General features: G+C 42.8%; 1 protein-coding gene and 1 long non-coding RNA gene across 6 annotated transcripts; both read right to left on the minus strand.

Annotated features, from left to right (window-relative positions):
- Positions 1-22,470: 22,470 nt before the first annotated feature.
- On the minus strand, positions 22,471-23,076 carry LOC131224660 (kunitz type trypsin inhibitor 104-like). The gene has a single exon (XM_058219939.1). The coding sequence runs from the start codon at positions 23,074-23,076 to the stop codon at positions 22,471-22,473; it is 606 nt and encodes a 201-aa protein (XP_058075922.1).
- Positions 23,077-43,043: 19,967 nt separating this feature from the next.
- On the minus strand, positions 43,044-54,260 carry LOC131236815 (uncharacterized). 5 transcript variants are annotated; one of them, XR_009166887.1, is made up of 6 exons: positions 54,014-54,260; positions 53,833-53,885; positions 51,450-51,550; positions 47,350-47,450; positions 47,110-47,256; positions 44,597-46,243 (listed from the first exon to the last, which is right to left on the minus strand). It is a non-coding gene; the product is annotated as an uncharacterized LOC131236815 (long non-coding RNA). The 5 variants fall into 5 exon arrangements; XR_009166886.1 differs by lacking the exons at positions 51,450-51,550; positions 53,833-53,885 and adding an exon at positions 43,044-43,915 and having other exon boundaries at positions 46,108-46,243; XR_009166885.1 differs by lacking the exons at positions 51,450-51,550; positions 53,833-53,885 and adding an exon at positions 44,097-44,377 and having other exon boundaries at positions 46,108-46,243.
- Between the last annotated feature and the right edge of the window lie 17,829 nt (positions 54,261-72,089).

A 72,089-nucleotide genomic window follows, 5' to 3' on the forward strand; every position in this document is an offset into this window, starting at 1 on the left:
TTCATATTATGTATGACTTCATTACTCTTGTGTATATGATTTCCTAAGATGGAGGAAGTGCTTAACTTCCTCACACACACTCACATCTCACATGCACTTGTTTCATGATACTGTTAGCCTTACTTGACATGAGAATTTAAATTGTATGTGAGAAGTATGAGGACATGCTATTGTTTATGCTAGATGATACATTGGTAGTCGGTATACTATGAATCACTAGTTGTACCCTTGGGTTGGTCAAGAACAGGAGGAGAGCGAAGGTGGTTCCGTTGGAAGGACCGCCTTAAGGCTAAACCCATGGGTTTGGGTGAGTATTCGTGGGTGACAGTAGTTAGACTACATGAGTTGCTTGCACCCGATGCCGTTTCGTCACATACTTGCCTGGACTCATGCAGTCTAATCTACGGGTTGACCAACCTTATTTGTTAACCCTGTTTGCTCACTTATGTATGGAACCTGATCCACCCTACAACCATTGTAGCCTATCAATAACCCACTTGAAACCGGTTCACGGCCTCGTGAGCCAGGCATGGTGGAATGGGACACCGTATCCGAGCTGTCGGCCTATGCTGGGGTACCACGCCTCCCCATATTGACCGGAGCCATCCCTTTCTCTCGGCATTCCTCATGTGCTTGAAGTCAGGGATGAGGAACCCGACGGGATCACAGACCGCGGGGTCTCGACCCCACGTGTTGGGGGGTCTTGGCCTCGGAACCAGTTTAGGGCATTGATACATGGGGTGTACCAGATTCATCAACCTGTTGGATGAATGGACTTAACTAATAACTCGGCTAACACGATCGTATCGCATTAGTTAGGGTGGCGACTTGGTAGTCGAGGTTGCTCTGAGGGAGTGTTGTCATACGCGATCGTTAGATGGAGTCGCTCGAGGGAGCATTGTGGAGAGGGCACGCATCATATCATTTATCATGCATGTGCATTTATCATGCTCGAGGGAGCTAGGTGTTTATGATTGACTGATTTTCATTAAGTTCATATTATAATTGATGCCTGTTATAACTTGAGACTAATAACACCCACTGAGTTGATCACTCACTCCCACTCTGAGATGGTATTTTAAAACACCAACCCGACCTGTTCATAGATGCAGGTGACTCAGGGCTGGAGGAGCCTGGTGAGGCGAGCTTCGAAGAGGAGGATGAGCTGTCCTACTTTTAGTTGATGGACGGTTCTCCGCCAGCTTGAGACGCGGGATTTGATCGCTGAGCAAGGGGCTCAGTTCTATTCTTTTTGGACTTACTATTCTTTTTGTGATTTTGTTGGGTGGCGCCACGTGCGACCCTTTTATTCTTTTGGACATGTATATGATATATGTTTGATCTCTGTCATTTCAGTAGACTTGTGTGATTATGTTTCATGTTCCAGGAAATTTCAGGCTGCACAACTAAACTGGATTAAATGCACATTAATGAAAATCGGTTATAAGTGACTCTTGGGAACTCGGGAGTTGAGCGTATGCGCAATTCCTGATTTTCAGGGCGTTACATATGTCAAGGCACAATTAGTTTACAAAAGGATGGAAATATTGTTTTCTCTAATCTCAACCTCGCACTCCCAAGATGCCTCATCAACACTATGGTGACCCCTACTGAACCTTAGACCCTGGATCAAAACGATCGAAATTGGGATACCTTGCAGCCTCACCATCTCATCAATGACTAATCTAATAAGATAGTATGCCTGGTTATGTGAATCATCGACGACTCCTCCTGACGACTGAGGGTCCTTCTGATCTGCATAAAATCTGCCCTAGGTCTGTTGGGGAGGTGTATGTTCCCCCCCTCCCCCCAAAGAGGTGGTGGCTGCTGAAAAATGGGGGCACCCACGCTTATGATTCCCCGTCTCACCACATCTGAAGCAAATACCCGTGAATGGCATCTGTGGTGGTGCTGAAGGTGCTGCTGACGCTCGAAAGGATGGACGGTTCCTGTGCCTCTGTGGCCGTCGACGCTGCTGCTGTTGGAAACTACTAGAGGGGGTCTTCTTCTTCTGATCTCCTCTGTGATCATGAACCCTCTGTGAATCATTCTATTCTGCCTCGTAAATCTGGGCCCTTTGAACTACCTGCTCAAAGGTCAGGAGCATGTGTCCGACGACACAGCTCCTGAGGCCAAAATGTAAGCTATTCTCAAAACGACGGGCCTTTCACCCCCCATCATAAACCAAATACGGCGCAAACCTCGATAGCGCCATGAAACGAGCCGCATACTTGCCACAAACATGTCTCCCTACACCAAGGTCTCGAACTCTAACGCTCGCCGCCGACGAAAGTGGTTGGGGAAGTACTGTTAGTCGAATCGGTCAATGAAATCCTCCCATATCCAGACGAAGTCAGCTCCTACAACACAGGTAATGGAGGTCCACCACCGCTCGACTTCACCCTAGAGAAGAAATACAGCTAACTGAACTCACTGCTAGGTCGTACATCCAATCGTATCAAAAATCTTTTTCACTTCGGAGCGCCATCCTTCGGCTACTGTCGGGTCTAACTCACCCTAGAAATGCGGGGGGATCGAGCTGTCGGAACTCTCAAAGAAGGGCACTCACGCACTCCTGCTCTGCCTAGGCTAGCAAAACAGTGGGTCGCCTACCCTGCCTCTGAAAGATGGTGGTCATGGTTGTAACCTCTGCTGAAGCTGATCTGCACTCACGCACTATCGGGGTTGCGCTAGACTCAGATGGAGGTTCAGGAGTCTCAGGTGGGGGAACGAGAATCTCAGGCGGGTGAGCGAAAGTTGCTTGGGTCACTCGCTTGGATGTCATGTCCTACAAGAAAGAACAAGAGCCTATTATCCTCAAACACTCTCGAATATACACACAATGGGGAGCTATATCAAAAAATCTCTAAGTTATTCGAACTCGGAGACCTAATCATTATAAGTTCTCAACAATCATAAAGTGTAAGGTAGCTATCAGCAGATATGTGATGTTATCCTCAGGTATTCCCAAGTTATACTCTGATACCAACTTTTGTCACGCTCCAAACTCGAAAACCAGGCTCACAAAATTCCTGATCACCGAAATCAGTGCTGACGGCCTCCGTAGTACTCCATTCTCGGCTCTCAGCGCCCATGCACTAGATTCTGATCCTGGGATCCTACAAGGAGGATTTTTTACATGAATTTTTCTCATAAGAAGCATAACCACAAGTATACCCAAATCATAAGAACAACATCAACACCACATATCCAGTAATAAAAACATTCGAGTACAATACTGAAAGGGAATTACATGCACATAATAAAATCTGCACAAAGCTTGGCCTCATGCTCCTTCTCAGCTACGACTACGTCTAGACGTCATGTCACGCCCCAAATCCGAAGATCGGACTCACATTGTAAGACCTATATCCTAGCCTATACTGTTCTCGAATTCCAGTAACCTGCGACGTATAATCGATATTTGCGCATGACCCTAAGTCGTATCCCGTAGATTTAAGTCGGCTTAATCCAAGACTTGTATCATTGCGACTGCACCATCGTCGCGGTTCTAACGCTGCATCTTGCGCACCGATGCGATACCCTGGTTGGAAGATATGGGGGTCGGCGTTTATTTCGAAGAAACGCCGCGCTTTTACGATCTCAAGAGAATCTCTACAACCTGTCCCATCAATCAAATACTCCATCAATCAATCACATCACATCATGTCAAGTACAAAAGCAACCCATGCTTCCTTTCTCCACAAGTCAAGTAAACCCCAAAGTCAACCAATCACTCACCTCACATCCATCACTCTCTCTCCTTACATCCCATCTCTCCCTCTCTTTCCCTTCACATTTTCCAAGCAAAAATCCAAGCAAGAGAGTGGACGTCCATGGTTTTCCAAGAGAGGAAGTGCATGTGTGTGGCCCACCTTCCCATTCCAAAACCCATCATCCTAGCCATTCAAACCTCATCTTCCACCATCAAAGTGAGGCACAAGGAGGTCGGCTTTTCAACGGACCGAGAAGATCAAACGGTGGGTGCTCCCATAGGCTAGATTTCATTGTTTTGATGATGGGCCAAGTGAGGCCTACCGATTGATGGTATGGATCTTACTTTGGACCCTTGATGTGGCTAATGGACCACTTTGATTCTCATGATCATTCCATGATGGGGCCATTCTCCATGGACCCCATCATGATGTTTATTTTTCCTTGCATTATAAGAGGTCATCTAAATCGTCCATTTTGGGTGGAGAAGGATCTCCACCGTTAATCTTCGATTTGATGGGCCCACGAGTAATGGGACCCACTTGATGTATGATTGCTTGCAAGGGAGGGCTCATAGTGGCGGAGCCCTCCATCACACGTGTCCCGTCTCTCTCTCTCTCTCTTTTTCTTTTTATATGATGATATGTCCATGTGGCCCACCCGAATGGACCCCACCATAAAGCATGTATTTGATCCAAGTGATTTGTAGGTGGGGCCCACTTGTATATATGTTGTTCCACACCACCCAGCTATGTGGTGGCCCACCTGAGCAAGGCCCACCTTTTTGCATGTGTTATGCTCAAACCGTCCAGCGTCCCTGGACGCTGGACGTGAAAGGAAATATATATATATATATATATATATATATATATATATATATATATGTATATGTATGTATGTATGTATATTAGCTTAATTCTCAAGCTTTGGAGAGGGACGTCCATGTAGGCCCCACCTCAATGTAAAAATTCAATCCGCGCCGTCCATCCTTTTCCCCATACCATTTTAGGCGTTAAGTCAAAAAATGAGGTTAATTTGACTCTCAGGCGGGCCATAGCATAGCAAACAGTGTGTCTACCATTGAAATTCACCCTGTTGTTTTGATGCGCCAAAAATATACTCAATATTGGACTCGTTTGGTTTGTCTCGAGCCGTGAAAACCAATGGCTGGGGTGGATTTTGTAGATGCGGGCCCTACACAGGAAAAACCCCAAAAAAACACATTTTCTTCAAAAAAATTTTTTATATATAAGCAGCAGGTGCTGCTGACGTCCAGAGGACGTGCAGCAGCCTCCTGCTGCATTTGATGCTGGAGGCAGGGGTCCCAACTGTGGGCCCCACCGTGATGCTTATGAACATCAACACCGTGCATTTTAATGAGGCCCCTTAGGGCAGTGGGTCCCCCAAAAATTAGCCCTATGAGGAGCTCAGATGGCCCACACAGCGTGCAATAGTGTGATTGAACGTCTTCCATTGAAACCTCTTTTGGGTGTCCCAGAAGTTTTGGATTGATATGAAATTTATTTTTCCCCTTCATATGGGTCTGTGTGACCTTACCAACGGATTGGATGACAAATAAACGTTATGGTGGGCCCCACGTGGGACCCACAATGATATATGTGTTTTATTCCCACCGTCCAGGCGGACGGTGGAGCCCACAGTAATGTATGTGTCTTGCTCACACCGTCCACTGCTGTGGACGGTGGAACCCACCGTGATGTACGTGTCCTATTCATGCCGTCCAGCCATTTATCTGGTGGGCCCACATCAAGGAAACAATGTTGATTAAACGTCTACCATCGTGACCCTTTTGTGGTCTAGAAAATTTGGGCCAACATGAAATTTGTTTTTCCTTTCATCCCGGCCTGTATGACCGTATGAACAGATTGGATGACATATAAACATTATGGTGGGCCCAACATGGTACCACATGGTGTATGTGTTCTAGCCACACCGTCCATACCAGGATGGTGGGACCCATGGTGTATGTGTTCTAGCCACACCGTCCACACCTGGACGGTGGGACCCACCATGATGCATGTGTTGCATCCAATCTGTCCATCCATTTTAAAAGCTCATCTTATGACATGAGCTAAAGAATGAGTCAGGTCCATAGTTCATGTGGACCCCCACCATGATGCATGGGTTGCATCCAAACCATCCACCATTTGGCAAGCTTGTATTACAGGCTTGAGACTAAAAATTAGACAGATCTATGGTTCAAGTGGACCCCACCTTAGTATATGTATGGGGCCCATATTGATTTATTTGTGGCCGCCCATTGAGGCCCACCTTGGTATATGTATGAGGCCCTTTTTGATTTATTTGTGGCCGTCCGTTGAGGCCCACCTTGGTGTATATATAAGGCCCAAGTGATTAGGCTCATCTTGTCATATTTATAGCCATTGTTGAGGCCCACCTTGATGTACTTTGTGGCCCATCCGTTAGGCCCACTTTGATGTATTTCGTGGCCTAATCAAGAGGCCCACTTTGATATACATGTGACTCATCAGGATGTATCTTTGACCCATGAACGGGGCCCACCTGTTATGTGTTTTGAGGCCCAGGTGCAGGGCCCACCTGTTATGTATTTGAGGTCCGTGTATTGAGGCCCATTGTGATGTATTTGGGGCCCATGGGTCGAGGCCCATTGTGGTGTATTAGGGCCCATGGGTTGAGGCCCATTATGATGTAGAAGGGCCCGTGGGTTGAGGCCCATTGTGCTGTATTTGGAGCCCATTGGGTTAAGGCCCATTGTGATGTATTAGGGCCCATATGATGCGGCCCATTTGATGTATTTGAGGCCCATGGGTTGAGGCCCAATGGGATGTATACAAGGTCTATTGTATTGTGTGATTCCACCGTGGTTTGTGTAATGATATTTATGGCGGGTCATGCCTTGGGAGCAAATGTTGGTTTGACGTCCGCATTATAACTTCCCCTAAGGCCCATTGATAGTCCCATACTTGTTATGTGTTGGCCATCTAGGCCCATTTGCATTGTAAGGATAGTTCATTACTTTATAACATGCTTAGTATAATTCCATGACTCATGCCATACGCATCATCTGTGTGTTGGATATGAGTAGTGACTGATCATTGCATACGCCATTGGGCAAACTATTTACGAGACTCCTTATGAGACGAAGTGCCCACATTATCGCACCGTACGCGTAGGATTGTTGCATGACTGGATAGTATGACTCATGCATCTCGCATATATATAACTTGATCATTGTACGCCCTAGCGACATTAGGGTCGTGGCCTCCACAGACACATCGTGGATGGCCAAATGGGACACCGAAAATATTTGGTTCTAGCACTATGGGCACTTAGGATGTCCTTGGGTGAAAATCCCAGAACCTCCGAGGCCAGGAGTAGCCCCAACGTCTAGACCGAGTGGAACATGAGCGCCCGAGTGCCGAATACCAGTAGGCCGCGTCTCCCACTGTGTCGTGGTCGGTTGGGAGGGGGTGTGGCCTTATCCGCCCAAGTGAGGGGGCTATAAGCTAGGCTGAGTATGACCAGCTCGTAAATGGGTCCGCTATCGACGAGCCGGGTAGGTATTGGCAGACTACTGGTCAGGCGGATAGTGAGGTTTATTCCGCTCACTGGGCTGTGCAGCTAGGGAGGAGGCAATCGATGTCGAGTGTAATAGACCCCGGTGATTTCCCTAAAGAGTAACCATACTGATATGAGGACTTATTGAGCAGGAATTGCATATCCATTCATTCATTCATTCACTATCCACTCGGGCTGCTGGTGCGTAACTATTTGTTACGTGTACCATCGCATGGCCAGGATTTCGGTTGGGCGCGCGACTAACCTGAGATCAGGAGTTTACCACATTGTGTCTGACTATCCAAATTTAGGTATGGGACTGGTTTGGATAGAAGTCCCTTGTGATGGACCCCATAGCCTGTGATACTTCGTACTATCATCCCGACTTCACATTCCAGCATGGTCATTTCATTCGCACCGCATATCACATTGCATCCGCAGTACTTAGCATTTTGGGTTACTATGTTTTTGCACTTATAGCCTAGATGAGGTTGATGGTATTCATGGCTCGTCAGGATTTGCATATTGCATTGTATCCTCAGCATCTGTTATTGTCTTTTTATGTTTCGTATCGCATGGCCTTGGTATGGCCGATAGCATTCATGCCTTGCATCACACAGCTTTGGTACAGCTGATAGCATTCATGGACTTACCCCATATTTTCGCATTACTCTGATATTGTATGATTCATGATCTTGTCAGTATTTTCACTTATTCCGATGATGTATGATTTATGGGCTTTATGGTATACTTGGCACTTACCTTGGGCACACACTTTCACCACCCTCTAAGCTTTTGTAAGCTTATGCACGATAGATGCGTGCAAGTGGCGTTGGGTTGCAGCAGCGTTGAGCTTGGGGCGTGCAACAGTCTTCTGGAGTTTTGATTTTCGACATATGTATTTCCATTTCAGTATTGTATTCAAATATTTATATTAGTAGATACGTGATGATGATGTTGCCTTTGTGATTTGGGTAAACTTGTGGTTATGCCCCATACAAAAAAATCATACTGAAAAATCCTCCTTGTAGGATCTCAGGATCGGAATCTGGCGTATGGATGCTGAGAGCCGAGAATGGGGTACTACAAAGGTTGTCGGCACCGGACTCGGCAATCGAAAATTTTGTGAGCTCGGTATCCCATTCTTGGCTCTTAGTGCCCATATGCCATATTCCGATCCTGGGATCCTACAAGGGGGATTTTTCAACGTACATTTATCTCGTAAGAAGCATAACCACAAGTTTACCCAAATCACAAAGGCAACATCATCATCGCATATCCATTAATATAAACTTTGAATACAATACTGAAAGGGAAATACATATGTCGAAAATCAAGGCTCAAGAAGATAACTGCACGCTCCAAGCCCAATACCACTGCAACCTAACATCACATGCACGTATCTATCATGCATAAGCTTACAGAAAGCTTAGACGGTAGTGTAAGTGTGTGCACAAGATAAGTGTCAAGTATTCAATGCAATGCCATAATCATATATTGTCAGAAATATTGGCAAGATCATGAATCATACGATAACAAGTAAACGGAAATACTGACAAGTTCATGAGTCATACAATATCAGAGTACGCAATAAAGATCAGCTATACAAATGAGGAGTCATAGAGAGCCAAATATCAAATGCTGAGGGTACAATGCAATATGTAAATCCTACTAAGTTCATCTAAGCCATATAAATGCAGAAACATAGCAACTTAAAATGTCATATGCCTGTAGATGTAATGCAGTATGCGATGCGTATGAAATGACCAAGTTGAAGTGTGAAGTCGGGATGATAGTATGCAGTATCACAGGCTATGGGGTCCATCATAAGGGACTTCTATCCAAACTAGTTTTATACCTGAATTTGGATAGTCAGACTCAATGTGGTGGACTCCTGATCTCAGGTTGGTCACGCGCCCCAACCGAAATCGTGGCCATTATGAAAGTACACATAACAAATAGTTATGCACCACCAGCCCGAGTGGATAGTGAATGAATGAGTATGCAACTCCTACTAAATAAGTCCACATATCAGTACGATTCCTCTCTGGGAAATCACCGAGGTCTAGTACACTCTACGCTACTTGCTGCCTCTATCCGAGCGCACGACTGGGTAAGTGGAAGAGACGTCACTATCCGCCTACTAATATCAGGCCCGGCTCATCGATAGCGGACCCATTCCTCAAGTTGGTCAAACTCAATCTAGATAATGCCCCCTCACTCAGGCGGGTAAGGTCACACCCCTTCCTAATTGACCACGACACAGTGAGAGATGCGGCCTACTGGTATATGGCCCTCATGCACTCATATATATCCACTCGGTCTTGATGTTGGGGCATCCTCTGGTACCTAGAGGGTTTAGAAATTTTTATCCAGGACCATCTATGGCGGCCCGATGCTAGTAACAGATTTTCGGTGTCCCATCTAGCCATCCACGATATGCCTGTAGAGGCTACGGCCCTGATGTCGTTAGGGTATACGATAATCATAATCACACAATGCGAGATGCATGAGTCACACAGTCCAATCATGCATTAATTCTGCACATACCGTACGCTCATGTGAGATAACTCTACCTATCAGGGAGTCCCATAAACCTCTGTACTATGACATATGCAATGGTCAATCACATCCCATAACAAACATTTAGATGATGCGTATGGGCATGTATCGTGATGCTATGCTGTCACATACTCATAATCGGTATCAATAACTGGCACTGATAATCAACTTCGACAGTCAGCCTCGATAATTGGCATCCATAATCGGCTTCGCAATGTGGACATTTAACCAACATTACCCCCAAGGAATGGCCCACATAGAGCCTAACATATAATAGACTTATGGCCTCACACAAGGGCCAAATATACAATACCATGAGCCTCACTCAAGAGCTTAATACACATCACGATGGGCCTTTCACATGGGCCTAACATACATCACAATGGGCTCCATCGCCTAGCCCTCAAATGCATCACAATGGGCCTCATCACATAGGCCTCATATACATCACATTGGGCCTTAAACACAGGTTGAATACACATCACAACTGGCCTCAAATACGGGCCTCATGTGCATCAAATTGGGCCTCAACAATCGGCCTCGATATCCAGTCTCGACAATCGGCCTCGACAATCAAAATCGGCCTCGACAATCGGAATCGGCCTCGAAAATCGGCCTCGTCAATCAGAATCGACCTCGATAATCAGAATCGGTATCAACAATCAGGATCGGCTTCGATAATTGAAATCGGAATCGACCTCGATAATCGAAATCGAAATCGACCTCAACAATCGGAATCGGCATCGGCAATCAGAATCGGCCTCGACAATCGGAATCGGCCTCGATAATCGAAATCGGCCTGACAAAGGGCCCAAGGGAAGGTCACAATGTGGACATTTAACCAACATTCCTCTCAAGGAGTGGTCCTCATAGGGCCAAACATATAGTGGGCCCATGGTCTCATATACACAATAGGTGGGCCCTGCTCATGAGCCTCAAATACATAACACGTGGGCCATACACATGGGCCTTATACAGCACATTGGGCCTCATCATATGGGTCTCATATACAACACATCAGGCCTCATACATCACAATGGGCCGCATCACGGTGGGCCTCATACATCACAATGGGCCGCATCAATAAGCCCCACTAATGGGCCTCATACACATCAAGTCGGCTGCATCAATGGGCCGCACTAATGGGCCTCATACACATCAAGTGGGCTACATCAATGGGCCGCACTAATGGGCCTCATACACATCAAGTGGGCTGCATCAATGGGCCTCACTAATGGGCCTCATACACATCAAGTGGGCTACATCAATGGGCCGCACTAATGGGCCTCATAGATGGGCTACAAATATATCAAGGTGGGCCTCACAGATGGGCCACAAGTATATCAAAGTGGGCCTCTCAAATGGGCCACAAAATACATCAAAGTGGGCCTCAAGTGGGAGCTTGGATTACATGTAAAATCATTTCAATAGTTGCAGGTGCAACATGTGTATCACTATACATAATCATTATATGGGGCATATGGCTCACTAATGATGATCAGCACTGTCCAAACATTGGACAGCACCATCCAACATTGTCCAGCACCGTCCAGTACTATCTGGATGGTGTGGATGAGACAAATACATCACGGTGTGGCCACAACACCACCCCAACATTGTCCAGCACCATCCAGCACTGTCTGGACGGTGTGGATGAAACAAATACATCATGGGTGGTGTCTACAGTCCAAATGGGACCCACAGAACTTGGTGACGTCAATACACCAGCTATATATAGCTGATGTGAGGTATGTCAGCCAATCAGCTTCCATAGTGGTGGGTCCCACGTAGGGCCCACCAAATATATAATATAAATATATTAATATAATACTTATTATTATTATTATAATATTAGGTTCAGTCCAGCGTCCAGACGCTAGACATTTGGATGGATAACAAAGATATAACATATGCATCGTGGAGGGGTCCACACACGTGGCCCATCACACCGTCAGGATGGACGGATGGAGTGCACATATATCATGGTGACCCCTACTGCTGTCACACATGCAACAGCTACTGGCACTGGCTGCTGCCCACCATCAAAACGGACGAGCGGTAAGGATGTGGAATAAATACATCAGGGTGTGTACCACCGTCCATCAGCTAGACGGTGGATACAACACATACCTCAAAGTGGGGCCCCACAACTGGACAGTGTGGGCATGAAACATATACATAAGTGTAGTGTGGCCCACGCACCGTCCAAACAGTCCAGCACCGTCCAGACATTCTGGACAGTGTGGAGAAAGACATACATCAAGGTGGGTCCATGTGGTGGCCCACCACCACTTGGATCAACTGATATTTGTATTTTTGCTTCATCCATGGTAGCGGGAAGGGGGGCCAATAGATGGATGGTCTAGATCAAGTTAGCCACAATCCAACAAAAGGAGAGAGGGGAAGAGAGATAGAGAGAGAGAGAGAAAGGAAGGAAGAGGAACGTGTGAAGGGGAGGGACCCCGCCACTATGGGCCCTCCCCATACAATGCATACATCAAGTGGGTCCCACAACATGTGGGTCCTCAAATCATCGAATCCGAACGAAATCACCCACCGCTAGATCTCCTCTTCCTTCTTCTGCCAATGCATGCTAGGCTCTAAAGAATGTGATCCAATGGTTGAGATGAGGCCTGGAGGGTGGAGATGTGATGTAGAAAGGTGGGTCACACCAAGCTCTCTCATGGAGGTAGCTTCGACATGGGTTGCTTGGGAGAAATGAGAGAGAGAAGAGAGATGAGAGATGTGAGTGATGGGTGAGTGATGGGAGTACTTGTGTAAGAGAGATAGTTGACTTTGGAGATGGGTGTGAGTGATGGGAGTGATGTGTACTTGATTGATATGATTGATGGGATTGATGTAATGGATTCTCTTGAGATTAGCAATGCGCGGCGTTTTCCTCGAACTGAACGCAGGTCCACGTCTCCTGGCCCGGGTATCACCTCAGCATGCGAGACATGGCATCGGAACCGCGGCAAAGGCGCGGTCGTAAGGATACAAGTCTTGAGTTGAGCCGACTCTGGAATACAGTTGAATATAGTACTGAAAGGGATAATATATATATTAAAAATCAAAGCTCTAGAAGACAACTGCACACTGCAAGCTCAACGCTACTGTAACCTAATGCCACCTGCACACATCTATCATGCATAAGCTTATAGAAAGCTTAGAGGGTGGTGTAAGTGTGTGCGCAAGATAAGTGTCAAGCATGCAAATATCAGAGTAAGCGGAAATACTAACAAGTCCATAGAAATGTCATCAACCTCATCTAGAATATGTGATGCAAAAACATAACAAGCCAATGTCATATACTGAGAAAGTAATGTGGAAACATAATGAGTCAAATATCAGATACCGATGATGCAATACAATATGCAATTCTGAAGAGCTACGAATACCATCAACCTCGTCTAGGTCATATAAATGCAAAACATAGCAACCTAAAATGCCAGATGTCGTGGATGTAATGCAAAATACAGTGCGAATGAAATGACCAAGCTAGAGTGTGAAGTCGAGATGTAGTACGTAGTATCGCAGGCTACGGGGTCCATCACAAGGGACTTCTATCCAAAACAGTCTCATACCTAAATTTGGATAGATAAACTCAATGTGGTAAACTCTTGACCTCAGGTTGGTTGCGAAATTCTAGCCATTGCGAAGGTACACACGATGACTTAATTGTGCACCACCAGCTCAAGTGGACAGTGAATGAATGAATGAATGAGTAAAATGCTGAGTATGCAACTCTTGCTCCACAAATCAGTACTGTACATCTCTAGGATCATCACTGGGGTCTAGTAAATTCCAAACTGACTACTGCCCCGGCCGGCCACGTAGCCCAGCGAGTGAAAAAGACCTCACTACCCGCCTGCTAGCAGTATACCAATGCGTACCTGGCTCATCAATAGCGGACTCATTTGGGACCTGGTCAAACTGAGCCTAGCTTATAGCCCTCTTACTTGGGCAGATAAGGCCACACCCCCTCCTAACTGACCACGACACAGTGGGAGACGCGGCCTACTGGTATTCGACACTCAGGCGCTCATGTATCCACTTAGTCTAGATGTTGGAGCGTCTCCTGGCCATGGAGGTTTAGGGACTTTCACCCACAGACATCCAAAGTACCGAGATGCTCGAACCAAACAGTTCACGTGTCTCATCTGGCTATCCACGACATGCCTGTGGAGGCCTTAGCCTTGATGTCGCTAGGGCGTACAGTAATCACAATCACATAATGTAAGATGCAGGAGTTACGCACTCTAATCATGCATCAATCCTGCGCATATCATGCGCTTATGTGGGATAACTCCACCTATTAGGGAGTCTCATGAACCCCCTGCACTATGGCATATGCAATGGTCAATCACATCTCATAACAAACATGCAGATGATACGTATAGTTATGTATCATGATGCTAAGCTGTCACATACTCATAATCGGTATCAATAACCGGCCTCAACAATCAGCCTCGATATCCGGCCTCGACAATCAACCTCGATACTCGACCTCGACAATCGGCCTCGATAATCGGCCTAACAAATGGCCTAAGGGAAGGTCACAATGTGGACATTTAACTATCATTGTCCATTAATATGAACATTTAACCAACATTGCTCCCAATGAGTGGCCCATATAGGGCCAAACATATAGTGGGGCCTATGGCCTCACATAAGGGCTTCACATATCACAATGGGCCACATCTCATGAGCTTCATATACAACACATCGGGCCTCATCGTGTAGACCTCATATACAACACATCGGGCCTTACTCATGGGCAGCATGTACATCACAATCGGCCTCGGCACATGGGCTAAATATACATCACAATGGGTCACATCTCACGGGCCTCATATACATCGCAATGGGCCACAACAATGGGTCTCATATACATCAAGTGGGCCACATCATACGGGCCTCATATACATCACAATGGCCACATCCATGGGCCTTAAATACATTATAATGGGCCACGTCCTATGGGCCTCAAATACATCACAATGGGGCCACAATACATGGGCTACACTAATGGGCCTCATAATCATCAAGTGGGTCGCATCAACGGGCCGCACCAATGGGCCTCATAAACACCAAGTGGGCCACATCAATGGGTCCCACCAATGAGCTTTATAAACATCAAGTGGGCCACATCAACGAGTTGCACCAATGGGCTCAATAAACATCACAATGGCCGCTCACACAGGCCTGATATACATCACAATGGAACCCATCACTTGGCCCTCAAATGCATCACAATGGGCCTCGTCACTTGGGCCCAATATACATCACAATGGGCCACACAGCAGGGCCTCATGTACAATCTCAATGGGCCTCACAAGATGGACAGTTAATACATACATCACGACGAGTCCCACATTTACACACATACACAGTGGGCCTCACATGCTACAGATGGGCCACATATTTACACCATACGTCTATTTTTAGACATCATTTTAGAGTATTACTCAAAAGTGAATCATATTGAGAGATCATCTGGACCATACCACAAATAACATTGGAGATAATGATTTTCACTGTTAAACAATGTACAGGGCCCACCACAACATTTATTTTCCGACCAATCTGTTCATAAGGTCAAAAAGGCCTGAATTAAGAGGGAAAACAATTTCATATTGATCCAGGACTTCTGTGACCCCAAATAGTTTCAAGAGTGGGCGTTCAATCTCCACTGATTTTTGTAGTGTAGTCTACCTGGTATGTAGTTGTATATAACATATACATCATGGTGTGCACAATCGTCTGACCATATGAACGGTGGGAATTGCAAAATAAGTGGACAACACTGATGTAAAATAGATGAACGGCATTGATAAACACATGCATCATGTGGAGTCGACACGTGCGTGGGTTCCACGGCTGCTCTGCACAATGGATAAAACACACATATATCATGTGTGACCCCCGGATGCACGATGTGGATATAACACGTACCACATGATCAGTCCCACTGATCATACAGCAGCTATATAGCTGGAGTGAGATACACCAACCGATCCTCTTCCCACCATCCAGTGATTAGACGGTGAGGATATACAATACATCATTAAGGTGGGCCGCACAGATAGGTGGTGTGGATCAAACCACGTTACACATGGCAGCTATATAGCTGGTGTGTGGTAGACCAGCCAATCCACTACAACGGTAGGTGGGTCCCACGCGGGACCCATCATAATATTTTATTATATTATTAATATATATTATATATATAATATATACATTGAAGTGTGCCACACATAGGTGGACGGTATTGATGAAACACATGTTTGGTGGGTCCCACCGTCCTCATTTGCTGGACGGTGCTGATGCCACATGACATCATGGTGGGGACCCATGGCCTGGACAGTCAGGATCAGACCCCCATAACTTGCTGACGTCAATCAACTATATAGCTGGTGCGTGGTAGCCCAGCCAATCCGTTTCCACGGTAAGTGGGTCCCACTTGGGGCCCACCATAACGTTTATTTTCCATCCCATCTGTTCATAAGGTCACAAAGACCTGAATAAAGAGGAAAAACAAATTTCATATTAATCCAAAACTTCTATGACCCAAAAAGGGCTCAATGGTAGACGTTTAATCTCCTGCTGATTTTTGGTGGTGTGGACCACCTGAGTTCCGTGTATGGTTGATTTTTGGCGCACCCCATTTCTAAGAGGGGACCCATAAAATGCACGGTGTTGATGTGCAACAAACATCATGGTAGGGCCTGTGGTGGGGCCCACCTTCCTGCCAGCGTTCAAGCAACACTGCAGCAAGCAGCGTCCAGCTCTAATTTTTTTTCCTAGGTTTTTCATGGGTGGGGCCCACATCTGGAGGATCCAATCCGCCAGTTGGATTCCCGGGCTCGGGACAGGTGTAATGAGCCCAATATTGGATATGTTTTGGTGTGTAGAAACATCACAACGGGCCCTAACAGTTTAAATCACCCAAAACTACTATTTTCTACATTATGGCGGGCGCAATCCAAACAACTATACAGCATACATGGCCCGCAGGTTTTCAATTCTGATAAGTAGGGGCCATTGGTTTTCTAATTGAGACCATTGGTCTTTTATGTTCCACCATCGATCATCCAGTACAGTCATTACAACCGATGGTCTGGATTAAAGATCCATGTGACTCATTTGTTGCAGTTGTAAGTCCATGCGTATTGAGAGCCAGGTAGCATATAAGTCACGGTACAAGCCGAAAACCGAAATGATGTTGTGGGACGCTTGAGCGGTGTGGGGAGATTAAAGGACAATCCAATTAGAAAACGACTAGTGGTTGGAATTGAAGCATTTTCTATCCAGAAGGGAGGGCCGGTACCTCTGCAACCACTGAATAATGAGTTGCGTTTGTGGGCCCACCGTGATGTAGCCGCCATGGGAACTTAATATGAGTGTGGATTGTCGGTGTTGAAGAGATAAGGAAAATTCGGTGCGGTTGCTTCTCATTGGTCCACGTCATCGCCTGATTCTCGTTAACAAGATACCCCGGATTTCCCGCTACCAAATAGATAGCGTGCTACACAACATCACTTTTGAGTATTATCTGAAAAAAATGAAGAGATCAGTCTCAGGATTATCCCAAAAATAAAGCAGATCCAATTATAAAGGGATGAGCATAACTTAGGAAACAGCGGTAATTGACCATTAATGAGCCACAAAAAATTATCATGCTGATATTTGTTATTTATCTTAATCCAGGCTTCCGTGAACTTGTCAACAGTTAGATGGAAAATAAAAACTACACAAATATTAATAAATTGAGCCCTAAAAAGTTTTTAATGGTGGAGTATTCAATCATTACTGTTTCTGATTGGATCTTCTTACATTCTTAGTAGAGCTGGGCATGTCTGACCCGATCCAGTGGATCCGACTTAATTAGACCTGATCTGACCCGTTCTAAATTGAACTGACGACCTGAATCGATGCAGATTGAGTAGGTTCATTCAGATCCGACAGTTTTTCGGATCGAGATCGAGTCGTGGTCAATCCGGAGTGATTCTTATCAGTACTTCTACTTTTTCCTCTGTTATGGTTCACTTAAGCTTTGGATATGCATCAATTTTGGGTTCAACCGCTAAAATGATCTGGAAAAACGAATGGACGGTGTGGATAAACCACATGCATTCACGGTGGGCCCCAACAGAGTTTACTCAGTACGAGTTGGCTGGTGTACCATACACCAGCTATATAATATAGATGTTGTAGGCTATAAGTACGTGTCGTGCGAAGACGAGCAGTGAGTCCTCCCAGTCCCATCCCATTAATGAGTGCGTTTGTGGGCCCACCGTGATGTAGCCGCCATGGGAACTTAATATGAGTGTGGATTGTCGGTGTTGAAGAGATAAGGAAAATTCGGTGCGGTTGCTTCTCATTAGTCCACGTCATCACTTGACTCTCGTTAACAAGATACCCCAGATTTCTCGCTACCAAATAGATAGCATGCTACACAACATCACTTTTTAGTATTATCTGAAAAAAATGAAGAGATCATTCTTAGGATTATCTCAAAAATAAAGCAGATCCAATTATAAGGAGATGAGCATAACATAGGAAACAATGGTAATTGACCATTAATGAGCCACAAAAAATTATCATGCTAATATTTGTTATTTATCTTAATCCAGGCTTACGTGAACTTCTCAACAGTTAGATGGAAAATAAAAACTACACAAATATTAATAATCTGAGCCCTAAAAAGTTTTTAATGGTGGAGTATTCAATCATTACTGTTTCTGATTGGATCTTCTTACATTCTTAGTAGAGCTGGGCATGTCTGACCCGATCCGGTGGATCCGACTTTATTAGACCTGATCTGACCCGTTCCGAACTGAACTGACGACCTGAATCGATACAGATCGAGTAGGGCCATTCAGATCCAACAGTTTTTCGGATTGAGATCGGGTCGTGGTCAATCCGGAGTGATTCTTAACAGTACTTCTACTTTTTCCTCTGTTATGGTTCACTTAAGCTTTGGATATGCATCAATTTTGGGTTTAACCGCTAAAATGATCTGGAAAAATGAATGGACGGTGTGGATAAACCACATGCATTCACGGTGGGCCCCAATAGAGTTTACTCAGTACGAGTTGGCTGGTGTACCATACACCAGCTATATAATATAGATGTTGTAGCCTATAAGCACGTGTCGTGAGAAGACGAGCAGTGAGTCCTCCCAGTCCCATCCCATTAATCCATCAGCGTCATGTCACCAGTGAAAGACAATTCGCATGCACTATTTTTGAAATACTCCAATGCTAGTTTTGCACTATTTAAAAAGTGATGGTGACTCATCTCATATCATGTGGCATTGATGCACAGCTATCCCCAGTGTCCAAATTGTGGGTCCCATCTTATCTATGAAGTCATACCGATCAAGCTATCTTAACCATCCAATTAACATTTATCAAATTGATGATTGACATTACCTTCGTCTCAAATATTCAATTATGCTCTATCCACAACAGTTTCATTTGGATAGTTTGGATTACCTCATAACAGTGCCATGTGTACAGTTGGATAGTCTAGTTTTGCTAGGTGTATAGGCATGTGTTAGACGCTTCATGTGTGCCAGCATGGCACCAAGATCTAATCTGTACATCAGGTTGGTCCAACCTTGAACATGTTTTCACAAAAAAAATAAATCTGGAGTACTTAACTTGAAGGCCCAATATTAGAAACAGGCCAATGGGTTAATTTTCATAGCCAAATCTTTACCTTAAAATGATATGAGAAAAACAATTAATGGGCATGGATAAAACACTTTAATCACAATCGGCCCCACGGAGCCCTGCCAGGACGGTAACAAATTACTGACCGGGCGTGGGTAGGACGCAATCCGCGTCCCATGGTGAGAGGTTGGTCTCACCTAATCCGCTCACCTAATCCGCTACCCTGCACGACACACAAGCAACAACTTTCTCCAGATATGAAATTTACTGGGGCCCGTGGTGATGTATTTCTTAAGTTCATGATGTGCGTTCAGTTTATTTTATTTTTTTCACATCATTTTAGATTGCCAAAAAAAAATGCATACCAAATGCTAAAGTGGACCACAAAGATAGTAGGAATTGATGCTACCATTGAAAACTTATTGGGTCCATGAAAGGCTCTCATCCAGTACGTGTGATCTTATAAACAAGTCAGATGAGAAAAAAGCCTCACGGTTGGCCTAGGAAAGTTTCAGTGGTAGTTTGACTTTCAATGGTAGTTTTTTTTTATCCTCACGGTATTCTTTGGTGTCATCTACTTGAGCTTTGGATGTACATCATTTTTGGGCTAATCTTTTAGAATTATCTGAAAAAATCGATGGACGGAGTAGATTTTAAAAATTATAGTGGGACCAAAAAATAGTTCCACATGCTAAAAGTTGTGTTGTTAACTTAGCAAATCTATTTGAAAACGGCCACCAAAAATGACGCAGACCAATGAGAAGTGACCGTAAAGCTCACTTGAGTTTTGGATCCGCCACGTTTGCTGCTGCATGTCCTAAAACGAGATCGTAAAACGGATGAACCGGCTCACTTTATGTAGTGCCGTCCACTTGAGCTTTGAATTTGCCTATTTTTTAGCATGAGCCTTAGATCGGGAAACTAAAGTCCATGCAACACCTCCCTAAAAATAATGCAGGGATGAATGTGATGAGGTCAATCATTGTCTTCCTGAAGGATAACTATTCCGAATCCACGGATCTTCTCTCAACTCATAAAGAGACTTCTTGAATCCAATAGGAAACATAATTAATTTATTTATAATAAGTGTCGTATGTGGCTAAACCACATTATTCTCCTAATTATTTTAAGCACTTTTCTTTATGTTGGACACAACTCCTAAAGCCCAACAGATGAAGAATTATAATTAAACTAAAACTTAATAAAAATAATAAAAATGAAAATAAACATGGAATTCAACCGTTGGTATGATAAAATCTTGCAAATTTGGCATGGGCAACCCGGCATAGCGGGGTTAGTTGGCTAAAGTTACTCATCCTAGCCCAAAATTATATATCGTACATCGAGTAACACATTCCAATTTGCAAGATATGCCTATTTTAAAGTTCTAATGATCTTAATGACTTTCACTTCCAATCAGGTCTTCTCTGGTCTATCTTGGTCATGAAAGTATCCACGACCCCCTCTACATTAGTCCCTCCACTTCAAAAAAACTCATCCTTGAGTTCTCATACTGTTTTGGTTCTTAATACTTGGTTTGGTCTGCCGTAACAATACCCGGATCAAAAGTAATGATCATCTTACGGTCCACCTTCTTTTAACCAACCATGTTAAAAATGTATATGTGTCACGTTTTATATATATATAAATTAGACACGAAAACTTTCCTTTTCTGATCCACTTGACCTTCCATGCTACTCTTTTTCTCCACAAAGCTAGCACATGCATGCAATACTTAAAATAATATTGTAAAAAGGATGGGCAGCGTGGAAATATCATATATTAAAAAATTTACATCCACGTGCATACAACTGCTGTAGTGTTCACATGAATATCCATGGAAAGTTGACCTTGCGAGAGTAGTATAACTTACAACAAATATCCAGTTGTACTTTCAACTATAGTTACGACAATCATTACTCATTTACAGCTAATTATGACTGTAATGCTGAATCCAAATGGGCCCTTGACGTTAATTGAAAGAGAAATTTAGAAAAGGAAAATAGAATTTTCAATGGGTAGCCTTCATCTCTAAAAGTCAATGGTAAGGATAATCATTGACGTGTCATTGTGGGACAACAGCTTATTTACGGCAATATCTAGAACATAGACCGTTCAAATCATTGGACCATGGAAACGGATTGGCTACTCCCCCTCCCACCAGCCCGGTGGCTGGTGGTCACTGCACTGTGGGCCCCACCACGATGTATGTGTTTCATCCATTCCGTTCATCCATTTTTACAGATCATTTAAGGGCTTGATTCCAAAAATGAGAGGGATATAAATCTCAGTTGGACCACACCACAGGAAAACAATAGTGTTTGGATATCCAACATTAAAATCCTCCTAAGGCCCACTGTAGTGTTTATTTGACATCCAATCTGTTGATTAGGTCATAAAGACCCAGACGAAGGGCAAAAAACAAAGATCAGCTTGATCCAAAACTTTTATGGCCCCCAAAAAAATTTTAATGGTCGACGTTCATTCAACACTGTTTCCTGTAATGTGGTCCAGTTGAGATTGGGATATACCTAAATTTTGGTCTCATACCATAAAATGATCTAGAAAAATAGATGGACGGCATGGATGAAGCACATACATCATGGTGGGGCTCCCAGAGCACCGACCACCTGCCAGTGGCTGGTGGCAGGGGGAGTAGCCAATCCGTTTCCTTGGACCATCTACCATGTGGGTCCCAGTGAGTAACAACACCTCTTGGATCCTAAAGTCGAGACAGGCAAAACGCACTCCTAGAAGAAAATAATAAGAGAGAAGACAAACACAAACATACTTTTTTCTTTATTAATTAGAAGACAATGCCATTAACTATTACAAGAGCTTTATTCACTATATTTCAAATACGACACCATTGGGCCCACCAGATGAACAATGTCACCACCAAACAGTGGCCCCCATCAGATGGACAATCTAACCACTATACATGTAGCTTCATTCAAGCCCTCCTAAACACAACAGGAAGAGCTGGACCATACAACGCCAGCAATCTCTTCCCATCCTCATTCACAACAGTAACATTTCCACAGTTATATTTACAAATTGGACAAACAGTGGTGGGACAAAAATACAGCCTGTAACCATCGCCGTCCGTTTCTTTCGTCGGAATCCTAAGGTAAAGGGGATCTGTTCCAGTCCTTATAAGTACAGATCCGTTTGACAGTTCAGATTCATCGAGTTCCCACTGTGTGGACTGCGCACATATTGTAACTGCTGCGAATTGGACGGTGAAATCTGCATCCTCATATATAACCGTCTCACTGGCAAAGAAAGGCGTGAATATGACCGGTAGACCGGTTGAGCTTCTGGAATGCTGGCCTACATACAATGGGCAGGATTCATTGCGGTTAATGAGGGTCAGACCGCCACCGGTAGCTCCACGTTGCGTATCCGGCAAGACGTAATACTCCACGCCGGGTAACAACGGCTGCCCGGCGACATCGAGTACAGCGGGATTCGTGTTGGGCGAGCTTTGAGCGATGACAGCCGATGGTACGGCTACGAGCAGCCATAGATAGCTCAAACAACTTGTCACTCTCACCATCTTTCAATAGAGACGAAACAAATAATGACAGTAATAGATATCGTAGTTGCAATTGGGCCATGTTGTTTCGCCTATTTATAGGCTTGTGGGGTTGACACGTGGCTATTGTAAGTGATGCCACGTGGTAGATAGAGTTTAAATTACTTGTACCATACGACTGATGCCTACGACGCGGATTGCGTACTACCCCGCCCGTCCCTAGCTCCGAACGGGCGGTTCTGTGGGCAGGCCCACCGTGATGTATCTGTACATCTAAGCCGTCTATCCATTTTCTGAGATTATTTTAAGCTTAAAAACAAAAATGAAGCAGATCCAACGGTTAAATGGACCACACCACAAATGACTCTTGCATTTAATGCAACTGACATTTAATGCTTTGTGCATTTTTAATACAACCAGGCTTATTATTTGGCGTGGTCCACTTGAGCGTCGGATCTGCCTCATTTTTGTGCTCATGCCTTAAAATAATACCCAGCCACAATTCGTCGATCCTCAGCCCGTCACACCACGAACTATCCCTCAGCAAAGCCAACACCAGGTTTCAGTTGAGCCGGCGCTGTCCCATATCTCCATGACCGCTCCGCTGCTCGCCACCGATTTACGATACGAAATAGATCGGAGAAGGTGCAACAGGCCCCCGGTTGAGGGTACGGCTGATAGTGACAACCTTGGAAGGCTGAGATGCAGGACCTGTGAAAAGAAGTGCGAGAGGAAATCGCAAATATGAAGCAAATCCGCTACACCAATCAAACGGGACCCGAGGCAAAGGTGTCCCCGTTCACGGAGGAAATCATACGAGCTCAGTTATCGGAGCGATTCCGCCTTCCTCAAATCCCGCCTTTCACCGGCAAAACTGATCCAACCAAGCACATTGAGTCCTTTTAGACTTATATGGAGTTACATGATGCCTCGGACGCCGTGATGTGTCGGACTTTTTCTCTCATTTTAGCCGACGTAGCTCGGCTATGGTTCAAACAGTTGAAACCAAAGTCCATTAGCTCGTTTACCAAACTCGGCGACGCTTTCCTCGCCAATTTCATTAACGGGAAGAAAAAATTGAAATCATCTGCGCACCTGAACAATATAATTCAAAAGGAGGGAGAGCTACTTAACGATTATATCAAGCACTTCAATTTTAAGTCGCTCCAAGTCTGGAAGCACTCGGACGAGACAACTCTCAATTCTATCATGCAAGGTGTCAGAGACAGGCCGTTTCTTGTATCTTTGGACAAGAACTCGCCCGCTACTCTGGCTGAATTCATGGCTCGGTCAGATAAATATACAGATACCGAAGAAACTCGAATCCAGCGTGAGGTAGCTCAAAACACAAAAACCTTAGCCAAAGAGTCAGCCAAAAAGGAAGTTGACTCGGCTAGTAGTAAAAAGTGAAAAGATGATCGGTCTTGCCATAAACGTAGGTCAGGAAAACGGCCTGATCCCAAATTTTCGATGCACATTCCGTTCAATCAGTCATGAGAGCAGGTATTGATGGAGATCAAAGGCGAAGGATTCGTCAACTGGACAGATAGACTCCGGAGTAATCCGAACCGATGGAATAAGAGTAAGTACTGTCATTTCCATCGTGATCATGAACATAACACGAGTGACTGCTATAATCTAAAGCAGGAGATTGAGAGGCTCATCCGAGAGCGAGCATGTCAACCCTAGAGTCAGAACCACGGAAGAATGTCCAAACGATAACCGACCCACTTAGGATATCTGGACTATTATCGGTGGTCATTTGGGTGGAGGTGACTCAAATAACATCCGAAAAAACCATGCGAGAAATGTTGGTCGGCCTGAGTCCGAAATTATAGTTTTGACTCGGCCTCCGAAGGAAAGAAAGCTCGAGAAGTACAGTGTAGCATTTACTGAGGAAGACACGAGGGGCATTCATTATCCACATGATGACGCTCTAGTCGTCACTGTCACTATCGTAAACCACCGAGTCTTCAGAGTTCTTATCGACACGGGTTCATCTGCGGACGTACTGTTTACACAAGCATTCAACAAGATGGGCGCCGAACGATCGGCTCTGAGGCCCATAAGGACTTCGTTGATCGGATTTTTAGGTGAACCAATTCTTCCCAAAGGAGAAATTCGCCTCCCGCTCACTGCCGGGGAGACGTTAAGTTAAGCCACTGTTATGATCGACTTTTTGGTAGTCAATTAGTCTTCTGTTTATAATGCTATCCTCGGTTGACCTTCTCTCTGTCTCCTCCGAGCCATCGTCTCAACCTATCAACTGTCCATGAAGTTTCCAACTGAGAATGGCATCGAGGTGGTAAAAGGAGACCAGCACGACGCTCGATGATGTTATGTTACCACCCTGCGAGTACCCGCAAAGGTCACGACGATCGAAACCCTGGATCTGCGTGACGAATCTCCAGCCGCGGCAAGCCCATGAAAGATCTCATCCAAGTGCCTTTGAATGAGTCGGACCTTTCGAAGATCGTCCAGATTTGATCGTCTCTGATTATGCTATTAAAAGAAAAGCTGATAGCCCTGCTACGCCGGTATGCTAACGTCTTTGCGTGGACTCATGAAGACATGCCTGGTATTGACCCTTCAGTCATGACTCACTGACTTAATATCGACCCAACTTACAAACCGATCTGTCAGAAATGGCATGCCCTCAGCCCTGAGAGATACGCCGTAATCGAAGAAGAGGTTAGAAAACTCCTCAAAGCCAACTTCATTGAAGAAATATATTACCCCGAATGGGTGGCCAACGTTGTTTGGTTAAGAAGGCTAATGGGAAGTGGCGAGTCTGTATAGATTATACTAACTTAAATAAAACTTGCCCTAAAGATAGTTTTCTAACTTAAATAAAGCTTGCCTTAAAAATAGTTTTCCCCTTTCTCGGATTGATCAGCTGGTTGATAGCACTGCGGGTCATGAATTACTTAGCTTAATAGACGCTTACTCAGGTTATAATTAAATTATAATGCACCAATCTGATAAATCAAAAACTACCTTTGTCACTGACAAAAGTCTTTATTGTTACAGAGTAATGCCGTTTGGATTGAAAAACGCTGGAGCAACCTATCAAAGATTGGTCAACAAAATGTTCACCCGACTCATAGGATGAATAATGGAGGTCTACATCGATGACATGCTCGTAAAAAACATTAAAGCGACCGACCATATAGCCGATCTAAAGGAAATGTTCCTCATCTTACGAAAGTATAAGATGAAGCTTAACCCGAGCAAATGCGCATTTGGTGTGGGCTCGGGTAAATTCCTCGGATTCTTAGTCAGCCAATGGGGGTTAAAGCTAACCCGGAAAAGATCAAAGCTCTACTCGACATGGAGTCCCCCAAGACGATCAAAGATGTTCAACAATTGACTGGAAGGATAGCAGCCCTAAATGGCTTCGTGTCCCGAGCTACCAACAGGTGTCTCCCCTTCTTCAGACAGCTGAAGGGTCGGCAAATTGTTGACTGGACAGAAGAATGCGAAGGCGCTCTCCAGCAAATCAAAGAATATTTAGGATCGCCACCATTGCTTTCTAAGCCCGAGCCAGGCGAGCCATTACTGATTTATCTAGCAGTATTCAACGTAGCAGTAAGCTCGGCCCTGATCCGTGAGCATGAAGGCAAACAACTCCTCGTTTATTACATTAGAAAGACTCTCGTCCCAGCAGAAACGAGATATCCAACCCTAGAAAAAGTGGCCTTAGCGCTGGTTATATCATCCCGACGTTTACAGCCATATTTCCAGGCTCACTCGATCATTGTCAGGACCGACCAGCCTTTACGCCAGATACTACAAAAACTAGAGTCTTCAGGTCGACTTACGAAATGGGCAATCAATCTTAGTGAATTGGACATCCATTACAAGCCCCAGATCGCAATTAAGGGACAAGCCGTGGTAGACTTTATCGTCGAAGTCATAGTACAAACCAAAATTTCTGTCACTGACTCAGAAGTATCGTCCGATCACTTTCCTCCCGCCCACCTCTTTTGGTCTCTCTACGTTGATGGTTCATCCAACTCCAAGGCAAGCGGGGTAGGGGTAGTCCTGGAAACTCCTGATCACACAACTATTCAATATGCCTTGAGACTTGAATTTCAGGCTTCCAACAATATAGTCGAATATGAAGCTATGCTCCTAAGACTCCAGCTAGCGGCCAGTTTAGGGGTCACTCATCTAAATGTGTATAGCGACTCTCAACTAGTCGTCAATCAGTAACCGACATATATCAAGCTAGGAAGGAAAGGCTAAAAGCCTATCTTATAAAGGCCAAAGAGATGATCGTCGGGTTCCGCCAATGTTCTGTTACCCGGATCCCAAGGGCCGAGAATGCCAAAGCCGACCTCCTAACAAAACTTGCTTCAACTGACGAAGATGATATCCCTAGGTCCGTTCCTATCAAATTCATGGCCGAGCCAACTTTCGGGGGAAATGAATCTTTCACCTTGCTCCCCATCGATTCTGAACCATCTTAGGTCGACTCAATCGTCAAATACTTTGAGACCGGCGAACTCCTTAAAGATCGAGCCAAGGCTCGACAACTGAACAATCGTGTTGCCCACTATACCATGCTTAATGACGTACTGTACAAGAAAGGATAATATGCACCCCTCCTACGATGCCTGAAACCGAGTGAAGCCGACTACGTTCTGCGTAAAATTCATGAAGGCATCTGCGATAATCACTTGGGCAACCGAGCCCCGGCTCTTAATGTCATTTGACAAGGATATTATTGGCCAACCATTCAGCAAGATGCTTGGAAACTCGTTCACGGTTGCAATAAATGCCAGAGATTTGCTACCATCCCTCGACAACCACCTGAAGAGCTGACGCTAATGACCGGACCTTGGCCTTTTGCCCAGTGGGGAATCGACATCATCGGGCCGTTCCCTCTAGGGAAAGATCAGGCCAAGTTCACCATCATCGTCATCGATTATTTCACCAAGTGGGCCGAGGCCAAGCCCCTAGCCAAGATAACTGAGCAAAAAATCACAAACTTTGTTTGGAAAAACATCATCTGTCGATTCGGGATGCCTCGGACTATTATCTCCGACAACGGGAAACAGTTCGACAACAGGCAGTATCAGGAAATGTGCCGAAATCTAGGAATCAAAAACGTTTACTCGTCCCTGCGTCATACACAGGTGAACGGACAGGTCGAAATCGTCAACAAGGTTATAAAATAGTACCTTCGAACTAAGTTGGACCAATCTAAAGGAGCATGGGCTGAAAAACTTCCCAAAGTTCTATGGGCATACCGAACCACAGCCCGAACTGCGATGGGAGAAACCCCATTCTCACTAGCCTATGGCTCGGAAGCAGTCGTCCATGTGGAGATCGGCCTACCTACTGCCCGAGTAAGTTCGTTTGACGAGCAAAACAATGAAGAGTTGCTCAACCTCAACCTCTTGGACGAGATCAAAGAGTTGGCTCGACTTCAGATAGCCGCCTATTAACAATTAGTGTCTTGGTCTTGCAACGCCGAGTCAAAGTTAGGCGATTTCAAGCAGGGGATTTAGTCCTCCGAAGAACTTTTCAGAATACTAAGGAAGGCGTAGCAGGAACGTTGGGCCCCAATTGGGAAGGCCCCTGCATAATCACAAACGCTGTCCGACTGGGTACTTATCGACTGGAAGACCTAACAGGGCAGCTCCTGCCTCACCCATGGAATGCCGAGCATCTCAAGATATATCATCCTTAGCTCGGTTAAAAAGCAAATCATATTCAGCTCGGTTGTTTAAACACTTGCAAAAAAAAAAGTGTAGAATGTTGAATAAGTAAAAAAATATATATTCATTGATCAGTAAAGTGTTACATTAGTCAGTTCACTAATTATAATTGTGTCGGATTGATAAAACAATAAGTGCTCAACATTCAAATATCAGTAAAATATAATGCTCGACGTTGTTGACTCGCTCGACCTCGAAGCTCGGTGTGCTTGAAGTGCCTAAAGTAGATGTGGGGAGCAAAAAGGAATTTTGCTCCATCACACTAACTTCAGGGCTTGGCTTCGCCCTCCGTAATAAGAGCTAAGCCAAGAGATGCTGATGGAGCTGCATCAGGAGCAGTAGTAGAGGCATCATAAGTGTATGCCACGGGATCAACTGTTGCCTCACCACCGGACCTCGACTCACCCTCGTCAAAGCTGGACAGATCTAGATGGGGAAAAGTGTCTTTCATCACCTCGATACACTTTGCGTAACCCTCTCGATAGAGAAGAGTTCGCTCCTCCTCGAAGGCTGAAGATGAGAAAAACTCTTCCACCGCCTCATCCTTTGCAGCCGCGAGGGCGGCCTTGGTCCCCTTCGCAAGCTCATGAAGCTCCTCCAGTCGCGAGGCCACGCGGTCTCTTTCCATCGTGACCGACACAAGAACAACCTTTGCCTCCTCGAGCTGGCCTTCCACAAAGATAGCCTGACACTCAGCAAATGATTGTCGAGCCTCTACTTCCGACTGCCGAGTCTCAACATCTGACAGCCTAGCCTCCGCATCCATAGCTCGCCTAGCCAAGGCAGATACTTCGGCACGGGCCTTCAGCATGCAAGGAGCGAACTGCACAAGGAAAAAAGCTCTTTTAAAATAAAGAAGAAAGCCCAAAATAAAATGACTGAGAAAAGTGGCGATATTACCTCGAGCAACAGCGTCCCGATCCTACCGAGCGTGTTGTCCACGGAAGACGACTCCAGAAGGCCGAAGAACTCTCCCGCGAACATCTGCCGACTCGCCCATGGAAGGATCTCTTCAACCTTCTGGCGGAAGGTTATCCTCTCTTCCTCAGCTACTCCCATCCTCCGCGACTCCCTCTCCTCAGTTCTCAGAGCCACAGGCGCCTCAACCGGGTCTGGCTCGGGAGCCTCCCGAGGCTGCTCAGAGGATGCCACTATCGCCTCTGCTACCCCCGCCTCTGGAGCGGCCATTTCTGTCGCCTTCGCCACCCCCGTGCCTTCATCGACCTCGATAATAGCCGAGGGAGCGGGAGGGGCGGTCCTTGCCGGGCCCTTTGAGATCGCCTCGTGCCTCTTCGAGGCCCGGGAGCCCGAACGAGGCGGGGCTCAAATTTGAGACTGGGGACGAAGAGAGGGTCGAGCCTCAGACATGTCTGCATTTGAAGGAAAATAAATGTCGGTACCGTCAAACAGGTAAAAATAAAAAACAGACAAGAACACAAACTTCTCACTGGTCACTGCGGAGTCGAGACCCCACTCGAAAAAAAGCTCGAGCTAGAGAAGCCTCTTACAAGATCTCCTCTCCGGGCCGAGGGCTCAGAAACTCCAAATCCGAGTCAGAGATCCCGAGTCAAGGTTCGGAGGATGCTTCGGTAGTGCTAAAAAATAAAGAAATCACATCCATGATTCAGCGAAGATGCACTAAGTAAAAGGCGATAAATCACATCAACTCTACTTGCCGCACAAAAAACTCGAAGGACGAAGGGGCGGATAGGTCCAGTCTCAGCCGACTCCCACCTACCGAGGGCTCAAAACTACCTATTCCTCCAGTGCTTGTTCGATGAAGGAGGGTTAGTTATTAAGGACCCACCGGTGTTCCGCTAAGAGCAGAAGAAGAACCAGCCAGTGTGTTAAGTGTGCGCCCGCACTTGATATAAGTGGAGAAATTCATTCACACTTAGCTTGGGTTGCCGCATCTCGGCCCACAGCATTGCACATCTGAACAAATCCCTTCACCCGTTCGGCACAACCTATCCCAGGGCTATACCCAGACTGCCCAGCAGTTCCCGAGCAATCCTCTGAAGCGGCAACGGAAGACCGCATTGTAGTGTGACGTGGAAAATCGCAACTGCCCCAGGTGGAGGTTGGTCGGACAGTTCTCCAAGCCGAGGGAGAGTCAAAATGACAAAGTCCGGAATGTGATATCCAGACCGAATCTTAGACAGCTCCTCTGCTGTCACCACCGAAGGCACGGATCCTTTAACCCACTCTTCGGTCTCAACTTTCTCCTCACCACCCTCCTCAGGGTTAGAACGACCGAGGAGCCCCCAATGGCCATACATTCAGGAAGTGAATTCAATGCCTCCACCGACACCACTGGCCTCTTTGCCGAAGGGTCTATAATCCTCTACGAATGGTAAAATAGGAGATCCGCCTCTCCAGCAACCTCCGCCAACAGTGAGGGTGATTCCGAAGCTGCCCAAAAGCCGCTCGCTTCACCCTCACCGCTGTATTCTACCTACCTAGGGCTTGCGGGGCCTGACATTGTTAAAAGAAAATAAATGGATGAAGAAGGAGCTCACCGAGAGAAATCCAAGAGTGCCGGAAACGGGCGGCGGCGCAAATGTTTTCAGTGTCGGAATCTATGAGAGAATGAGAGAAGGCATGTAACGACCCTCAAATTCCCATAGTGAATTTAAACTTGAAAAATAAATAAATAAATAAATAAAAACAGTTTAACTGAGAACGATCAAACACTCATAAATCTCTAAGTACAGTAGCTTACAAAAAACAAAAGTGGGCCGATCCTCAGCCCAGGGAAATTCACAAGCCCTATATGAAGAACAGATAACTCAAAACTCAACCACAAACAATCAAAACTTACCAGAACTCCAACCTTAGGCATCTAGGGACCCTTTAAGACTGATAGACGGTACGGATCGACCTAAAACTTCAAGTGGACCCCACATTGAATCCATGTGCATGTACTGGTAGTCTGCACACGTTGTACACAGAACGAGGTACCGGGTCAAATAGAGTTTGACCTGATACAATTTCCAAAAGGGTCGGATTTCATCCGATTTTCCCGCCGCTGCTATTTTCAAAACTTCATCCATCTGCATCTGATTGGCCACCTTTTGGGCCAATTGTGGCTGGGTCTCATCACATCCAAGCCGTCCATCGCGATCAGTGGGCCCCATTGACAATTATCTATGTTGGGATTAAAATCAAGTGGTCCGCTGGGACGCCCGAGCAATGGAACAACAAGACCACCCCAACGTGATGTCTGGATGAGGAAGCTTCCTAAAAGGCGCTTCTACCTGGTGATCCGGACAGCCAGGTAAGCTCGAGACCTTGTGCATATACAACGTGTAGTGACCCAGAAGCCTGATGGGCATCATCTGGACCATCTGAGCGTCCCGGATCAAGTAATCAACCGTCCCACTCAAAGACACCATTATCAGCCTACCATCTTCCTCAAACCGACTGTGGGACCCATTTTTCGTAATAGTAACTATCCCTCAAATCCCCTTAAGTCGTCCATCTTGTAGCCCATCCCCTTTAATGCTTATCAGAGTTTAACTCTGGGACCCACATTCAAGTTCCAATTGACGGGAAGACCTTGATGGCAATCTGTCCTCGTCTAATGCATGTTATCTCTACACTAATCCTTCTGATTAGCTGTGAATATTTTCAGAAATGGAAACGGCTATAAATAGTCATGTGTTAGGGTGACTCTCAAGGAAGGAAAAAGAGAAGAAATAGGAAAGGAGAGATAGAGAGAATGGAGGGCGCAACCGAGCGAGTTGCATGCCACTGTAGCAACTCGACTCAGCCTGAGTCATTCAGCTCTGAGAGTTAGCAGAGGGAGGGAGAACTGAAAGAGAAGAAGAAGATAGTGAGAGAAAGCCAGCTCCGTCCGGGTCCGTCCCCACTCAGTTGCAGATCCGGCTATTTCGAAATGGCTCCATCTTTTAGAAAACCGTCCAACCTTGTATTGCAGCTCTGGTTTGGTAAAACCTGACTAAAACGGCTCTACACCGTCAACTAGATCGGACGGCTATCAGATGTGGCATCCGACATTACTGCCTATGCATAGCAGATATCTCAACTCAGTGGTGAGTTGACTCAACCGGATTCCCATCTCACCACTCTGATTGAATCAGAATAGCAGACCCCATTCAGGTGATATGTCAAAACCCAACCATTTACACGATTAACTGCTTAACTCGTTAGTGAGATGATGCAACTCGCTCCCTGCTGAGTCAGGCCTACCTTGCTCCAAACTCACTGGAACAAAATCTTGATCAACTGGATCGAGTCTGGAAACGAGTTCCCTGACCAAGTCGAACTCAGATCTAGCAACAGTACGTCCTATATCCTTCAACAATCAACCCTTACTCAAGTACCTCCACCAATCACAGTCTTTTACTAGAGAATCACACTCAACTCATTAATGGGTTAACTCTACCCAACTGAGTCAAGTAGTGTGTTACCTCCAGAAACCCACGTTTGAAACTAGCCAAACAGGCCCCGAAGATAACAAAAAAATCCCCGAGTCGATTGACCCAACAACAGTTTGTAAATGGGCTCAATCATCTTCTCACCTCTACTATTAGTAACTAAACTAAGTTAACTCAATGATAATGGGTAGAAAATGGTATCCAGGGAGGCATTTAACTAGCTACACTGAGGGTAAAACATACCTCATCCACCCTTCCACAGCGGTGAACAATCGTCATTCAGGTGTAAAAACCAACACCTACTTCGTTGTGAGTTGACTCGTCCAATTCCCAACTAGGTCGACTCGGTCATGACTCACAAGGTCTTACAACATTTCGTGCAGGTGCAACCAGGAGGTTTATGTAACCATTACACTATATGCGAGTTGGAATTAAAAGATTAAGATTTTGCTTACTTGGATTTTTAGGATCATTACGCTCACCTCATAAGAACGTTTCAAATCAGAGGAATACCCACCTAAGGTGAGGGGTATCCCCCATGGCTTCTTCATTGCATTAAATTCTAAAAATAGAGTTAAGCTTGTAATTGTAGAGATATTAATTGTGCATGTGTTAGTCTTACTTTCTTTGAATTAATTTCACTAATCAAGTGAAAATGTTTATATCTCATTGCTCTAAGGTATTTTGTAGAAATTCATATCATACTCTTGGCCTAGTTACATGTACCTTTCAGTAAGTACGTTAAGAAGTAGTAAATCTTGCTTTCATTTAAATGGTAAGTTCACTCCATAATCCATTTCACATGCTAGAACCATTCTAATTTGAATCTAATGCATATGAAGTCTTGGAGTAGTACGCTATTTCTTTCATTCTTAATTGGTTATGTTGAGTATGAGCTAATGTGCAAATGCTCATTTACTTGATTTTCTATATGTGATAAACATGTGATTGGAACTTGGTATAGCACTCTCTAAGTCATGTTAGTAATGGTCCAATTTGGAGTTATATTCTACCAAGTAACGACATATGACATGATGTATCAATCTAGTATCAATGTCGTATAATGAGGCCTAAGTGTGAAATGCCACCTTTGGTGGGATGTTATGAGAACTTGATATGATATACTACATTTATAGCCTCCGTTGAACCTTGATCATGTACGTGAGAATAATCTTGTCAATCCTATGGAACGTACGTGAGTATCATGATGCATGACATTCACGCATGACATGTGAGCTTTTCCGAGTACTTAATGTAAGCCACACTCTGCTCGATTTACTGTTAGATCAGTTGAATGACCAAAGTTTGTGCATTTGAGCTACTTGGGAGCTCTTATTTTACATGAGGCTATTCCGGGATTAGACACTCCTCAGGTGTACCCCGCGTATTATTCCAGGAGTCAGGTCATCCTTGGACGCACTCACCTTCATGGCCTTTTCTAGGTAGACTACCTACCATAGGCGGTCTTTTATTTTTGACAGTTGGATGTGCATACCCAGATCTGTGACTTTGAACATACATTCATACATTCATGCATATGCATACGTAGTTGTATTGCCCTATGAATCGAATATGATTTGTTAACCTATTTTGGAATGATGTGTTATGGTTGAATCTATGAGGAAAATTTTCAGTGAGTTTTCACTCACCCAATCGTGCGGTTGCACCAAATAGATACAGGTATGACGGAGGGAAATGGTGCCTATGACAATACCCCTCAGCTGAAGTGGAGCACGGAGAGGAAAGACAGTATGTCGACACGGTTGAGCCATTGGAGCTCAACTGATGACATAGGATCTATCTACTTTCAGGCTTTCAGACATTATCTTAGTTTTGTTGGCTTGGGAATTGTAATTAAAAATCCTCTGCTGTGGGATCTTGCTTTACTTCTTTACTTTTATTCACGTATGTTGAACTCCTTTGGTTAGTTTATACAATGGTTATATCTTGTTGCTATGAATTGTGTTGGCAGTTAGTTGAATGGTAGTTTTACTTCATGACGTAACTCACGGGTTCTCGTACTCGAGCGACCGTCCTCGGGTTATGAGAATCAGGGTGTTACAAGGCACGAGGAGAAGATTGAAAGAAGGCACGAAAATGGCAAAAGCTCGTTTAGGGTGACCCCCTTTATAGAGCTGTCATGTGGCTCCAACATTAAATGAGGAGCCAAAGCGACGCCTCCTCGAGTGTCCCGAGTTTACACGTAGTGACTCCTCATGCGTTGCCGCTGAATATTTTGCCACGTGTCCGACATTCATACGCCCTGACGCTGCAACGACGGCTGCTCGGCTCATGCAATCTCTATAAATGAATTGACGCATGGTCAAGCGAAGCGACATATCTCGGAAGTCGTGTAAATTGCCCCACATTTAAAAAATGTTTCATCATTACTTGGCTCTAATGCAATCCGACTCAATCCAGAAATACTCCTCGATCGCCTTAAGGCGATGCACAGAGTAGGGGGCTTACTGTTGGGGGAAAAATATAATAAGTCCTTGAGTTGGCTTGAGGATCAGAAGAGTAGTGAAGCAATGGCTCGGACTCATCGGACGCCGAGTCCGAATAAGGCCCAAAGTCCATAAGAACGCTAGATGGAGAGACGCAGCTCGGATCGTGAGGTACCTGGCCGGGCCGTAGCCTGAGTGTCCTGAGCTACAAAATGAAACCTCTAAGGGAGGAAGTGCACCTCAAGGCTCAATCGAAAGCCTCACAGAGGAAAGCCCAAACTGACTTAAGATCAATCGGCCCTAGAGCCATCCAAACTTTAGTCCGACCCAAAGATGGAGTCGACCAATAGAGTAAGCGGAGAATTATCCGTAAAACTTGTCTCGGCACGACCGTGTTGAAGAGATAAGAGTCGGCCGAGATATATCGCTTCATATCTGGAAGTTACGTAGAAAAACTCTGGATCTCTACCCGAGATTTTTGGAAGATAAGATTAAGATCTCCGAGAATCTGGAAGTATCAGGGATTACGGAGAGATTGAGATCAACTCTAATTACGGAATGTACTCTGATTACGGAAACCCTATGGGGTACGACACTACTATAAATACAACGACCTTCATGGTAAAAGGTATGCAAAAACTCTCGTCCTAAAAACCTTTAAAAGAAGACCCAGATTCTGACTTAAGCATCGAAGGGTCCCCTGGCAAAACCAGGGTCACCTTTTTCCTTCTACTTGTGCAGGTTCCAGGATCACTGAGGGGGCGAGCCGAAAACAGCATCAATAGGTGTCATTGTCCCACTATTTTCTGTCCTGAGTCCACTGGAGCTTTGGATTTAACTCATTGTTTGGATCTTGCCCTAAAATGATCTTTCCAAGTGAATGAAAGGAGTAGATACAAAACATACATCATGGTGGGGCCCACGGAAGTTGGTGACATCACTTCAGTAGCTAGTCTCACTACGGAACCTGTCAGTAGCTAATCTGCGCCCCAATTTGGAGCTTGTATACGTCTATACACAGGGCATGCATGCAGCTCAAATCCATCAAAAAATTAGCTTTGATACTCTAATGGGGGCAACCCAAGTTTTAGGGCAAGTCCTCGCGCTACACAGCTGGGCTGTCTAGCTAATGCCAGCCCTAGCCACCGTTTCAACAGATGAATAGCCAACTGTCTGATGAGTGTGATTTCCAGGATACAGCCCATCCACAAGATGGGAAGCCGATTGGCTGTTGTACCACACACCACCGACCTGGCTGATGTGTTGACGTTACCAAATTCTGTGGGTCCCATCATGGGGTATGGGTTATATCGAAACCGTCCATCCATTTGGAGAGCTCATCGGCTTGAGCCTAAAAATAAGATATATCCAAAGATCGAGTGACCATACTGCAAAAACAAATGGGGAATTGACCGTATAGAATTGAAACCCTTTTGGGGTCATAGAAGTTTTAGATCAATATCATATTTGTTTTTCCTCTTCATCCAGATCCGTGCGACCTTATGAACAGAATGTATGAAAAATAAACGTTATGGTGGACCCTATGAATGTTGTAATGGTGATGATCATTGTCCCACCGTTATTTATGGTGCGGTCCACTTAAGTTTTGGATATAAATCATTTTTTGGTATAATGCCCTAAAATGATCTCGTAAAATGGATGAACGGTGTGGATATAATAAATACATTATTTCGGAGCCATATAACTTTGATATCCTTTGAATTGTACTACTCGGAGCTCTAAAGGGGCAGAGCTCGTCTTCGCGCGACACGTACCCACACCAGATCGGTGGTGGCTGGTACACCAGCCAATCCGCTTCCCACAACAGGGCTAAAAAAAAACTCCGACGTAATGATTTACTTACATGTGTGGCATGGGTAAAGTGCATGACTGGCAACATGTTAGTGAAAGGCAGCACGCAAACGATGATGTAAGACGGCATAGGCGAGCGGAGAATGCTATAACTATTATCTCTTTTGCTTCTTTTCCTATAATCTAATGTAAAAGTCATGTAAAAACACTTTTCCTATGGGGGAGGCCTTTTTAAGATGTCCACCTCAAATTGTTAAAAGTATTTCCAAATAATATACAATACATGTTGTTTGGAAAATAAAAAAATTAAAAAAACAAAAACAACTTTTTTCTTTTCATGTGTACAACTTCAGCCTGCCATGGACAGTGTGAAAAATTCTTATATGGTATTTCATTTTCTAGTCCTTTAAAAAATAAAAAATTTCATGCCTCGCTCTACCCATACATTCACACGAGCTTAATTTAAGGGCAAACCAACAAAAAGGAGTTTTCTTACTCATGCCTCAGTGGTGGACTCACGAGAGTTTCAACATGTATGAGGTTATGGGTTCAAGTATCCGTGATGGTGAAATCCCAATGTGGTGTGAGTGCCGAGGTGTGTGTGGGGTGTGAGTGCGTATCATAAAAAATCAATAAATAAATAAACAAAAGAAATAAAAACACACCAAGTCTTTGGAGTTCTTTCCTCGTGTCTAAAAAGGGCTTGGTTTATTTCTTTTATTTTTAATTACATATTTTCATCCCGTGACATGTGCCTAGTCAAATTTAAGGGCATTACAACAAAAATGTGACTATTCAGTGACAAGCTTTTCAATTACATATTTTCTATAAAAAGAGTGTTTTTGTTTTAGATTCCACATGGGAACAACTCTTTTTTTTCTATCAAATTCTTTTCTTTGCATTTATGAGAATACGAAGATAGGTAGGGTTATAAGGACTAGTAAATTTTAGAAGTATAATTTTCCTTTTAGGAAATACAAACCATCCATCCTTGCATCAAAGCATCTAATCATCTATTCATCCGTCAAATTCTTTAATCATACATTTGTATATCATCCATATATTCATTTAACAAATTTATCCATTCATTTAGTTATTCATCTTTTATCAGATCATCCATTCATCCTTCCAATTATATATCCATCCATGCATCTAATCATCTGTCCATTTATTTATCCATTGACACATTCATTTATCCATTTAATTAACTATCAATCTATTAAATTATCTATCCACACATTTAATTTATCATTCAACTAGTAGACTTACCATCCATGCATTCACTTACTTGGATGAGTATTTACAACATCATCCATTCGTTCATCATCGCACATGACTCATACATCACATATATGTTCCATATCTACATCACACATGTATACCATATATTTTACACACATTACATACATGCACCACTCACACATGTAGACATTTCACACATACACACACCACGTCATATGTGCACAATACCCCCACACACCCCCATCTCTCTTCTCTGTTACACGTCTCCAATGCCTTCATCATTCATTTGGTATCTCTAGCTCCATAAATCCATACTGCAGGTAGTGATACCGATGACACTGGTAGCAATATAAAGTCCAAGTACCAGTGATATATAGTTAAGTATCCCCAATATTTTTTACTATGTAAATTTTAGGTATCACTTGTATCACCAATATTTTCTATTGTATAAATTCTAGTTGTTGCTTATATCGCTTGTGTAATTGGCAATATTTCAATAATATCGTCCATCGATTGACTAGGTATCGATATTGTAGAAAATCAATTTATTAAAAAGTGTTTGGATAGATGGATGGGATGGGATGGGATGGTTAGATGGAGGGTCAAATGGATGGTTTGATGGGATAAGTGGATTGATGGTTGGATCATCATACATGTGTATTATGTTTATATGTTTATAAATATGTATTAGTCCCCTTACTTACGTGGATAGAAAACCATAGTCTAATTAAGAGGTTTTTCTAAAGGTGTCGGGTGCATCTCTCAACAACATCACAACACCGGGAATGTCTTCCCAAGCAAGTACGCATTTAATATTACAGTGTAGGATCTCTACTATTAATGCATAGATAATATGTTTATTCTATAATATCGCTACTGTATCAGCAATATTTCAATAATATTGTCAATCTGTTGACTGCATATCGATATTGTAGAAAATTTATTTATTAAAAAGTGTTTGGATGGATGGATAGGATGGGATGGTTAGATGGATGGTTGGATGGATGGATGGTTGAATAGATGGTTGGATATGGATGGATAGATGAATGATTTGATGGGATGGGATGGATTGATAATTGGATCATTATACATGTGTATTATGTTTATATGCTTATTTATGTATGAATGTATAATGTATTAATATATTATGTACCGATTTAATAAGATTTAAGTAATTGATATGTTACAATTGGACTGATGTTTTACGACAGCACATACATTTAGGTCCTATTAAATGAAAACTCATTGTGTGTGTATTTGTATTTTAACATTTTCTAAAGTTTCACTGAAAATTTTCATCATTTTTCCCAATATTTTCAGCAATATCAATATTGTTTTCATATCCTTGGCCAGGAAAACTAGTAGCGATACCAATATTTCAAACACTAATATTTCAAACACTGGCTAATTGAACGTATACAATGTTTCAATCTAGACCACCTATTACGCATCCAAATATAACCTTTGATTGGACTCTTAGGCTTGTCCAATCTGGACCCATCACGTTGGCGTTCAATCCTGCTGAAAAAGAGTCCACTGTTAATCATGAGATTACAACCGCATAAATCTGTCCAATTTTTGGATGATAAATCTATCAAATCGGTCCACTGTTTGCATGCCCCAAAAATTAGCCAAAGTAGATCTACTGTTGGGCATCAGAAGTAGCCCACTTTGGACCATCAATCACACGCTTCAGGTTGACCAAGTCAGACCATTTTCCAACATCCAATGCTATCCAAATGGAACCATGATCTGACGTACGTCCAATTTATCATTTGATTTACGTCCAGAAAGTTATGCAATTAGTCCACCATTTTCTGGCCATTAATCAAACCATTTGTCCACACACTATCTTATGTATTTCAAACATGCATATCTATCCATGGTTTTATGTATCCAACTCATGAAGATTTATTCACCAATATATGTTCCACACATCATGTAATCTGTCCACCATTTTTCAACATTATTAGTATGAAATGCTGTCCACTATTTTGTACATCAAAATCAAGCAAATTGTCTAGTTTTATGCTTAATCTGCCCACTATTTTAAATATCAAAGATTATGCAAAACTGGACCATTTATTTGACATCAAGACCGTCAACCTTCGGTCATAAAATTATGTGCATACACTGACCAAAATGGGCCTTAAACAAGACATCCAGATAAGCCAAATCTGACCGTCCTTGACATGCCCAAAAAGGCCCAGTTCTGACTATTTTGAACATGATTGGCAAATGGGCCAAAACCTAACCAGTTTTAATGTGCATTAATAGGCTCAACTATGGCTAGTTTTGTTGTGCCTAAAATTGATGGGTCTTGATACAGCTTTATGTTAAAAACTGGTCAACAATCTAGACCCTTGGACAGTCCAAAATAATGGAACCGTTGATGGCCATAAAACAGCCTAAAAATTGGAACATTCTATAGACTGTAAACCACCTCAAATTAGACCAGCAATCAGCCCTTGAATCTGTCCATTTATGGACCTTTGATCAGCCCTAAATCTATATATTATGGGCTATTTTATGGCCAGCATGATCTCCAATAATCTGGGCCATTATGGATGTGCACACGCCCCTTTGTTAATATACGATTTTTGTGCCATAGTGTTATTTGTTTTAGTATGTGAATCACTTACTGAATTGTCATTGCTTTGGGTTTAAACTCTAGTTATAAATTGGTATAAAAGAGGGTATAAATCGTCCATTGTATAGCATGCAAGCTTTGTATCAATCATGCCATAAGAATGGTGAACAAAATGTACCTAAACTGTACCAGTTGATTGGATATAAGAACCTACCCAATTTTAACCGTACACACATTCACAAAATGGACAATTTGGACCATACCATTGTGCACTGAAAACAACCAAGGATATTGATTTTACATTGTTCCGTTTCTATCTCTTTAGTTTCAAAGTATTGCATTTGCGTGGTTTTCTTAGTGGCATTATGCATGTACCGATTAAAGGATTTGAAAGTTCATGGTATTGGTTTGATGATCTGCGATTGAAATGCATTGATAGTGAAATGTTTGAAATAATGATTTTAATAAAATTCATATTTCACATTTATGAGACATATGAACCAAATCGGAACACTGGAAAGGTAAGTGAGGCAATAGAGTTCCCTGTGTTGAAAGTCTCTAAAATAATGATTTTAATGAAAATCATATTTCACATTTATGAGACGGATGAATCGAATTGGAACACTGGAAAGATAGGAGAGGCAAAAGTCTCTAAAATAATGATTTTAATGAAAATCATATTTCATATTTATGAGACCTATAAACCAAACTGGAAAACTAGAAAGATGGGTGAGGCAATCCAGTTCCCTAAGTTGAAAGTCCCTAAAGTGTAAAGAGGTGAGGCAATGGAGACCCCTAGGTTGAGTCCCTAAACCCAAATTGGTACTAGTTGGAACATCCATAAATTGGGCCGAGTGGGTGAACACATTAAGAGTGCAACAAATCACCTACAGGTGGAGTAATAGTTTAACCCGCTAATGTATAAATCGGCCACCAATCGAGGCCGGGTGGTATTTTTTCAATACACCTGCATACACAATTGGACTACAAAGCTGACATCTGTCAATTCACAATTGGTTTGTTCTTTGGATTTAGCTGGTTCCATTCCTTAGGATTTGTTTCTTTTATTTATTTATTTTTTCCATTCTTCCAAATCTCCCCAATTCCAAAAACCTTATTTCCTCAAATCTCCATTGGAAACTGCTGCCGGACTATGAAGGATGGTGATGAACATATGGGTGGCCCGCTTCAGATGGAGATTATGACTTCTGTTGTTTTATTTTATTATTATCCCTTTTAATCCTTAAAGTGATGTGTTAGCATAAAGTTTAAACATATGAGCTTTAGTTTATGTAATGACTTAAACAAGAGAGTATTTTTTACTTCGCATATATTATGGAAGTCCTAATGATAATAGGAGGGGCTAGGGACATCACCTTCTGTCCTCTTAACTCAAGGAAAATAAACCAAAACCTTTTTTCCACTTTCCTAAAATTTCTAAATCCCATATTCCCCAACCCCTAAATCCAAATTTCCAAAAATCCCCAATTATTTACTTGGATTTTCATATTTCCCAAAAAATTGGTGCATGTAGCACTTATGGTGGGGTCCATCACATCAACAGTTTGAATAACTATATGATCAGCTCAATCTGCTTGTGAAAAAGTGAGCCTGAGTATACTTTACGTACTCTTAGGTCGGGCAGAGCAGTGTATATTACCTTCATGTACTAATCTCCTCCACCTTCATTCTCAATCATCACTTCATCAACATTAAATAATAATAATAATAATAATAATAATAATAATAATAAAGGCAGAAAGAAAAAACAGATATTGAATGTATATTCTCTCATTAACTTCACACATTTCATTTATACACAATAAAATAGAAAAATAAAGATGGCAAAGAATCAGTCTACATGGAAGTTCACGATTCTCTTCTAGTAAAATGGTATTGGTAAAAAAAACACCAGAGAAGAATGAGAAACAATGAAAAGAATATAGATTTACAGACTCTTGTCTAACAAGAAGATGCATTGCAAGGAGGTAGTAACCAATCCACTAAAATGTTGGAGAGCTGAGACATGTAGAAGTCTAGGTAACACCCAAGCCACAAATCACAATTAGATTTGAGTCAGGGATGGTCCACCATGCTGATCGAAGAACAGGCCACCAAATTGAAAATAAGGCTTGGATCAGGTCCATCCAAGTGAGAAATATGCAGATCAGACCTATCCAATTGTTTGGATAGAAGATCTGGACCATCCAACCATCTAAATTAACAATTTGGACCACATCAATGGTCAAGATTGATGTGATGGACAATATGGAATGCATCAAAGGCCTTAATCATTATGTTAACCAGATCAATGGTCATTTGGACTGTGGGACCCATGATCTAATTGTCTCGCCTTGATTGAGGACTAGTTGAATTGTGACATGGGTCATAGCAAGCTGTTATGGACTCGTGCAACTCATACAATCAATCCAATCATTCAATAGTACATCAAGGACCACACCAAATCAGATCATAAGCCAAACATGAGTTTGAAGCATCAGAGTGTCCCCGACATCAGATCATCTTCCAGATATCAAAACAGTCTGCAACACCAAATCAACCTTCCATCCACCCTTCATTGCACCTAGGATCAATCCAATGGTTCAAAAGTGTACCAAGGCTGTCCTTGCAGCAAGTGCACACCTGAGAAATGAAGCCGGGCAGGAAAAAAGAAATCAGGGCTCTGTTGCGACAGCCCATTGTTGCATGAGATTGGAGCAATAGACGCTGCACCAGCCCATTGTCGCATGAGATTGGAGCGATATACAACCATAGCCATTCACAAAACATGGGAAGTTGCAATCTAAGCTTCTGCCACTATATCAAAATCAACAGAAAATTATTGAAGATTTGACAAAACACCTGAACTCTTCTGTATTGGAGATCAAAACCATGGGACAGCTAAAGAACACAATGTGCCACAAGTTTTCATTTTCATTTTCAACTGGGACTCAAGTCATAGAAGCTTAGGCAGAAACCTCTCGATCAGTTAGTTGATCAAAGCTAGCAGTTATTGCTTGAACAACAAAGGGCCCACCATAAAAGGAGTAGCTGATCCTTTGTATATCCTCGTCATTCTTGTAAAAAGAGTCTGGAGAACAAAACCTGAAAACATTTGAACACATTTTCTAGTGTCACCTATGCGAATTATCAGCTCCAAATCTTCAACACTCAACGGCTTGATTGTCACACGACAATGGCGCCAAGCGTGCGATGTGCTTTAGTCAACAAAAATTTGAGTTGTTGCAACAAGCAAAGGAAGTTTAAGGCTTCTCTGGAGGTTCAAACAGCCAAAAATCAAGTCTCAAATTTATTTTAAAAAAAAAAAAAAAACCATTGTGTTTCGCAGACAAAATGTTGTCTTGCAAGCCTTATTGAGCTGCTTTCGGTCTGCCACACTTCGCTCTCTTTTTTAACAGTCACACTTGGCACGTTGCATGGTAAAATGTTGTCATGTTGCCTTCGTCATGCAGCTCTTGGCCTTCTGCACTTGGACAACCACACAAGAATAGCTCCATCACACCATGTCCTAATGCAAGACACCCTACCTGCCACACAGCACTTGTCGCATGACAGATAGATGTCCCCCGTATTCCTGTCACACAACTTGGGGCATGTCATGCAGCCAAGCTTCTGTCACCCAAACATACTCACGAGACAGGACATTTAGAGGGTTTCTATTACCACTTCGGAGGGCTCTAAAGCCCAATTTGGGAAGTCCCAAGGCAAGTGCACCCTTACGAAGACTTCAATGTGGTATCTATTGGCTCTGACACTTCAGAATCAATTCATACCTATTGTGCACATGGCAGAAGAGGTCGAAGGTCAATGAACAACCCACCGAAGAAGAAAATAATGTGTTATACATGGCCAAGTTCAAGCTAAGTGGTCGAACCACCTGCATCTAGTCTCCAAGTGATGCACAACTTTACCTGCAAACGTTAGATGCCAACAACACAAAACCACAAAAGGAAAAGATCCAAAGCAAAAAAGAAAAAAACAAAAGTCATACCAATCCAAACACAAAAGACAAGCGGCACAGAGATTTACATGGTTCGGCAATATGGCTATTCCATGGGGCAACAACACGGAGTTTTTTCCTTCACTAAAAACAAGAGCCTTGTAATTTAGTTTCTCTCATTCTTTAGTGAAGGTTAAAGCTTTGTGTTACTGCCCCCATGGAGTAAGCATATTGCCGAACCACGTAAATCTCTGTGCCTCTTGTCTCTTGTGTTTGGATTGGATTGGTTTGGTATATTGTGGTTTTATGTTGCTGGCATCAAATGTTTGTAGGTAAAGTTGCACAATAATTGGTATCTGAGGTCAATTTGTGGCCTTTTGGTTTATACTCTATTTTAGTAATTTGTTAGCTATTTAAGGTGTGCAATTGTCACAAAGACGTCGAATGTAAAGTTTGAGGTGGAGAAGTTCAATGGGAAGAATAATTTTAACCTATGGCAAATTAAAGCACGCGATCTCTTGGTTCAGCAAGGTTTGTACAAAGTATTGAAGGGAAGATCTAAGAATATGACATTAACTGATTACGAGTGGGAAGAGTTGAACTTGAGGGCTGTTAGCACAATCTGTTTGTGTCTTGCGGATAAAGCGTTTTATAACAACATTATAAATGAAAACTCTGCAGAAAACCTTTAGGAAAAGCTAAAAGGTCTCTACATGACAAAGTCCCTAACCAACAAGCTATATCTAAAGCAACAGTTATATAACTTGGAAATGAAAGAAAGTATGTTTGTCCATGACCACTTAAATCAATTTAATAAGACTTCTTGTCAACTATTAAGCATTGATGTTAAAGTTTGTAAAGAAGAGCTTGTCACCTTGTTACTACTTTGATTGATGGGAAGGAGACCATAACGGTAGATGATGTAACATCTTCTCTTCTATCAAAAGAGCTTGTTAAAAAGTCTAGTAACGAGGAAGGATAAGCTGAAGGTTCAGTGGCGAGAGGCAAATCTGCAGAAAAATGACAAGAAAATCAAGGCACTAGGTCTATATCAAAATCTAGATCTTGAAAGAAAAACGTTAGTTGTTATTATTGCAAGATGATTGGGCACATTAAGAATGAATGTTATAAACTCAGAGAAAAAGAAGGAAAAATCTTCAGATGCAGCAAGTGTCACAGATTTTTGATTATCTACCCGTTGTGTTTTTCAGACTAGGCACCATCCACAATGGAGTCCACAATTTTGCTTATTCGAATAGATGTCCACGTGTGTCGTGGACGACTGTAAGCTAGTCTTTTCACAGAGTCCACCAAACAGGTAATCATTATTCAAAAGGTATCCTTGACTTGGAACAAAAAGTAACTCAAGGGCATCTTTAGTTAGTATCTAAGGAGTTCTAGAAGAATTACATTAAGGTTTCTGGAAACACTTAACTCTGTGGATTGATTTCCACATAAAACTAACCATGCTCGTTTCTATTCCTATTAGAAAACAAGCCCCGTCCAATTTTAAAACACCAATTACTTAAGGACTTTTGATGTATTTTCTCCTTAGTCCTCAACCGTCCATTTCCAAGCATCCGAATGAAAGGTTACAATCATCAGATTTAGGAGTTTTATGGGAAATCCCCGCCAGTAAATTCAATGCAGGCCCACCAAATCAATGGTTTGAGTTGTGATCCTACACCCCACATGTACGGACTCCAATGACCCATTACTTGTATGTTTAATGCTATCCATGACCTTATAATTCCTCTTCAAACACAACCTAATTTCCTCAATGAAAAGAAGGAAAATATGTACTAAGCATGACCTTATAATTCCTCTCCAAACACAACCTAATTTCCTCAACGAAAAGAAGGAAAATATGTCTTACCTAGAGTATTGCATGTGGCTCACAAAGCATTTGTTCGACAAAAGCAGCAGGCTATCAAGGATCTCAAAAGCCCCACCGCCCCTCCAGAAGTTCAGAACCCAATTTCCAAATATTATGGATTTAGACCCCCTCACTTCTTAGATTCTTCTGCATGACAAAACCAATAAAAATGAAAAGGGCAATTAATGCAAATAGAATCAATGAGATTCAAATTAATTGCAGAAAGCAAACCCCACATACCAGACTTGAAGCAGGAAGATGATAAACAAAAAGATCAATATGTGGAATGGCTCCACGCAATGGCAACTTCATTGGCACCGACAGTTTATAGGGCATCACACCTGTAGAGGAAAAGTCCCATAGCAGGAAATTCAAAGAAAATAATATTTATTTTATAAAATCATAGAATCTGGTTCATATGCATGACATATTAATCTATTTATAGACTCAAGTGAATATGTTTCCCAGTGAAACTCAAAACTATTTCTAATCGGCAAGCACACTCTCTCTCAGGTCTTAGCAGATCAAGAGAAAATTGTAGTGAGCTGATAAGCAGTTTAATCGTGTGAGTTTGTAGCAGTTAGTTTTTCTATTAGTGTATTTTGTAATATGCTTATCAGATGTAAAGTATGTTTTAAGTTCAGACCTCGTGTTAGCAAGTTATCCCCTTATAATATTTCCCTTTTTCTTTTAATTACAGATATTATTTTTGTTACTCCTTTAGCTCGTTCAGTTTATTTACGCCCACATCAACTCCCATCTTTACAATGTCTCTGCCATCCATTATAGCAGCAGTAGGATTTAGTTTTTGTTTTCTTGTTTTACTTTTAGCACACTTATGTCTTTGTTTTACCAAAAAAAGCATAATTTATTCATTTTGTTTGTCAATGCTACAGTAACTTGCTACAGTGATCATGCTACAGTAACTCTGCTACAGTACATGTCTGCAGTAATGCAGCTACAGTAACATTATCTCTTCTTTACCTCTTGCTTAGGGTTTAGGGTTTAGGGTGAAAACATGGGCAAAATACCCTAAACCTTAAACCCTAATAAACTCTAAAAAACGTGTACTGTAGCAAAGTTACTGTAGCACGAACACTGTATCATAGTTACTATAGCAAAGTTACTATAGCATTGACAAATAAAATGAATAAATTATGCTTTTTTGGTAAAACAAAGACATAAGTATGCTAAAAGTAAAACAAGAAAATAAAAACTAAATTCTACTACTGCTATGATGGATGGCGGAGACATTGTAAAGATGGGAGTTAATGTGGGCGTAAATAAACTGAACGAGGAAAAGGAGTAACAAAAACAATATTTGTAATTAAAAGAAAACAGGAAATATTATAAGGAGATAACTTGCTAACACGAAGTCTAAACTTAAAACATACTATACCTCTGATAAGCATATTACAAGATACACTAATAGAAAAACTAACTGCTACAAACTACTTAAGACTACTTATCAGCTCACTAAAATTTTCTCTTGATCTGCTAAGACCTAAGACTTATCAAATACAATGCAAGAGTCATCCATTTATAGACTTAGATTTCTCGCTGTAGCGGATGCGACGGAGTTCTTCAACTTGTAAAATTTTATCATCTCGGGAATCTTGAATCCTTATTGCTTCTTTTGCAGGAGTACAGAGGACGCATGTATGATGGTTGGGATGGTTGCAGATGAGGGCCGGGAGAGGTGAGTGACACATAGTGTCTTTGATTGCAGAGTTGAGGGACACGTAGTAGGGCAGGTGTCACTAGTACTGTGGGGTCTGCCTGAAGGAGCTTGTAGAAGTGCCCAGATAGCAAATGTGCAATGAAGATGGTTGTAGGGAAAGTAATTGATGGCGACTTGTAATAGTGAATGATAGTGAGTGATAGCAATGGCTTTTGACGACGACTCTTTCTTTTCGAGAGGTGCTTCACTCATGCTGTGACTAGTCGCTTTCTAAGGAGTCACTTTCAGAACCAGAAGATGGGGCCATGAGGATCTCCATGTTGCGCTCAACATATGTGAGAAAGTGATCGAGGCAGAGATCACTGTTGGCAATGGTAATCGGATTCAACCAGATGGAGCTGGGAATATCGGCAACTTGAACATTGTTTAGTTCACACATTTGTCGCTTGAACAGATGGATGTGCCATCATAATCTTGCCAATGGTTTGCCAAATTGAAATTTTTGTATCCACGGATGACGACACGATCAGCAACAAAAGGGATGTAGCAACTTTCACCATTTTCCATTGGAACAAGATCCCTGGGATTCCGAAAACTTGTCTCAACAAATTCACCATGGTGGTGAGAGAGCTGTGAGTGCCAAACTTCAAGTGGATGGAATCTCTCAAGAAAAGTGATAAGATTCTTGTTGGCCTGACTCAACTGGACATTATTGGTAGCACGTTCCCACTGGATGCGACTAAAGTATGCATGGAGCTTTGCCAGTTCGAAAATGAACACAACTGTCCAGTTTTCAATGAGATACTAGAGGAAGAAAAATGCTTCGTTGGGGCAGTAATATAGATCTCGGAAGGATATGGGAGTCAGGAAGGGGTAATGAGGATGTGGTATATGACGGAAAACAGGAGCATTTCTGAATAGGTGGATTTCGAGGAAGGTTTTGAGATTATGGGATGGCCTGTTGGCAATGAACATGGTGCGGATAATGGATTTGATTTCTGGAGGGAAATCTGCAATTCTTTCAAGGGGAAAGATATTGGGTAGAGAGAGTACATGGATGGCTGGTTGGGAAATGGCTTTTGGAGGGACTTGAGGAGGAAGGCGAGACAGGAAGTCTGCAAGAATGTTATCCTTTCCTTTGATCTTTTTCACTGTGAAACTCTACTGGGAAAACCAATTGTGCCATCGTAATAACTGTGGCTAAGGAAGTTGTTTTTTGTTTGAACTCAAGCATGCGCGGGAATGCTGACATATCCATCTCCACCAAGAAATGGTGACCAAGCAGATGGAACTGAAACTTGGAAATGTCGTATTTAACTACCAAAATTTCTTTGTAGGAAGAGTGGTAGTGTTGTTCGGAGGACTTGAATTGACCACAGCGATACCCGCAAATCTGTCTAATGTCATTGATGTCTTGAAGGAGAACAGCACCCCATTGAAAGTCACTGGCATCAGTCTGGATGATACGAACTGCATACGCCCTTGGGATTTGTAGTCTAGGAAGATCAGGGATAATCTTCTTGAGAGCTCTAACTGCAATTGTATGGGAATCATTCCATGGAGGAGCTTCTTTCTTTAGCAACGAGGTGGGGACGTTCCGATACGTGCTCACATGGGGAATGAAGTCAGACACATAGTTCACAATGCCGATGAATTGTTGGATCTGTTTCGTCGTCGTCAAAACATTTGAAAACTAGAGAAGATGTTCGACAATGTGAGGCTGAGGAGAGTAACGGCCATCTTTGATTTCCATGCCAAGAAAATCAATATTGGACTGGGCCAACTGCACTTTTCGTTCAGATAGCATGATGTCATTTTCCATGAAATTGCATGAAATTGCTAAAGAAGATCACTGTGAGTCTTCTCATCTGGAGAGTATAGCAAGAGATCATCAATGTACACCAAGCAATGGTGTAAAATGGGTTTAAAGATCCGAACCATCGCTTTTTGGAAAAGAGATAGAGTGGTTTTCAAACCAAAGGGCATAACTGTCCATTGATAATGTGCATTTGGGACAGTAAATGCTATTTTGTGTCTATCATCTAGGTTGATACCCAACTGCCAAAATCCTGCCTTAAGATCAAACTTAGAAAATAGATTTGCATCTACCAAGTGTTGAAATAATGAGGCACGATATGACAAAGGAAACTTGTCATCTTGAAGATATCTGTTTAATGGTTTATAGTTGATAACAAGGCGAAGTTTACCAAGCACTTGTTCTTTTTTACAGACAAAAGTGACAACATCATTAGTAATCACCTAGGAGGCTTCAACCTGCCATTCGTAGTTGGTAATCTAACTAGACGGGAGGATCTCCTTCAACTGCTCCTGTGTAAGTTGTCGAGGGACTGTCTGTTTGTTTGTTTGTCTGTCTGTCTGTCTATCATCCATCCATCCATCCATCCATCCATCTATCTATCACCCCATAAATGCAAAAATTCTAATCGGAATGCCCTCTCTAATGAGCTTCATGATGTCTATGCTTCTTATGCCTCTACTAAAGAAATATGGGTTGCATTAGACAAGAAATACGTATTAGAAGATACAGGGGCTAAGAAACATATCATCTCAAAATTCCATCACCATGTTATGACGTATGATAAAACTGTCACTGACCATATATCTTTGAAAAAAAAAAAAAAAAAAAACTGTCACTAACCATATTTATGAGTATCAAAATCTGATACATGAACTCATATTTGAAAGAAAGGAAATGGACAAGGTTTTCCTTATAGCTCTCATAGAAAAATTACCACCCTCCTACAAAGAACATAAGAACAAGGTAAAACGTAAGAAAATGGATATGCCCATGGAGAGTATCATTGTACACATTAGAATTGAGGAGGCTAATAAATCAGAAACTAAAACGATAACGCGAATGGCATAACCTCAAAAGCAAACTTGGTAGAATCTAATCATGTAAACAATAACAAGAAGGAGAATTGTTTTCAGTAGAAAATCAAGGCATCATGTTATAGAATGCAGGCTCAAGAAGAAAATAGAATAACAATTTAAGAAAAAGTGGAATTGTTTTCACTGTGGAAAATCGGGGACTCGTGTTGCTGAATGCAGGCGTAAGAAGAAGAAAACAAAGGCCTCGTGTTAATCTCGCTGAAACTGAAGTCGAATTAGACATGATATTGTTGTTTTGGAAGTCTATCTCATGAACAACATGGAATGGGTGCTAAACACCAGGCAACCCAACATGTCTGTAAAGATTGAAGCATGTTTACCTCCTACCGAGCAACAGAGTATAAAGAACAAGTCTTCATAAGAAATGCTCCAACCTCACCAGTTGTTGGGAAAGGGAAAGTGCTTTTAAAGCTCACATTTAAAAACTCTTGCCTTAAATGATGTCATGCATGTGCCTAATATGGGAAGGAACGTGGTCTTCGGCTCTCTCCTTAATGAAGTTGGTATTAAACTTGTGTTTGATTCAGATTAGAGCTGGGCATCGAGTCAAGTCAGACCAAGTTAGGGCTGACCCGACCCAACTCGATTTTGAAATAGACCTTATCCGAACTCGACCCAACTTGAAACCGAGTCCAACATGCTTGACTTGATCCGAGTCCGAGTATGGCCTGGACTAACTTAGATCGATTCCAACCCGATCACACCGAGCCAAGTCAGGTTGAGTCAACACCGAGCCAAGTTGACCTTTTTTTAGGGTTTAAGGTTTAGGATTTGGGTTTAAGGTTTAGGGATTAGAAATGGCTCAACCAGAGCCAACTCGGACGCATTCGAGCCAACTTGGACACACCACAGCCAACCCGAACGCACCCGAGCTAACCCAGACCAAATACAAGCACCCGACCCATTCCAATTTGTCCATTTGACCCTATCCGACCCCAATTTCACAAAACTCCCAAATTAGAATATCCCAGCATGATGTATTCCACAAGAATATATGAAAATCATGAAATAGAAGTCTTCTCAAACACAAAATTACATTGATTAGTTGATTTAAAGAGTTCGGTGGCTGTCGAGAGTCAGCGACGAGCGGGTGGGCCAAGTGGGTGCGGATGAGTTGCTCAGTCGAGACGAGCGGTTGAGTTGTCAAGCTGGTGGATGTCGGGTCAAGACCGTTGGGTACGGGAGATGAGGGAGTAGAGGAGAGAGAGAGAGAGAGAGAGAGAGAGAGAGAGAGAGAGGAGGGTGGCCTGGTGGTGGTGGGTGGTTGTCGGACTCAAGAAAGGAGGGAAGGAGAGAGGTCGGGTCAAGTGCGTCGGATAAGTTAGATTAGATTTAGATTTTTTATTATTACACACACACACACACACACACACACACACACACACACACACACACACACACACTCTACTTGAACCCAAGTTGAGTCAAGTTTCGGATCAAGTCGAGTCAGTACCACGTCGAATTTCAGGTCGAGTCGAGTCAAGTTACTGGGGGACCCGGACTCGACTCGGTTTGAGTTCAGATTGGGCGAAGTCTACTCGGTTTGGGTTGACTCACCCACTCAGTTAGGGTCGAGTCTGGTCTGAACAAGTCAGACGAGTCGAGTCTCCCGAGTCAACTCGTCCCATGCCCAGCTCTAATTCAGACAAACTTGTTCTCACCAAAAATGGGACTATTGTAAGGAAGGATTATCGTAGCAATGGGTTATTTTACAATGAAACAAATAAGAAGTCTTTCTTTCTCTTTCTCAATTTTCTAGTTTCCAACTCATACTCTGGACTGTTTTTCAAAACTCGAAAACCAACAAAAGTGAGCCATTGAAAATTTTCTTTTAAATGGTCTACATTCAGCAACGCATATCAATGGCCAGGATCATCAGCTTCGGCATAGTTACTTAATGTGGCCATCTAGGGTAGTTCCATGAACAAGGACAGCCCGATCATCAGGACACCTCTATGAGACGCAAAACGAACTCAGATATGAACTGCTGGAACCTCGCCTTTAACCAGAAATCGATGGCAATCTTCCACAAGGAATGGAAACCCTAGAACTGCGTTTAGCTGAACAATAATTGCAAATTTCAGTCTAGTCCAACTTGAAAGTAGCGTAATGGCAATTCGGAGCCTTACCCTCAAGTTGAATTAATGATCGCAATTGAATCTATACTGCATCCAAACGCACCCTAGAAAATCGGAAAAGGAAAAAAAAAAAAAAAACGAAATTTCTGGTAAAAGAACCGAATTCAATAAGAGAAATGAAACTCCAACCTCATCTACAGAAAATTGTTATCCAAAAGAATCGAGATTTTACCTCCGGAAAATCTCGATTCTCAAAATCCCTCGAGAAAAGAAGAACAGCAATGAATGCGGACGACGACGACGAGACGCGTAATTCAAACCCTTGGGAAATCCGATTCGCTAGAAAACAAGAGAATTTTCGTGGCTTTCGTAGTTTCTCCCATGGAGCCCTTCTTTTGCATCTTTTCTATGAAAACGAGGCGCGTGCGCCTACGGAGCTCAAGTGCCGAACCACCAAGTCGCTCTTATTCTCTACCCCAACGAATTATACACCGGAATTATTTGATACTCCGGCAGCTTATGACACTTGATACGCATGTACCCAGAAAATGTACACGTGGCATACATAGACTCAAATTAGACGGTCTGATCCACTGTCTCTACGTCACAGTCCCAATATCAGATTGCGTGAACAATTCTAGCTAACCTCTGATTTTTTACCACTTGTTTGTAAAACAGGACCATTCGATATTTTTATCTATTTCTCATATCAATCATCTATAATTAACTCAGGAATTGATCGGTTAGGATTATTTTTTAACGGATACATATAATGAAATGTCAAGGTGGAATTCAACCAATCAACGACGAGATTACAGAACCATATAGGCGACTTAGTACAACTCAAGTGTACTTGCAAAGATGCAGGCCATGTATATCTTAAGGGATTTTGTCCAAATTGGCATTTGTGGCATGGCCAAATGCATCAAATGGACTCCTTTTACAAAATGTTCTTTCTTTGGCCCTCTAACTACGTTTTGGAAAAATAGATGACCCTGCTTTGGACTCTAATGCCATGAGAACATTCTTTCCTTTTTCCTTCGCTGTTTCACGGTACTCTTCTATGGGGACCCACCATCATCCCTTCTAACTACATTTTTGGTCGTACATTTATTGCTGTTAATTTCTCTATAGGCATTGTCAACAACTTCTACAATTCTAAAAATGAATATTGTTTTTGCTCGGATAACATATTTCTTAAAGATAAAAGCTACTGTTATATGGAAAATATTTTGAATAAATTATTTTTTATTACAAAATAGCACTTTTTTAGATATAAAAGCCACTTTTTGTTGTGGATGGAGAGAGATGGTAAAAATTGTTATCGTTGAAAGAAATGATTGTCAAAAGGGATTTCAGGTGAAAATGAATAGTTATTGTTATGTGAAAGATAATGAAGTAAATAGAATTTGAATTTTATAATATTTTGCCTTAATTGAATAATTATGTCAACCTTAACCATTTATGCGTGTCAATCAGAGTCAAGGTTGCCATGTGTCAAGGGTAAAGGTTATCATGTGCTAAAGGTTTCGGTTATCATTTACTAAAGGTTAAAGTTATCATGTGCTAACAGTTTAGGTCATGGTTATAATGTGTTAAAGGTCGAGGTTGTTATGTGTTAAGAGCATAGATTATTATTGCAATATGTTAAGGGTCTGAGTTGTGGTTGTTGTGTTAAGAATTGAGTTATTATATAATAAGAGTTGTAGGGCCCACCATGGAATATGTGTCGAATCCACTTCGTTCATTAGATTCAAAATTTAATTTAATAACATGGGTTAAAGAATGAGTTACATCCATAGATAAGGTGGAATCCATTATAAAAAAAAAAAAAAAAGTTAAAAATGAATAACCACTATTATTGGTTGTTGTGGGTCATCATGATATACATAATTTATCTATGTTGTCTATCTATCTTGACAAAATAATTTAGAGCATGAGCCCCAAAAGAAGGTAGACTAAAGGCTCAAGTAGACACATTATAGAAAACAATAGGAATCAAGCTCCTACTGTTAAAAACTTCGAAGGGCCCATCGTCCTTTAGACCTCTATGAAAAGAAAAAATAAATATCAACTTGACACGAAAACTTTGTGGCCCCAAGAAAGTTTAAATCTCATTACTTTTTTGTAGTGAGGTACATTTAAGCTAGTGATATGCTTCCTTTTGGGGCTCATGCATTAAAAAGATATTTTAAAATAGATAGACAACGTGAATAAAATACATACATCACGATATGCCTCCAAGACCATCCATCTCTAGCTAAGTCATGCTCCCCAATCCGTGTCACATCCCATCACATGGACAACTTTCTAACCAAAGCCTTTTATAGAAAGTTTCTGCCATCAAAAGCTATATTGGGTCCACCATGATGTTGGTAGAATATCCACTTTGTCCATCTATTTTGGAAGTTCATATTAAGACATGAGACTAAAAATTAAACGTAAATAACTCCAGCGAGCCACATGATTGGAAGCAGTGGAAAAGGGTTGCCTACTATTCAAACTTTTATAAGCTCTACTGTGATGTTTATATGCAATCTAAACCATTCATAAAAGTGGTCCAAATGTTTATAAGATCCTTACCACTAAGATAAGCCAAAGGAATAAAAATATTAGTATGATCTAAAACTTTTATAGCCCCACAAATATTTCAACCTTTGGTGTACGATTTCTACTGTGTTTCTATTGTTTGATTCACTTTAGCTTTAGATTTACATCAATTTTGAGCTCATGTTGGAAAATGATTTGACAAAACATACGAATGGTATATATTTCTCACAAACATTATAGTGGGCCCCACAATATTTACCCTGTACACTTGCGTAATATGCAATCCGAATCCATCCTGCATCATGTCCTGACAGACATTGGGCTCAATGCACTGGGGCATTTTCATTCCTTAAAATTACCAATTATTGTCATCGAGTTAAAAAAGTTAAAGACTTTGTACCAGAGGCCATTCGCTGCGCTGGACTATTTTGGCCAAAATCCCATGTCATAATGTTCGTCCTTTTATGCAGGCTCCAGGTCCGTTTGGTGCCGTCTATAGAGTCCACACCCCAAGTCATACGCGAGATTTCAGTTCCTACAACTGTGCCCATTGTTTTAGGTAAATCCACACCATTAGTCTGTTGCAACCCGCTGTGGATGGACCATTGCTCCCGAAAATCTCTTTCATAACAAAATATTAGGGGTTGCTTAGATGAGGAATACATCTACGGTCCACATTTGACTGAAATAAAAAGCCCCAATATTGATGGCTAGGATTTTCGAATAGACGAGATTTATTTATTTTTTTGCCTGGTTCATCCACCGTCGGACGCTGCAGCATAGGTCCCACCCACATAATTGAAATCCCCCCATGTTGTGCCAGGAGGCCACTGGTGTATCATTTAACCCCTCTTTTTAGGATTCATCCATATGGGGATTTCTGGATCCTCCTTCCAAGTGGGCCCACATATAACCTATTTGGATCATAAAAGTGCAGCTATGGTTCATTTAATCCAAGTTGCTTGTATGATGAGCCGTGCCCCAAAAATCTTTTATTTGGAAGAACCACAACCCTTCATTGGCATCTACATATCTAATTGTAATCCCACTAAGCACTGTACAGTGGTCTACCAAAAAGGGTGAATCAGATTTTTGCATCAACAATTTGACATCGTCGGTGGGAACGACAGTAAAAACCATTCCTCTTGCCTACAATGCTCCAACAATAGCAAAGAGGAGAAAAAAAGCCCAAACCACCACTGTTGTGCCCAACCCTATGCCCCCAGATCAGTTTATAGACCATCAAAATTTATCTTCCCAACTACAGGCTGATTTTGCGCCCGTAGGCCCATTGCAGCGGTCTCAAAATTGGAGAGGTCGGCTTATCTCTCTGAAACAACAAGTGGAGACACTAGCCAGCAACATCAATCTGATGAAGAAAATGCTAGAATGACAAGTCCCTTCTCCCGAATAGCGGGCTGAGGAAGTTGTCGCTCGGGCAACTACAAAAGTTTCTACACGAACTCAAGCACCTACCGGATCCCGACAAAACCAACAGGTCGGCAAAGCACCAATACTAGCGCCTTCTCAAGTTTCGAGTACTGCCGCGCTGACTGCCTCCAATTTACATCATAAATCGGAGATGAAGAGGAGTGGCAAAGCTCCTAAAACCGTGGTCGAGGATAACCTTGCCAAAGCAGTAGCTGAAAATAATGATCCTTGAGAGGCTGAGTTCAATGAGTTGCGAGGTCATATCGACAATATACGAAAAACTTATCGTGCGCATGCTCCGACCTCAATAGAAGTCATGTTGGAGGAAACCGAGCCGCCATTCACCGTCAACATCATGCATGCTTAGCTTTCACACAGTTTTCGGATGCCACTGATCACCCTGCATTCCAAGGCCATTGACTCGACCAAGCATTTGTAATCTTTCAGGGTGTAGATGGAACTTTAGGGTGCATCGTCTGCAGTAATATGCCAAGCATTCTCCTTAACTTTGAGTGGGGCAGCTGAGACGTAGTTCCAACAACTCAAACCATTTGAACTGCAGTTCACCAGATACATGGCTTCGATGTCCAACACAATTGTGAGGTTGGCACGTGGGTCTATACATGGAGGTGCCACGTTGGCCAACTGCACGCTTTTTTATAATCTTCATACGTGCCAATTTGGAAGAAGATTACAGGATCTGGGTTGTTAATCAGTCGGGCTCGTCCGTGCAGACTCCCTGAGCCAAAATCATGGTGGCTTGTAAGCTGTAGGTTAGAGCCACACGTGTGGACTGAATGTGGACCATTGTTCAACTTCTTATAACCGTCCAGTTCTTGAGGACAAATTCGGCCCACCTGATCAGAAGACCGGCCTATTGGGCGAAGGCATTACACTACTGGACGGCCTAAGGAGGGGTTTGGATCTCTAGAACCACGTTGGGACATACAAGTGGGGCGAAGTTAAAAAAAAGGTGCAGATGGGTGTGAATCTTTTGGCCACGTGGACCAACATGGGTGACGTGTCCAGGATTAAGCCCTTCATCAAGTAGGGCACATTGTTAAGCAAGCCCTGACCCAAAGTCACAGTCGTCCACTCATCATGCATAAGACAGTTAAATGGGAAATAGAGCAATGTCGGCGTTCGATTCTGTGTCTGGCCCACCTAATGAGTGGACCAGCCAAATTTTTTGTTCTGGGCATTCTCAATGTGTGGCCCACCTGATAGTTTCCCTGGATCTTGTACACGTGCAAGGATGGAAAAAGCATGCTGGACATTTGATCAGTGCAGGAGTCATCCACCTCAAAGGCGAACACGCTAAAAATCAGGCTGTCCATTCATCAGGTGGGCCACAAAAAAACATGGATTGTTTAAATAAATAACTTGCTAGAGGCCCAATTTGATACCAAAGTGTGATTGGAACACCCAATTTTTGCATGTGGATGTGCACCAAACTGAAATGATTATGTGATTTTTACTATTTCAAGAACCATCGGGTCTTCTTTTTTTCTTTTTTCCTTTTTTTTTCCCCTAGAAATACCAGGTAGACGCCACTGCATTAAAAAGGTCATTGTCTTTGGGAATTCAAACTCAAGCAAATCAAATGCATATTTGGGACTCTTTTGGCTCTTGGGTCAAATAGCTAATGGAAACAAATCAAGGATCAAACCCATAGCTCTTGGGTTCCAGTCCTTGCCTGAGTGGTAGACTCCTAGGAGTTTCAACATGAGGTCTTGGGTTCGAAACCCATAGGTGGTGAAATCCCACTACCGCGTGCGTGGCCTGTGGCAGGCGCGTGTAACAAAAAAGAAAAAAGAATAATAATCATAATAATTTTTTGAAATCCATGTTTGGAAGCATATCCCATTAGGTCACACACCCAAACCTTTTTTTTTTTTTTTTGCTTCTAAGGATATTATTGAATTTACCTGTTTTCATATTTAAATGGTCAAGGGCTACTTGAGAATCATTGAGATTGTCTTTTGTTCAAGCCATTGACTGAGTTGTTTGGATCAAAGTATCATTTAGAAATGGGCATTCAAAAGTGGAACCCACATGATGGTAAGATCCAGATCAATAGTTAGACTTTTACAATTAGATGATCCAGGCCATCCATTTTCGTGATGGTTGATACTGCAAGGACCCTGGTTCTCTGGAGCCTTTTTTTTTTTTTTTTGTATAAGGATGGACTTTATTATATATAAAACAACAGGAGCCTGAGGCTGAACAACGCTATGAGTAATTCGGGTCGGGCCAGCGACAAAAAAAAAAAAAGGGGGGGGGTGTGGGTTGGGGTTCCTGCCTGGATGCCTATCCTAACAATTAAAAGAAAAACCGAAAAAAAAATCTCAAGGGAGGACTATCCCTTCCTACAGTAACCTAGACTAACTTGGTCCAAGAAAATGTTGCCCTTGATGATTGCAGGAAGCGATTCCATGGATTTGAATATCTTCTCTGATTGGGATTCACTCCCCAGTCTGGCAAGCCCGTCCACCACCATGTTGGCTTCCCTAGGCGTATGAGAGATACGAATCTCCAAGGTACGTCTAAGAGCATCAATCCTACTTCTCCAGTACCATAAGGCCTAGGACCCATTTGCCTCCTTAGCTAGGGATGCCACTACCGTACTAGAATCGTTGGCTATCTCCACTCTCGAGTACCCCAAGTGGGCACACTGCTCGACGCCATTCAGAATCGCCCTAAGTTCCGCCCTCGTATTTGAGCCTCTCCCATACCCAAAAGCAAACGCAAAAAGGAAATTACCATTACTATCTCTTCCCACTCTACCTCCACCAGAAGGGCTCGAGTTCCCCCTCGATGAACCATCAACGTTCACTTTGATCTAGCTTCTCAGCAGCCTCGACCATTTAACAACAAAAAGGGCGGGCTGCTTGGGGGTGGGGATGCTAATCCCTACGATCTCGAGCGAGAGGCGAATAGGAAGGCTGAGAGATTCAAACCTCGGAAGACCCTCAGCTGTCATTCTAACCAGCGAAGCACGTTCCCAATGATACTCGAGGCCATCATTCCATGATTATCAAACCTCGCCTTGTTTCTAGTCATCCATAACTCCCATAGAATAAAGGATGAGATCATCCCTTTGAGGAGGGGGAGAGATTTGGAGGATGGAGAGGACGCCCACAAGCAAGTTGCAATGAAGGAAGCCGAGCTTGGGCCCGTGGCTCGCATGTTGCAGGCCCCATTGAAGAAGCCCCAAACCTGGACTGCTATATGACCATTCCCAAAAAGGTTGTCAACCAATTCAGCTTGTGGAGAAAGCGGGCAACAAACGCATTGAGAAGCTAGGCTGACCCCTTTAGACTGAATGGCGACCTCCACCGGGACTGCCCCATGAAGGATTTTCCAGACAAAAAGAGATATTTTGGGAGGGAGTTTCCTATGCCAAACCCATTTGGCCCAAATTTTCTACACAACTCTCGGCCTTATGGACTGCCAAGCTTGGCCCACAATAAGTTCCTCGTCGATTGAATCTACCCAGATGCATCTATCTTCTGTGGAGGAAGTACAAAAACCTTCCTTCAACACGGACATCTACCACCAGGATGTCCCTTGCAACGTCCAGGGACTTCCACCCCAAGGGGCCTATGAACTCCCTAACCACGGCCTGAGAAAGCGAATCCTGGATGGGACGCTAACTATATGGGGCCCAGTCCTGACCAATCATCAAGCCAAAATCTGATATGGCTCTGTCAATTAGCCACCTCATGCGTTCACCCACCGCAGGTGTAACTTTGCTCACCTGTTTTTAGAATAGGGATGCTGAAACTGGAGGGCTAGAATCCATAGTTGTTGAACTCGTATCCACCTAATATTTGGCTCTTGCAAACTGGCACCAGCAGCTTTGCACACCCTTGAACCTGACCATCTAGCTAAATTTCATTCTGAAAACCTGAAGCACCGATTTTAGGCTCCTAATGCCCAACCCTCCTTTTGGTTTAGGGAGAGATAATTTTTTCCAGTTGAGCCAGTGGCATTTCTTCTTGATATCGTCCCAACCCTAGAAAAAATCCGCAAATGACCTCTCGAGATCGGATAAAATGCTAGCTGGAGCATCCATAGCAGCTAACGTATGGACCAGCACACTAGAAAGTACGTGATTAATCAAGGTTAACCTACCAGCTTGGGAGACAATCCTGCTTTTCCAGCTAGCAATTTTCTGTTGAATTTTCTCAACGAAGCTCCGGAAGTAAACTCTCTTCACTCTTCCCTAGAAAATCAAGATCCCGAGGTATGTGAATGGGGCTTTGGCCTTGCGGTAGCCAAGAATTCTTCTGGAAAATCTTATACGGGCCTTCGATGTCAATGAAGAAGGTATGAAGAAGCTCTTGTCTATGTTGATCTTTTGGCCCGATTCTTTCTCATAACCGCTGAGAAATTTGGAGATAGCCTTCAAGGATTCGCCGCTACCATTCGCAAATAGAATCGTATCATTGACGAAGAGAAGATGAGATACCAACGGGTAGCCTCTTCGAGTCCTAAATGGTTGACAGCTTCCCTGTAACATGAGGTGCTTGAAGCCCCTGCTGATAAACAGCCCAAGGGAGATTGGATCTCCCCGACGAAGACCCCTAGCAGATTTGAAGAAACTAGTTGTTTCACCGTTTAATAAAATGGAGAACCAAGAGGTGGTCCAACACCTCTCCACCATGTCAATCCAGCGTTTAATAAAGACGAATCTGGGTAGGACTGTCTTCAGGAAGTTCCAGTTTAGTCTGTCAAAGGCCTTTTCCATGTCCAGCTTTAACACGGTATTGCCTCCTCTTGTTTTTTTGTTTATATCTTCTTGGACGAGCGCGCCACTTTCTGTTATCGATCTACCCCGCACAAAAGCCCCTTGCTGGGGGGATATGATATTGAGTAGAAGCCTTCCCAACCTTACAGCAACAATTTTTGAGAAAATTTTATGTATGCAGTTACATAAGCTGATAGGCCTAAAATCAGAAAAACTGGAGGGGGAACTTATCTTAGGGATTAAGCAGATGAGGGATGATGTGAGAACTCTGGGAAGATTTCCTCCATTGAAGAAGAACCTAGTCACCGCTACAATATCCTGGCCCACCATATCCTAGCATTCTTGGAAGAACGCCCCCGAAAAGCCATCTAGACCCGGGGCGCCGTCAGGAGGAATCGATCTAACCGCGTCTCTGACCTCTTCCCAAGTCAGTTCCATCAACAAAAGTTTGTTGTCTTCTTCTGTAACTAAGGTAGGAAAGCCGTGAGCTCACCCCATTAGAATCATCCACATCCTGCATTAGTTTGCGAAAGAACTCCACTGTCGTACTATTTATGTCATTGTTGTCTGAAATCCTCACCCCATCCTCATTCTTGATCTACAAAATTCAAGCCCTTCTAGCTCGACCTGAAGCTGCCACATGGAAGAATCTTGTGTTTCGGTCACCTTCCTGCAACTAGTGGGCCCTTGCCTTTTGCTTCCAAAATATTTTCTTACAGAGTTCCAATTGGGTTAGCCTATTGGTAGCTACTCTCAGGGAACTCAGCTGAACAGGATCTGCTAAATTTCAGGCTGCCACTTCAGCTGCGAGAAAATCATCTATTGCCATTTGCAGATTTTTTAAAATATTAACAAATACATCGGTATTCCAGTCCTTTAAGGTTCTCTTGACGTTCCTGAGTTTGCCGATGAGGGATTGAATGGGGTCTCTAGCTACATCTGAAGACTACGCCCCGCTGACTATACCCCTGAAGTTAACATTTGTTGTCCACATGCGTTGGAATCTGAACACTCTTGGAGTAGAAGGCTGCAGCTGTGGGAAGAGGAGGAAGGTGCGTGATCTGAGTTACGTCTAGGAAGGTGCTTGACCTAGAAATCCTGGAATTGTTGAAACCATAAATTGTTACAACAAACTCTGTCTAGTCTTGCCCACCGATGTGATTGACCCTCCTAGCTATTTACCCATGTGAATCTATTACCAGTAAACATCGCATCTTAGAGCCTCGCCCTATCCAAAGCTTCAGCGAATTCAGCAACGCTGAGAGCATCAAAGTTGGCTGAACCTCTTCTCTCGGTAGGAGAAAGGACAGTGTCGAAGTCACCACAAATGGCCCAAGGTGTTGAAGATAGATTTTCTAGCACTATTAGAGCCTCCCACAGTTGCCTTCTAAGCATTCTAGCGCATTTAGCATAAATGAAGGAAAGCAGCACCTTCGAGTTGTTCCCACGCATCCACACTTCGATGAACAACATTTAGTCAGAAGCTCCAATAACATGAATGGATAGGGGGGTCGAGACAAAGACCTAAATCTTACCTCCCTGATCCACATTCTAGTACGATGAATGGAAGCCCAACTTTAGGCCGATCCAACTCCGCTTCTCCTCCCTAAACATTGGTTCCATGATGGCAATTATGGTTGGATTCGACTATCTCAACATACTCTTAAGAGTACGGATTGTTGGGGCATTATCCACACCTCGCGCATTTCAAATAAGGATGTTATCCATGAGATGTTCTAATAGATAACTTGCATCTGGGTTTTCGTTTCCTGAGTCTTCCGAACTAGTTAACTTTGGACAAGATTTCTCTGCCTCTCCTACTATGTTTGAAGTGAACTACAGCCGATTATTTGTTGAGCGGTCCTCCCTTCCTTTTCCTAGGGGGAAGCTTGTCTTGGCTCTTCTTGGAAGCCACTCACTACACTGAGCTTCTTTTCCTCTACCTAGAACTGAGGTTGCAGTCTTTCGACTTCTCATTCCCCACTGCCTTGAGGCTAGCAAAGAAGTATCCAGCCCATAAGCGCAGACCTTCCTACTGGACTAGCGCATTGGGGTACACTTGGCTCAACCTGGATAGGGATGGGCATATTACTGGAGCACTGAACCATTTCTTCTCGACTTACTAAGGTATGTTGTACTATGGAGGCTGGGACTTTACGCGTAGCTCTAGGGGAGATGTATCTCAATAAGGACCTATCGGGAGTTAGGGATATGGTGTATAGAATGAAGTAAGGGGATAGGTCCACTGCAATCTCTCCCCCCTCAAGGGATTGCCTTCTGCTTTTACTTGGCTGAGAGTAAGAATACCAACTCACTTCCTAGGAATCTTTTTATCCACGATCGGATTGGGAACCGAATCTCAGGGGACAATGGCCTTTAGAGAGAGCTTTCCTGGGGGGAACTAGGAGGACAGGTGACCTGAAACCGAAAGGAAACTCCATAAGATAATTTAGAGGGCTAGGTGCATTGGCTATAGGACAAGGGGGAGAATATTGGTTAGAGCTAAGTTCATCTATGAGTGTTTATGAATGTGGGCAGGCCTGGGTTGGGAAGTGGGAGCAGGGCTGAATCGTATAGCCAGGACTGAGGTAAGAGGGGTTATGGAATCTAGGACCATAGGATCTGTGGTAGGGAAGCTGAGGGTTGGATGGAGACTAGGTTCAAAAACCTGAGAGTTCAAGTAGGGTGGGGAATTATGTTGTGGAGCTGGAAGGGAGGGCTGACTGAGAGGGATAGAGGGGTTTTGCGGGAGTTTATCTTTGGAAAGGTATGGGACTATCGGCAGAGGCTCCTGTCAATAGAACTCGCCTTCAACCCATTGTCTTGTGGATCCCCTGTTTGTGGGTTGCGAGGAGGGCCTCTGATCATCTGTATAGGGGGAAGTTCTAATTCTTTCCAGCAACGGACTCACCAGATAGCATTTTCCTGCCACCCCCAATGTCCTATTGTTATGTGTATCTACTCCTGATTAACCGAAACTTTCACTCTGGCAGATTCTTGAAAAAGCCCCAGGAGGGAGCACCTATCTACTTCTAAGACACGGCCAAATGTGTTATCCAGTTCTACGAACACCGATTCAAACCAGGCATGAGCCGAGATGCCAAATAGGCGAATCCATACCCCTTGCCCTACTTCACTAAACTTCGGAGACCAAGCCTTCACCTTAGCAAGCCCCATCTCCCTCTGCAGGGACTCATCAGAAAAAAATGACACCATTTCCATCCTTGTCTTAAAGACAAGGAGGAAATGTTCTTGGTTCAAACGGGAGATGTCAATGGATGAAGAAGTATACCTGGATTGGAGAAGCGTTTGTGTGAGACAGGTCAGAGGAACATCTAGTGATAAGGCATGCTCTACAAGAGCCAGCTTCGAGCCTTTCATTTTATCCGCTGCTTCACTGGGATTGGCTTATACTCGGAGGTTCTCAACAGCATAATGTCAAGTGTCTGGAGGGCTAGAGGAGGCAGGGGCTATAGGGGAACTGGATGGGGCATTCTCACAAACATCTGGTGGGCGCCTCTATCCCCAACCCCTATTTGCCTCCAGGAATGACGGATTATTCACAAGCGCACTTCTAATGGGTGAAGAAATCTGGTTGGGTATGTTGGGTATGGCCCTCGTATTATGGACTCTCTGCAATGTCAGCTGCTCCTTCTGAAATCCGTTCGAATCCTCTTCTCAGGCCGTTCCCTGGCCATTTCCACTGTCAGCACTCTCGCATCCACCATTTTACCACTCAAATGTTTAATTGCTGATGCGGCTTGTTTCTCCTTGGCAAACTTAATAAACGTAAATCTCCATGCCCTTCGTAGAACGAGGTCCCACAGTCGAAAGATGTCTACAATCCTCCCATATTTCTCGAAGATTCTATAGAGGTCATTAGTGGTAGAGTCGTAAGAGATGTTGGCTACGAACAGGGAAGATGGATTGAAAGGGGGTTTTCTTCATCGCGCTTCCGTCCATAGCGAATCCATAGCCATTCTGCACCCACGACAATTGACTAAAAGATAATTTTTAATAAAGCTAAAATAGAAAATGATTTCCAAATCGATGTTCGAACCTTTTTTACAATATAATCAATATTTAAGATATTTTTTAATAACAGTAAAATAGAAAATGATTTCCAACAACCAAACATTGTCATCCAAACAACATTTTCAAATAAAATAGAATAAAGAAAATGTTATCAAACATTAATTTATGAAAAAAATCCTCCTCCACAAATGATTTTATTAGAAAAGCATTTCAAGGAAGGCATCCTAATGCCCCTTACTACATACAACTTTTGTATGGTTTTATATAGATTTTGTTGAAGATGTTTCCTCAATAAATTTAAATTAAAAAAGATCATTTTAGAATCTTATTTTGAACTTGAAGGGGAAAAAATCCATATCTTACCATGTAATATTATACGTGATCATCTCCCTCTTATCTTCTTCCCTTTCTTTTTCTTTTTCCCTATCTCAAAAAAAAAAAAACTACTTATATGCCCAACCACTTCATATATATAATCACACCCTTTTAGTTCCAATTTTAAAGGGTAACAGTTTATCCCCTGTTGCGCAGCATGCCAACAACGCAGTGAACCAAGATTCAATCTCTGGTCTTACCAACAAACAATAAACAAGAAGAAATATAAACTAGAAGAAGAATCAAAGCATTCCAAACAAACCACAAGACAAGATATACGTGAAAAAACCCCAACAAGGGTAAAAAACTACGGATGCATAATTCCACTATGAAAGAAAACGAAGATTACAAGGCAATATACTGACCTCTCCCTTAGAAGTACAGAGAAAATCTTTTGCCCACACCTTAGAATTATTTCTCATACCCTAGAAAAGCCCTAGGGACACTTATTTATAGTTTAAGCAACTTTCCTTTCACACCTCTATGAAAACCAACTCAAAAATCCACAGTCCACATCAAATCCAGAAATGAATCTGCGTAACCACGACTAGTCAAGTAAGCTGCTCGACCGGTCGAGCGGACCCTCAACTAGTCGAGCAGACCCTCGACTGGTCGAGCATGGGCCTCAACCGGTCGAGCACCTCGGAACCCAAAACTTAATGCTCACTGGCCTTTGAGTCGAGCGGCCCCCCAAATGTGGCTCTACATCTCAACAATCTCTCACTTGAAGACACATCGTCATAAACCTTTGTCTTCTTCATCTGGAGTGCACCACCTTCCCGTCTTCAAGCCTGAAGACCAGTTAAAGCTGAACAGAGCTTCAGCTTCTCCCGTATGACCGCCTTGGTCAGCATATCTGTAGGATTCTAACTTATATGGATCTTCTCCAAAGTAATCGATCTATCTTCCAGTAACGAACGTATGAAGTAATATCTGATGGCAATATGCTTGGTCCTTGAATGAAAAACTGAATTCTTAGCCAAGTGTATTGCACTCTGAGTGTCACTGTACAGCTTGCAATATGTTTGCTTCTTACCCAACTCTTCCATAAAACCTTGCATCCACGCCATCTCCTTACACGCTTCTGTAGCCTCAACATATTTTGTTTCTATCGTATTGATAGATACTATCTTCTATAACTGAGAGACTCAACTGACTACAGCACTACCCAGAGTAAAGACATAACCTGTAGTGCTTCTTCTGCTATCGATATCTCCTGTCAAATCCGAATCTGCGTAGCCTTGTATCTTGATTTTTGATCCACCATAGCACAACCCTATATCCACAGTACCTACCAAGTATCTGAGGATCCACTTCATAGATTTCCAATGTTCCTTCCCAGAGTTATTTATGAACCTGCTAACAAATCTCACTGCTTAAGCAATGTCTGGCCTCATGCTCACCATAGCATACATGAGAGTCTTAATAGCCGACGCGTATAGGACTTTAGCCATGTAGTCTCGTTCCTTCTGCGTCTTTGCACATTGCTCCTTAGATAGCTTGAAGTGGTTGGCTAATGGAGTGTTAGCCGGCTTAACACCTCCCATATTGAATCGATCAAGTACCTTGGTTATAAACTCTGCCTGTAATAAAATCAGTTTCTTATTTTTCCTTTCACGCTTTATCCTTATGCCTAGGATTTGTTTTGCAGCTCTTAAATCCTTCATGGCAAATTCTCTATGCAGTTGTCTTTTGAGATATGAGATGTCCTTCATGATTGAGCCGGCCACAAGCATATCATCAACATATAGAAGAAAGATGTTGTATGACGTATCAAACTTCTTCAAATAACAACAGTGGTCTGCATTACATCTCCTGTAACCATTCCCCGACATAAAACTGTCGAACTTCTTGTACCACTGCCTCAGGGCCTACTTCAGGCCATATAGACTTTTCTTTAGTCTACACACCTTGTTTTCCTTTCTTGGTGCCACGTATCCTGTCGGCTGATGCATATATATCTCTTTTTCAAAGTCCCCATGAAGAAAGATTGTCTTAACATCTAGCTACTCTTGATGTAAGTCCTCTGTAGCCACTATACTCAAGACTAAGCGAATCGTAGACATTTTCACCACGGGTGAAAATATTTTAGTGAAATCGATACCTGCCTTTTATTGAAACCCTTTCACAACCAATCTAGCCTTGTACCGTTTCGAACCATCGTGCTCCTCCTTCAGTCTGTAAACCCACTTGTTATGAAGAGCTTTCTTACCTTTGGATAGAGTGACTAGCTCCCATGACGATTAGACTCGAGAGAGTCCATCTCATCATCCATGGCCTGCTCCCACTTAACCCTTGCATCCAACGTAATGCCTCTTCAAAATACTCTGGTTTACCATTATCTGTCAGCAGTAGATAATGTAAGGAAGGTGAGTATCGGACCATGGGTCTCCTCTCCCGAGTAGACCTCCTCACAACCGATGTATGCGGCTCTACCTCATAATGCTCCTGTGTCTATAACACCCATGTTCAATAACTCTTCCAACTCTACGAATTCTTTTTCCTCGGCCTTAATTTCTTGCACACTGTCCTTATGCATCACCTTTCATTAAAGACTACGTCCTTGCTTCTGATAAATTTCCTATTTTCTGTATCCCAAAACCTGTAGCTAAAATCGTGCTGTCCGTAGCCTATAAACGTGCACCTACTGGACTTCGCATCCAGCTTGTTTCTATACTCTAGATCAATGTGAACATATGAAGTGCAACCGAACATTCTGAGATGTGAAAGGTTCACTTCTTTCCTAGACCACGTTTCTTCTGGTAGCCCACTATCCAATGGTGTTAAGGGACTTTTATTGATGAGATATGTGGTAGTATTCACAGCATCTGCCCAAAAAGTCTTGGATAACCCTGCATGTAACCTCATGCTCCTAGCGTGCTCAAGGATGGTCCTGTTAATGCGCTCAACCACACCATTCTACTGGGGTGTCCTTAGAATCATTTTCTGATATTTGATTCCATTTGTTGCACAATACTCCTTAAGTTTCTTATCACAGTATTCTCCTCCATTATTAGATCTTAAATATTTTACTATTTTACCTGTCTCATTTTCTACTATTACTTTTCACTTCTTAAATACATCAAATACATCAGATTTATACTTTAAGAAATAGACCTATGGTTTTCTACTAGCATCATTAATAAAATAAACAAAATAACGTGAGCCACCAAGAGATAATACCGGTGCTAGTCCCCACAGATCAGTGTATACAAGCTCCAACAGATATGTCTTTGGAGCGCATCCTGTCTTCTTGAAACTTACCCTCTTTTGCTTGTCATACACGCATTCCTCGCAGAATTTCAAGTCAATAGACTTCAGCCCTAATAGTTTCCCCTTTGACAATAGCACTTTTATCCTCTTCTCACTCATATGTCCCAACCTCTGATGCCATAACTGGCTATTCACTCCAGTTGATGTGACTGCGAGTGAACTATACGATCCTAAAGTCACGTATAAAGTACCTTCCTTATTACCTCGAGATATCACCAAGGCATCTTTTGTGATCTTCCAGGAATCACTAGTGAATGTCGTCACATAACCAATATTGGTCATCTGCCCCACTGAGATCAAGTTCCATTTCAAACTCTATACATGTCTGACATCCTTCAATTTCAAAACCGTTCCGTCTTTCTGATTTATATGAACGTCTTCCTTTCCAACGATACTGTACGACTCATCATCACCCAGGTAGACTCTCCCGAAGTCACTTGATACATAATTACGCAGAACTTCCTCACATGAAGTGGCATGAAACGAAGCACCCGAGTCTATAACCCAAGACTCATTCCTCACATCAAGAGACAAGATCAATGCCTGCGTCACTCTCCTCAGATTGATTCACTGCATCCTTCCCACCTTGAGAGCTTTCTTCTTATTTCTTAAGCACCCTGCAATCACGTTTCATGTGCCCCTTCTTACTGCAATTGCAACATCCATCCTTGTCTTTCAGTCCCTTGGACTTCTTCCTCGACTTAGAACGTCCATGTTTATTGCCTCCTTTGTTCAGTGATCTTCCTCTTCCTTCAATGTTTAGAGTATTCTCTGAGTCCCCTGAAACTCTTGATGCCTTTCTTCTAGATTCTTCGTTGAAAATTACACCGGCCACATCATCAAATTTCAGTTTTGTCAACCCTGAAGACTTGCTCACAGCAATCACTAAACTATCCCAACTGTTTGACAAACTGGATAAGATTAATAATGCCCTAACCTCATCCTCAAAAATAATGCCAACGGATTCCAACTGACTCGTAACTGTATTGAACTCGTTTAGATATTCAGCCACGTTCCCACCATACGAGTCTCGTACTCGGGTTTTAGAAATCAGGGTGTTACAGGGTTTTTCATACATGGTGGCTAGGGCTTCCATTAATTCTTTTGTAGTTTTCATCTTAGATATATTAAAAGTGACGCTCTTAGACAAAGAGAGTCGAATCGTTCTTAAAGCCTTCCGATCCAATAAAAACCATTCATCATCTGTCATCTTTTCTGATTTCTTCTATTTTCCTCCTAGAGGAATATAAAGGTCCTTCTAATACAAATAATCCTCCATCTGCATCTTCCAGAAGGTAAAGTTTGAACTTCTCAATTTTAGTCTTCCCTTCTTCCGTCATCACTCCCAATAGAACTAAACCAATAGCTCTAATACCAGTTGTTGCGCAGCACACCAACAACGCAGTGAATCGAGATCCAATTTTCGGTCTCACCCACAAACGATAAACAAGAAGAAATATAAACTAGAAGAAGAATCAAAGCATTCCAAACAAACCACAAGACAAGATATACATGAAAAAATCTCAACAAGAGTAAAAACCCACGGATGCAAACTTCCACTATGAAAGAAAACGAAGATTATAAGGCAATATACTGACCTCTCCCTTGGAAGTAAAGAGAAAACCATTTGCCCACACCTTAAAATTATTTCTCATACCCTAGAAAAGCCCTAAGGACACCTATTTATAATTTAGCCAACTTCCCTTTTGCACCTCTGTGAAAAAAAAAACATTCGCAGTCCGCATTAAATTCGAAAATGAATCTGCGTAACCTCGACTGGTCGAGCACCTCGGAACCCAAAACTTGATGTACGCTGGACTTTGAGTCGAGCAGTTCTCGACTGGTCGAATGGGCCACTCGACTGGTAGAGCGACCCTTAGATGTGGCTCCA

Source organism: Magnolia sinica, chromosome 2, assembly GCF_029962835.1.
Source record: "Magnolia sinica isolate HGM2019 chromosome 2, MsV1, whole genome shotgun sequence".
NCBI classification, from domain to species: Eukaryota; Viridiplantae; Streptophyta; class Magnoliopsida; order Magnoliales; family Magnoliaceae; genus Magnolia; species Magnolia sinica.

Excerpts from the sequence above, each read along its gene's own strand:
- LOC131224660 (XM_058219939.1), bottom strand. The coding sequence starts at position 23,076 with ATGGTGAGAGTGACAAGTTGTTTGAGCTATCTATGGCTGCTCGTAGCC.